At 43.1% G+C, this 72089-nt stretch overlaps 3 protein-coding genes across 4 annotated transcripts in view; 1 reads left to right on the top strand and 2 right to left on the bottom strand.

Annotated features, from left to right (window-relative positions):
- The first annotated feature begins 5249 nt into the window (after positions 1–5249).
- Positions 5250–19367, top strand: PFDN1 (prefoldin subunit 1). Its single transcript, XM_075274936.1, has 4 exons — positions 5250–5385; positions 10773–10939; positions 16866–16950; positions 19227–19367. Exons 1-4 carry the CDS (start codon positions 5353–5355, stop codon positions 19308–19310), a joined length of 369 nt encoding a protein of 122 aa, XP_075131037.1. The 5' UTR covers positions 5250–5352; the 3' UTR covers positions 19311–19367.
- A 5166-nt stretch (positions 19368–24533) lies between these two features.
- Positions 24534–53372, bottom strand: NME5 (NME/NM23 family member 5). The gene is made up of 6 exons (XM_075273543.1): positions 53327–53372; positions 49004–49165; positions 43024–43229; positions 35426–35526; positions 33266–33384; positions 24534–24602 (listed from the first exon to the last, which is right to left on the bottom strand). The coding sequence occupies exons 2-6, from the start codon at positions 49160–49162 to the stop codon at positions 24534–24536; spliced, it is 654 nt and encodes a 217-aa protein (XP_075129644.1). The 5' UTR covers positions 49163–49165; positions 53327–53372.
- A 13765-nt stretch (positions 53373–67137) lies between these two features.
- The window catches only part of HNRNPAB (heterogeneous nuclear ribonucleoprotein A/B), a 13133-nt gene continuing 8181 nt past the window's right edge, over positions 67138–72089 (bottom strand). For both annotated transcript variants that reach the window (XM_075274906.1, XM_075274908.1), the window contains exons 5-9: positions 69823–69954; positions 68481–68574; positions 67909–68064; positions 67720–67802; positions 67138–67629 (exon numbers count right to left, since the gene is read on the bottom strand). In XM_075274906.1, the coding sequence (XP_075131007.1) occupies positions 67732–67802; positions 67909–68064; positions 68481–68574; positions 69823–69954 (453 nt within the window). In that variant the 3' untranslated portion in view covers positions 67138–67629; positions 67720–67731. The remainder of the gene's footprint in view (positions 67630–67719; positions 67803–67908; positions 68065–68480; positions 68575–69822; positions 69955–72089) is intronic.

Here is a 72089-nt window from a genome sequence, read left to right as displayed (position 1 = left end):
TGACCAAATACTTATTTTCCACCATAATTTGCAAATAAATTCTTACAAAATCATTAAAATCTTAATGTGCCGTCACTCGGTTCTTACAAAATCAGACAATGTGATTTTCTGGATTTGTTTTCTCATTTTGTCTCTCATAGTTGAGGTCTACCTATGATGTAAATTACAGATGCCTCTCATCTTTTTAAGTGGTGGAACTTGCACTATTGGTGACTGACTAAATACTTTTTTGCCCCACTGTGTATATATATATATATATATATATATATATATATATATATATATATATATATTATAAAACTATAATAAATATAATTTTTTAGTGCAGTTTTTGAAATTACAGCTGGAACCACATCAAATTCACTTTTCACACAAATGCAATTTTCTGTTGCAGTTTTGATGCAATTGTAAATGGATCATGTGAATTCACCATTAAAGCTACACCATCCTATACTTTTCATATAGCACATACAAAAATTTACCTTTCATTATGGAATATTTACTATTATAGTCTTATTAAAGGGGCTCTATCATTAGATTTTCGCCATTTGAGATAATCACATGCCTGAATAGCCTTTAAAAAGGCTATTCAGGTGCTGCTAATCGTTTTAAAAGAGACCCACCGTTTTAATAATATACCGGTAAAACCGATATGCTAATTAGCCCCTCCGTGCACCCCCCAGCGTCATACCTTGCTCACGCCCAGGTCTGTTGTTTGTGCTCTAATTTAGTCCTCCTCCTCCCTGCGAGTAACCACCTCCAGCGTCTGTATTCTCGGCGGTAGTGAATTGAAATCTTGGGTATGCGCAGTAAGAATGCCCGAGTGCCAGTGGCGTAACTAGGAAAGGTGGGACCCCATTGCAAACTTTTGACATGGTCCTCCCCCCTATAGGCGTGCAGGCTATATGTGAACAAGAGGGTGACGTGGAGTGCAGGGTGTGCATAAGCAAGAGGGGGAATGGGGTGCAAGCTGTGTGAGAGCAAGAGGTTGATGTGGAGGGGGAACCCCCATTCCACTGCACTCTTGCTCACCCACAGCCTGCACCCCCATTCCCCCTTCTTTCTCACACACATCCTGCGCCCCCATGTCACCCTCTTTGCTCACACACTGCCTGCACGCCCATGTACCCCTCTTGCTCACACACAGCCTGCACCACCCATTCCTTCTTGCTCACATAGGGCAGAATAAGGGGTGAGCAAGAGGGGTACATGGGTGCAGAAGGAATGAGGCTGCAGAGGAGTATTGCGCAGAGTTCCGTAAGTGCAGTGTGTAACTACAGGTTGGTGTGAGTCAGCTCTAAAGGCTCAATGTAAACAAGGTTTGTGTGATCGGGTTAAGGAGCTCTGGCTTGGTCACCCAGATCCCCCTACTCTTGAACAGGCCATGACTTTGGCGGTCCGTATTGATGGTAAGATCCGGGAAAATTTAAAAGAGAGTAGGGCCTGTTTCCTCCAAGTTTTCTGTCTCTTCCTCTCTTTCTCCTGAAAAACTTACCTTTCCTCCCATCACTTCTGGTGAGGAACCCATGCAACTGGGAGCTGTGGACGCCAAGACACGACGAGAGCATCGTCTCAGGAATAACCTGTGCCTGTACTGTGGTGCCTCTGGTTATGTCATCCGAGACTGCTCGATCAGACCCTTGTCACCAGGGAAAAAGCTTCAGTACTCAGGCAACCAGGTATTTGCTAAAAATAACAATAAGATGTTGTTATCTGTGTCTCTGTCCTCTGGGGCCAAATTTGTTTCTGGTAAGGCCCTAGTTGACTCTGGGTCTGCAGCAAACTTTGTTAAATATTTGGTTGTTGCATCTTTGGGCATTGAGCTTTTGCCACTTAACACGCCTCTGTCTGTTACTGGAGTGCATTTTACTCCACTGGCCAGGGGTAAAGTCCGTTTTAAAACCCCTTGATCTCTTTGCAAGTGGGCTCAATACACACTGAAGTCATAAGTTTCTTTGTTATGGAAAATTTGTCTTCTGATGTTATTTTGGGGCTCCCTTGGTTGAACCTCCATAACCCTATTTTTGATTGGGGTATAAGGGAGTTGGTAAAGTGGGGAGATCAGTGCTCATCCGACTGTATTGCTTTGCACTCCTTAGATTGTGTCGGTGAATAGAAGGTCTCAACTACTGAAAGTTGGGAACGCCCCTCCAGTCTTAAAACCCAGCAGTATCAGAAAAGCCAGGTGAATAAAAAACGTTTGCCTGGTCCTCAACTGTCTGTTGTTCAAGCAGATTTAAAATACAAGGCAGAGAAAATCCAGGATCCCCCTAGAGCTCGTTTATCTGGTGAGGGTCTGGTGGCCTCTCATAAAAAGGGGGGTACTGTAACATCTCTGCTACTGAGGAATTGTCATCTAGCAATTCCCTAACAATATATCAGTGTACCTGTATACATGGAGCACATGCAATAAGTTGTGGATCAGTGACAAAGGAATGCTCACCAGGTTTATCTGTACAGTATAGGCACAATTCTAGTGGAAATGTAACCAGGAAGCTGTATAATGGACTGATGCAATACCCAGTAACCATAGGGACTTGTCACATACGGCTGGGGAACGTGTATACGAAATTTGCTGCCTGAAAAAGACAACTGGCACTATGATGCAGTAATGACAGAACTTTAATAAAATTTTGCCTGAATAAAGTTGTGTCTTTACTCCATTGTTGTGCTCAGTGGTGAACCTAGCCTCTCTGCTGCCTGAGGTGGCCGATCAAAAGACGATTTGATTTCAATGGGGAGCGCACGTATATCGGCACCCATAGAAATCAATGGAATCTGTTTTTACGCCGCTCATTCTGAACAAGTTTACGTTCAGAATGAGCGGAGCGTGAACTCCGTGTGAAGGTTCCCTAAGATGTGTGTTCTTAAACTATGGCAGGGTAATTCTAGCTGCTCAATCACGAGCAATTCCACATATAATTAATAGGGGGAACAAAAAAAAAAAATACTGTGGAAAATAAAAAATTGTGATTCAACGCTATTTTTTTCCACAGTGTTTTTTTAGCTGCGTCTCACTGTTGGGCCTAATCCTTATCATCTGTGCATCACACTATAAGGATAAAGCCTTGCATAGCAGGTCACAGCAAAAAAAGTACTGTGGGAAAAACCGCAGCAACATCGCATCATAGTTTTTCCTGCAGCGCTTTTCACAGAAAGTCAGTAGAGGTTTCCTCTGCAGACTTTCTTCTTCCAATATACCTATAGGGAAACCAATGGCGGTTCTGTAGGTATAAGTGACATGAAGCAATTTCCAAAATTAGCATACTGTATATACTCACACATACCACGCGCATTATACCATATATACCTACACAGTCACACCTATACATTATTACAGCATATATACTCACACACAACAAACATACAGTACTCACACAACATAAATGACAAACTATAAGCAATTGTACACATATATACATATTAAACATTAGATTTTACCAAGCAAATACCCACTCACATTTGTCTGGAGTGAAGCTGTTCCATTGCTGCAGACTTCTTCCCTTCTTTTTTTTTTTGTAGATTATGAGCCACACATAGAGCTCACAATGTAAATTTTTTTCCCTATCAGTATGTCTTTGGAATATGGGATGGAAATCCATGCAAACACGGGGAGAACATATAAACTCCTTGCAAATGGCTTTTTTGGCCTTGGCGGGATTTGAACACCAGGACTCCAGCACTGCAGTGCTAACCACTGAGCCACCATGTGGCCCTTTCTTCCTATCCCCACACGCTATGATCAGACACTGCTGGGAGGGGGAAGGGGAAGTCCAGGCTGTACATAGTAGTGCCTGGAGGGTTAAGCAGCTGCACCTTCCCCGCCCTGGCTGTCTTCACATAACATCTCTCTCCCTGGCCGAAAATACCCCAAATTACCCCCCGTACAGCTGTCACCAACTAAGAGGAAGATGAGACCCCATGGACTGTTATACCCCAAATCACCCCCCCCCCATGCAGCCGTCACCAACTAACAAGAAGATGAGACCCCACGGACTGTTATACCTCAATTTTTTACTGAAATTACCGCATGCAACTTACAGAACTCCAAACTTGCAAGACTTTTTTGGGTAAAAAATATGCAATTCTATTCTCCAGGATGTAATTAGGAGAACAGTGCACTCTGTACGCCACCCTATAGGAGGGCAGTGTCCTTAACATCATGAACGACTCAGTTATAAAGTCTTTTTAATCATAATAATGTGGATATAATTGCCGAATCAGTATTTCTGTCCCAAAAGGAACAGATTCCCAGCTATGGACAGCGCTGTTTCGGCCTATTGGGCCATCCTCAGCATAGCGTAGGGATACTGATTTGGCAGAGTGAGAGACTATAGACCAGGGTCAGGGGACAATCGTACACATCAGGGAGAGTGTTTGCCTACATAGGCAGTACGGAGACTTACAAGTCATTTCTGCTCCGCTAGGGATTGTGGGTAAAAAATATGCAAATCTATTCTCCAGGATTTAATTAGGAGAACAGTGCATTCTGTACGCCACCCTATAGAGGGCAGCATCCTCAGTTATAAAGTCTTTTTAGGGCTAGTTCACACGTGGGCAAAGAGGCGGATTTCGCTTCAAAATCCGCCCCTTTACAATGGTGGTCTATGTAGACCGCCGGGCTTTTTTTTTCCGCTAGCGCTTCCGCCCCCGGCAGCTCCCTCCTATGTCGGCTCATTCATTTGAGCCGACAGCGGAGGGGAAAGCCGCGACCGCGATGGTCACGGCAGGCGGGTTTTGACAAGAGAGAGACGCGGCGAGCCTGCACGAGTCAAAACCTGCACGGGCAGTTCACGTGTGAACTGACCCTCAATCATAATGTGGATTTCAGACTTTTTTGGTCAGAGATTTCTGATGGCTCTTTAGCGGAGGGAACCCAATGCAAATGTGAGCCCAGTATGATTCAGTAAAATAAGTACATTTCAATGAAAGTAAATATACAAACTGTACATATATACATATTACTGATATGGTATCAATTATAATGTCATTAAAATAATTAATCTTTTCATTTTAAAGACAGAGTCATATTTTTGGGGCACTATTTTCTGACTCCATAGCCCTGATTCCTAATTTACAACATGACGTTTTGATTACTTTTATTCTTGTATTTGAATACACTATAAACCAGACATCGCCCCGTCCCCGTCCCGTCCATCTCTCTACTCTCCACTTGTTCTTAGCCCCTCCCTCCGATCATGTGACCGATGCGTCATCACTGCTTCAACGAGCGACTCCCTTCTTCTAGGCTCAAAGGATGACGTCATCCATACTCCTATAACCAATCACATCGAGGGATGTTGATAACTGTCAAAATCAGTCACATCTGCGCATTCTACATACAGAGCCAAGATGGCGGCAGCGGTGGACCTGGAGATTAAAAAGGTACAAGACGAGGGGCACGTGCCCCGGGTACTTCATTGTGCGGTACAGGGCGCTATAATCTGGTAGTCGGTAGTCGTATTCAGGACTGACCCTGTCCCTTCTGAACATAGCTGCGATGTCTGTGCAAAGCACACGGTTTCCGTAGCTACAAGTCACGCTGTGTTCATAGATATAGTGATGTCAGGGGATGGGCAGAGTCTATCAGTGTTTCAGTTTAGGCTGCATGGAGACTGTGGTTGCGACTGTGGCACTCGGGGTGCTCTGTCTGTGACTTCTAGTTGACTGAACCCCTCTGAATTTTATTGGCGACTAGTATCGTAATGCGACCCAATTCAGTTACATTAGTGAAGGAATCACAGGGCGACACAGCAACGTGTGAGCTGTGGCCAAACTCCCAATGTTTGGTGCGCTATATAATGGCGTTTTCTCCCTCACTGTTGTCTGTTCTCGGCCATTATCTAAGGATTGTATGTATAGCTTATATTGTATGTATTGTATTGTATGTCTGTAGCTTACACATAGCAGGGGTCACTGTTGCTATTATTATTAATAACAACAACCAGATCCATACTTTCAATTTCAAAAGGGCCTTGGACAGAGAACAGCATGATTGGTTGGTTGCTATGGACAACTAACTTTTATTCTTTTACACTTTTTTTTTTTTTTCCTTTTATATGTTGTTTGGGCATGTAGTATGACCTAAATAAAAATTGTTATAAATTTTTGCTTGACTTACAGTTAAAGGGATTCTATCATTAGAATTCCCTTTTTGTTCTGGACTACCCAACCTCTTTGGCCTGCTAATATCTGGACCCCCCCCTTCCTCCTCCATCATTTTGTTCTCCTGTCCTGTCTTACCCTTGTTTGTCGACGATTGTTTTGTTCATGTGAAATGTTCTTTTTTTTTTTTTTTTTTTTTATAACTCGTTATTGCTTTATCTGTGCATTATACCGTCATCCCCTTTGTACAACTCTCGGTTTGGATACGGATTGTTTTTTTTTTTGTTTTTTTTTACTTTATTGAAAAATCCTTTAAATAATCAGTTAAAAAAAAATAAATCCTTTTTTAACTAAGTACACATAGGAATAGCCCTAAGTAAGGCTATTCCTCTCTTACCTTTATTATACTGATCTGTGCCGCCATACCTGAGAAAAATCTTCCTTATGTAAATCAGTTTTCAGACAGCACTGGTGGCGTTCCCCTGCGCTCAAATGGCACGGGGGGCGCCCTCTCTGCTGTTTGAAAACTCTTCAGTGACGCCTCCATCTTCTTCTCTGGACCGCCTCTTCTCTCACGTCACCTTCATTCTTCGTCCAAAAGTGCCAACAGCATGTGTCCGTTGGTCATTTTCCTGTGGCTTCTCCTGTTGAAGAGGTGGACCAGAGGCCCCGGGCAGAGCAGACTGTGCAAGCCCGCGACCACAAGAAAAATGGCCGCTTACACAGTAGAAGAAGATAGAAGCGTCGCTGGAGATTTCTCTCGCAGTGCCCCCAGTGCTGCGAGAGAACTCATTTGCATACCGAAGAAAACCAGGATTTCTGTCAAATGGCGGCACGGAGAAGACATCTAAAGGCAGGAGAAGAATAGCCTTTCTTAAGGCTATTCCTTCATGTTAGGGACAAAAAAAAAAATGTCATTTTAATGATAGAATACCTTTAAGGCTATTCCTACATGTACTTACTCGAGTATAAGCCGACTTTTTCTGAACAGTTTTTATGCTGAAAAAGCCCCCCTCGGCTTATACTCGAGTCTGGGTCCAACTCAGGGGCGTAACTACCGCGGTAAAAGCAGTAGCGGCTGCCACAGGGGGGCCGGCAACAGCCTCTACCTCTGTTTTTTTTTTTCTGTTTTTTTTCTTTTTTTTTAATAGGCCGTTACCGGCTGGAGTTACCCTACTTACTTACCGATCTTGGCAGGAGCCGGGATCGGTAAGTGACGCTGTGGGCCCCACAAACGCTATTATACTCTGGGGTCTTTTCAGTATAATGATCGGAGACCCAGGAGAGGTAAGGAACATTAAAAAAAACAGTTACCTCTCCAGGCAGGCTACGGGCCTACTTGTGTGAAGTCCCTGTCGTCACATGACCGGGACCGGCGTCCATATGCGTCATGACGCATGACGTCCCGGACGTCATTGAAGATGGCCGACAGCGGAGGATAGTGCAGCAGAAAAGACCCCAGAGTATAATAATTGTTCATGGGTGTTCACAATCAAACATATTACTGTGTGCAGGGGCCACCATGGGGCATAATACTGTGTGCAGGGGCCATTATGGGACATAATACTGTGTGCATTGCTATCTATTTTAATTTTTGAAATTTTCCAGTAGCTGCTGTAGCCCCAGGTTTAAACTCGATTCAATAAGTTTTCCCAGTTTTTTGTGGTAAAATTAGGGGCCTCGGCTTATATTCTGGTTGCCTTATACGGTAGTTAGAAATGGAGTTCTAATGATAGAATCCCTTTAATGGTGGCTATTTTCTTCTGGTGGAGGTCCCTGCTGCACATGATTGTTGAAGCAAATCAGCATTCTCAGTGAGTTACACGGGATGTCACTGATTGGCCTGAGGAAAGAGACTCGGGACCTCACAGTTTGCGAGGACAACTTCTTTAAATAGAACCATTCGGAAAATTCAACCAACATAACTACCGTATTTTAAGGTTTTAGAGGAGGAAAATAGGGAAAAAAAAAATTAAGGAAAAAAAATTGGTGAAATATTTAATAACCTAATAATATAATATTTCACCAATGTAAATAGAACCGGGGGCTTTCGGACACAGGGATACCAAATGTGTATGTGTTTCACAGTAATGTTTTTGTTTTATATGTATTGTAGGGATATGGGGGTGATTTGAACATATCTATCTATCTAATCTATCCTGTCTGTCTGTCTGTCTATCTGTCTGTCTATCTATTCTATCTAATCTCATCCATGGATGGAAAGAGACACCCTGCAGTGAAGCTATGTAAGAAGAGAAAAAGGGGCGGGCCAGACGGGTGAAGGAGGTGTGGTTTTCTAAGCAAACTTGAAAACACACCTCTTTCACCCGTCTGGCTCGTCCCTCCTTCACTGCCTCTCAGATCTTGCTTCTGCAATGAAGCCACACAGGCAGGGAAGGAGGGGCGGGCCAGACGGGTGAAGGAGGCGTGGTTTCAAGCTTGCCGAGAAAACCACGCCTCCTCCTCCCGTTTGGCCCGCCCCTCCTTCCCTGTCTGTGTGGTTTCATTGCCGGAGCCAGATCTGAGAGGCAGTGAAGGAGGGGCGGGCCAGACGGGAGAAGGAGGCGTGGTTTTCTCGGCAAGCTTGAAACCACGCTTCCTTCACCTGTCTGGCTCGCCCCTACTTCCCTGCCTCTCATATCTCGCTCCTGCAAACACGCGACACAGACAGGGAAGGAGGGGCAGAGCAGGCAGGCACCGTGCTGCTCGCCGTGCTGCTCCTCATAGACGGGACACAGACGCTGCATTCGGACTATAAGACGCACACACATTTTCCTCCCATATTGGGAGTGCGTCTTATAGTCCGAAAAATACGGTATATAAGTTGTAAGGAAAAAAAAAAGGTTGTGGCTCTTGGAAAGCCAGAGTGAAACTAAAAGATTGATTTCAGGGCTAAGGGGTTTAATCCTTAAACTGCAGCAAGACCTAATAATATGTGTAACTTCCTGTTATAATATGTAATGGTATGAAACAACTGACATCCACCTATGGCACTGACTTCCAGGAGTTAATCCCATCCCACAAAAGAAAGCCCTGAACCAGCTTCCTCCAACAGAAAAATAAAAATATAATGCTTCTCTTAAGATGGTGGTGCAAAAACAATTCATTTCTTATCCCCAAAAAGATTATTCTGCAAAATTAGTAGAACGTGAAACTCCATATGAATTGAGTACTGCCATAATTGTACTGATCCATAGAATAAAGCATGTTTCTTATGTTGCATGGTGAAGGGCAAAAATTTTAAAATGTTAAAAAGCAATCCTAGAATTGATGTTATACAGTGTTGGCCAAAAGTATTGGCACCCCTGCAATTCTGTCAGATAATACTCATTTTCTTACAGAAAATGATTGCAATCACAAATTATTTGGTATTATTATCTTCATTTAATTTGTCTTCAATGAAAAACCACAAAAAGAATTGTCAAAAAGCCAAATTGGATATAATTCCACAGCAAACAAAAAAAAAAAGGGGGTGGACTTTCGGTTTGGATCTCTGTGTGATTTTTGACGCCAAGGTGTTTTGTTCTTGTCCTCTCTCTTGTGTGCGATATGGTCGGGCGTGGATTGGGATGGCGCTGTGGCGGATCTCTGTTTGTTTGTTTAATACCTGTTTGTTTGTTTTTTTGTTTGTTTTTTTACTGTTCCCTTATTTTTGCTCTGTATATGTATTATCCTGATTGTATTGTTTAACTTGTTACACCTTCTTCAATAAAACGAGTTTAAAAAAAAGGGGGGTGGACAAAAGTATTGTCACTGTTTGAAAAATCATGTGATGCTGCTTTTAATTTGTGTAATTAACAGCACCTGTTACTTACCTGAGGCACCTAACAGGTGTTGGCAATAACTAAATGAGTCCGTTTTTATTCATATGCTAATTGGCTTCCACCCAGCAGGGGAAGTTCCCAGCAGCCTCCTCTCTGCTATTCTCTCCTATCTGTGTGTGCAAGCAGTAAGTCATCAGCAGCAGCCTGTGCTGTACACATGCATAGAGAGAGATGAGACTTCCGGGGTGCACCAAGAGGCTTTCTTTAATAGATGCTGCACCACAGATTCTGGAACAGTTGGATTGTTTTTTTTTTAATTGCCACCGTTCCTAAGCATTCTGGGCTTAGTTTCTGCACGAATTATGCTAATTAGGCTATCTACTGTCAAGTGGACAGTCTTTGGCTCTCTACTCATTATACAGTCAATAAGCTAAAGAACAGTGAGTAGAGAAAGAAAATTCTAACTCTCTAGAATCAATGACGCAGCACCTATTGAAGGAAGCAAAGAAATGGAGTTGGTAGAAGTAGTAAAGGTCCCCTTTAAGCTAATGGACAGATTAGGCCTGGACAAAGTTTAGCAATTAAGTATAGGGAGCTGTTGTAGATGTAAACCTGTCACTTGAGCAAATGCCCCTCTTAGTAGCTACAGCGCCCTCCCCTGGGCCCTTTGTCCCTCCCTCCTTCATTAGTTAAAATAGCCACCCACTCCCTGGAGCCAGCACTTACAACTCTCCATGTTGTCAGTGTAAGTACATCTGCCAAATACACGATTGGAAGAAAACTTAATCCATTTATGAAGCTTTATTGCATTTTTCTTTTCCCCCCTCTTTTCTTTTGTCCTTCATTATTTAACCTGTTGAATGGTTTCCATATTTAGTTTATTATAGTCTTTGTTCTTCACAGGCCTTTACAGAACTTCAGGCAAAAGTAATTGACACTCAACAAAAGGTGAAACTTGCTGATCTTCAGATAGAACAACTAAATAGAACAAAGAAACATGCTCATCTTACAGACACTGAAGTTAAGAACTTGCCTGATGAAACGCCAATGTATGAAAGTGTAGGAAGGATGTAAGTAAATGTGTGTTATATTCATGTATAAAGCAGAACTGTAATCTGTTAATTTCATGTCTGTATCCAACCCATAATAGATCTATGTTGTGTGAGCATATTGACAAGAGCCTGATTTAGAAACAAAAGATTTTCCAATGTAGAATGTGTTTAAGAGAAGTTAACTAAGTGCCAATGCTATTGAATCAGGATACGGCTACATTTTACTTTTTATATTCAGTTACCTCTGTCTGTTTAGCGTTTGATAATTTATTTTGCTTATATAGTAGTAACATGTTTCACTGTGCTTTATAAATCTTATCAGTCATTGTTCCATATAGAGGCTCACAATTTAAATTAAGTATCAGTATGTCTTTAACCCCTTCCCGACATCCGCCGTAATAGTATAGCGCTGCCGGGAAGCACTTCCCGCAAACCTGTATGCGCACCATGCCCTGCATGTGTCAGCCGTATGTTACGGCTGACAATGACCGCCAGCATCTCCGGGGTTTTGTTTTACTATGGTGCCGATCGGCACCCCCCGTGACGGTTTCGGGGCGTGCCGATGTTTGTAGGGGGCAGCCCGAGGTCTGATCAGTGACCCCCGGGTCTGCCCCATCACTTACCCCCTCCATGTACCTGGTTGATCCTGCCCAAAAGGAAGCTGTCAGCCCTGTGCGTCTACACAGGCTGACAGCTTCCTCTACACTGCAATACATGTGTAACATGTGTATTACAGTGTATATCTGGTGAAGCAGTGATCAGAAGATCACTGTTTCAATCCCCCATGGGGACAGAAAAAAAAAAATTTAAACTTTTTTTATTTTTACTTTATAACAAGTTTAAAATAAATTAGAAATAAAGTCCCAAAAATCCCTTTTTCCCCATATAAAATGTTTTATTATGTAAAATAAAGAAAAATAGAAAAAAAATTACATATTTGGTATCATTGCGTCCATAATAACCTGAACAATAAAATTAAAACATTATTTAACCTGAACGGCAAACGTCATTAAAAAAAAACCTAGAAAACCGCACAAAATAATGATTATTCACCACCTTTCCCTTACAAAATGTTCAATAAAAAGTAATCAAATGGTCAGATGAAAACCAAAATGGTACCAATAAAAAGCAGAGGTCATCCCGCAAAAAATAAGCCAATCAGCTCTGTCTAGCGAAAAATAAAAATGTTATGCCTTTCAGAAGATGTCGATGCAAAAATAATTGATTTTTTTTCCCTAAATTGAATTTTATTCTGCACAAATAGCAACGCATTAAAAAATAATATAAATGAGGTATCGCCATAACCGTATCGACCCGCAGAATAAAGGTAACATGTTACTTATGCTGTACGCTGCACGGGAAAAAAAAAATGCTAAAAAGCAATGCCAGAATTGATGTTTCCTTTTACATCCCACCCAGAAAGAGTTAATAAAATGTAGTCAATAAGTTACAGGCCCCAAAATGGTGGCATTGAAAAGCACATCTAATATCGCAAACACCAAGCCCTCATATGGCCACATTGCCAGAAAATAAAAATAAAAATCTAGCTTGTACAATGTGAAGACAAAAAACCCCAAAAGTCGCCAAATCATTAGGACATAAGTGGCTGCGACTAGAAGGAAATGTATAAGCTGTGCGAGCGTTTTCAGGGGACCCCCCATATTTAGAACTTATGAGAGATAATACACCAGCGCTGACCCCCCAGAATGCCCCTCTTCCCCATCCGTGTCATAGGAGCTAGTGGGAAAATAGAATGGGATTTGGTGTACCCAATTTACTCCGCACAGCTTACATATTCACTTCTGGGTTACTAATGCTCACTATATCACTTGATAAATTCTTTGAGGGGTGCGGTTTTCAAAATGGGGTCACTTTCTAGAGATTTCCACTGTTTTGACTCCTCAAGGGCTTTGTAAATGTGACATGGTTCCTGAAACTGATCACAGCCAGATCTGCCCTCTGAAAGCTCCTTGGCACACCTTCCCTTATGCATCTCGCTGTGCGTCCATATATTAGTTTACACCCATAAGTGGGGTACTATGGTAGTCGGGAGTACTTGCATAACAAATTGTGCGATGTGTTTTCTCCTTTAACCCCTTGTGAATGTGCAAATTCTAGGGCTAAATGAAAATATTAGTAAAATAAAATCAGATTTGAAAATTTCACCTCCATTTTGTCTTAATTCCTTTTAAATACTTATAGGGTTAAAATAGTAGGTATATGTTGTTTTGGCTTAAGGGGTGCAGTTTTGAAAATGGGGTGATTTATGGGGGCTTTAATACAAGGGTCTTTCAAAACCCCTTCATAATTGGAGTAGTCCCTTTAAAAAATGGGTGACTAAAGTTTGATGCCGACATAACGCAGAGATCTGGGACATGAGATTTATGATATAATTTTGGCGGTCTGACTATTTGTATGCAATGCACATCATTTCAAACTTTATAAAATGCATATTTTTCTAAATTTCCACCAAATTTCCTATTTTTTTCATAATTAAAAACACCCAACATATCAACCAAAATTTACCACTAACATGAAGTATAATGTGTTATGAAAAAACAATCTCAAAATCACTTTGGTAAGTTAAAGTGTTCCAAAGTTATTGCCACATAAAGTGACACATGTCAGTTTTGAAAAATCGAGCTTGGTCAGGAAGTCAAAAAGTGCCATCGGCGGGAAGGGGTTAAAGAGGCCTGGAGGAAACCCATGCAGACACTGAGAGAACCTACCAACTCCATGCTGGCTTTGAACCTAGGAATCAATGCTGTAAGGCAACACTGAGCTAAAATGTATCTCCAGGGAACCAGGGTGTACGTTAGTTGTACAGCTTAAGGGTGAGTTCACACTGAGTATACGCCAGCTTATTCTGAAAGTAAAACATGTTCAGAATCAGCGGCGTATAAAGCAGCTCCCATTCATTTCTATGGGAGCCGGTATACGAACGCTCCCCATAGAAATGAATGGGCTGCTTTTTTTCACTACGAGCACTCCCATTGAAGTGAATGGAAAGTGCCGGCGTGTACGGCAAGCTCTGCTCATTCCGAGCCGTTCACGCAAGCACTTCCCATTCACTTCAATGGGAGTGCTCGTAGTGAAAAAAAGCAGCCCATTCATTTCTATGGGGAGCGCTCGTATGCCGGCTCCCATAGAAATGAATGGGAACTGCTTTATACGCTGCTGATTCTGAACGTGTTTTACGTTCAGAATAAGCTGGCGTATACCTGAGTATACGCCGTAATAGTATAGCGCTGAACTCACCCTAAGGCTAAGGCCTCATGTTGCAGAAACAAAACTTTTTTTGTTGCAGATCATGCTGTGTTTTTTTGAGCCAAAGCAGTTTGTGGATTGAGCTGAAGAACGTATAAGAACTTCCTATATAGTTCCCGTTCCTTTTGTAGACTTTGGATAAAAAAAAAAAACGCAACAAAATCTGCAACAACAAAAAAAAGCCGAGTTTCTGCAACGTTAGACAATCCTTTTAACTTTTAAATAAGCTGGGGCAATGAAAAAAAAAGCATAATCACTTGTCCCTTATGCTCCGGTGTTCTCTTGATGCTTCCCAGCTGTTCTGTTCCAGCAGCTTCTCCTGAGTTTCTTGCTGAGTTCCTGACTGGCCTCCCCGGTGATGTGATCAGGCAATCAGCGGCCTTAGGAAGTGACATCACATGTCCTTCACTGATTGGCCTCAGCGGTCACATGACAATCAGTGGCATCAGCCATGAGGTATCGCTGTAATCGTACCGTCCCACAGAATAAAGGTCACATGTTACTTACACTGTATGCTGCATGGCGAAAAAGGTAAAAGGTATTTAGAGCTTATGAGGGAAAATATACCAGAAGTGACCCCCAGAGTGACTCCTCCAATCATAGGAGCTACTGGGGACATAGTAGGGAATTTGGGGTTTGCAATGTACTCCGCACAGCTTATATATTCCCTCTTCGCCATCCGCTGTGCAGTCACGTCTGGGATACTAATTCTCACTACACCCCCTGATAAATTCTTTGAGGGGTGCAGTTTTCAAACTGGGGTCACGCCTTTGGGGAATCCACTTTTCTGGTACCTTACAGGCTCTACAAACATGACATTGCGTCCAGATACCAAACTTCTGAATCTGTACTCCAAAAGCCGCATCGCTCTCCTTCCCTTCTGTGCCCTGCTGTGCGCTCAAACTGCAGTTTATGCCACATGTATGACACTGATGTACCCAGGATAACGGACGTAATGTCATATGTGGGTATAAACTGATATTAGGGCACAGCCGGACACAGAAGGGAAGAAGGTTATTTGGTTTTTGGAGCACAGACTTAGACGGTTTGGTTTTTGGATGGCATGACACTTTTGCAGAGACCCTAAAATTGCCCCTACAAAATGGGGTCACTTCTTGGGGAATTCCAGTTTACTGGCATCTCCAGGGATCTGTAAGATCAGAAAGTCCCACTAAATCTGTACCCAAAAGCTAAAAAGCGCAGTTCTCCTTCCCTTCTGAGCCCTGCTGTGTGCCCAAGGAGCAGTTTACACCCACATATATAATTTTTTTACCCCCGGGATGGCCCACTTAATACAGTCCTATGAAAAAGTTTGGGCACCCCTATTAATGTTAATCATTTTTAGTTCTAAATATTTTGGTATTTGCAACAGCCATTTCAGTTTGATATATCTAATAACTGATGGACACAGTAATATTTCAGGATTGAAATGAGGTTTATTGTACTAACAGAAAATGTGCAATATGCATTAAACTAAAAGTTTGACCGGTGCAAAAGTATGGGCACCTCAACAGAAAAGTGACATTAATATTTAGTAGATCCTCCTTTTGCAAAGATAACAGCCTCTAGTCGCTTCCTGTAGCTTTTAATCAGTTCCTGGATCCTGGATAAAGGTATTTTGGACCATTTCTTTCTACAAAACAATTCAAGTTCAGTTAAGTTTGATGGTCGCCGAGCACGGATGTTCCCACAGATGTTCAATGATATTCAGGTCTGGGGACTGGGATGGCCATTCCAGAACATTGTAATTGTTCCTCTGCATGAATGCCTGAGGATTTGGAGCGGTGTTTTGGATCATTGTCTTGCTGAAATATCCATCCCCGGCGTAACTTCAACTTCGTCACTGATTCTTGAACATTATTCTCAAGAATCTGCTGATACTGAGTGGAATCCATGCGACCCTCAACTTTAACAAGATTCCCGATGCCGGCATTGGCCACACAGCCCCAAAGCATGATGGAACCTCCACCAAATTTTACAATGGGTAGCAAGTGTTTTTCTTGGAATGCTGTTTTTTTTGGACGCCATGCATAACGCCTTTATGTATGACCAAACAACTCAATCTTTGTTTCATCAGTCATCAACTCATCGGAGTTTTTGGGTGCTGGGTACTAGGAAAGGGGAGGGGGTGTTATGGTTGCCCCTTCCCTGAGCTTGAGGACTGCGTTCCCCCCCCCCACACACACACATTTGGAATTCAGCCTGGCTGAATATAGGGTATCTGCAGTGCTCCTATTAACCCCTTCCCAATGGAACAGGAGCACTGCAGATACCCTATATTGAGTAGACCGGGCACTTTCAGACACAGGGATTATTGTGTATGCGTTTCACAGTAATTTTCTACTTTTATATGTATTCTAGGGAAAGGAGTGATTTAGAACTTTTTTTTTTTTTTTATTAAAGCTTTTTTTTAATCACTATTTTATGGAAGATTCTATACATTACTATTGCGGCTGGTCATAGAAATTTTTTTTTTTTTTTTGCTTGACTCGGATATAAGCAGAGGGGGGCTTTTTCAGCACAAAAACGGTGCTGAAAAATTTGGCTTATACTTATATATTACGGTATATAGTAGTAGGTTTGTGAATGATTAACAATGTTATGCAATGAACTATTGATCTATTTGGATTTACATATTACTTAATACCTTTTAATATAAGCTGTCTTATCTTTGTAGGTTTGTTCGTCAAACTAAAGAAAAAATTCATAGTCAGCTACTGAATAAACAAAAAATTGCAGATGACAAGATTTCCGAGATAGAGGTTAGTACCATTTCATATGTACATATGTCATTGAAACAAAATTATAGTTACGGGGAGGGGAAAAAAACATTTTTTTGAGGTTGCCCTCAACCTCTGAAGAGATATAGAGAGAGTTAAAGAAATCTGTGTGGCTGAACTGTATAAAATTAAGACAGAAGGATGCCAAATGTATTATTATTGCTGCCAAAGTGTGTATTCAAGAAGAAATGGCCACCTCTATTAAGACAGGTAGAAAACTTTCTTCCAGTATATTGGAGATGGAAGTAAAACTGTAGAATTCCTAAGATTAGAAATGGGGAAAATAAATTTTGGAAAGTAACGTTTGATCAGCGTTTTCAGAAGGAAACTTTTAGAATTGTAACTTGTATTGGGACAGCATCACCACTAGTTGTATGGGCTGAGCCCCATTGTTTCTGGAGCCTTAGGGTGCATTCGCATGGAGTAAAATGGAGTGTATTTTGGAGTGTAATTTTACACGTGTAAAAAAAATTACGCACGTATTTTGGAGCGGTTTTTTACACGTGGAGTTTACGGAGCATTTTTTGGAGCGTTTACGCGTGTAGAAAAACACGCTTCCAGAAAACGCTACGTGTAAAAAATGCTCCAAAAAATTACACTCCAAAATACACTCCATTTTACTCTGTGTGAATGCACCCTAAATGTTATGAAGGAATTGGCATGTTCAAGTCAAACGAGGCAAAGAGTCCAGATTGCATCCACTCCAGAGTCTTTAAAGAACTCCGATCAGTTTTGCTGGTTATAGGTGATGTAACCACTCAATCCTGACAGGTGATGTTTCTAAAGTGTGGCCAATGTTGTAGCCATCCATAAGAAGTGTAGCAGATAGAGATGAGCGAACACTGTTCAGAACAGCCGTTCCGAACAGCACGCTCACAGCACGCTCCCATAGAAATGAATGGAAGCAGCCGGCACGCGGGGGGTTAAGCTGCCAGCAAAGTCTGCGTGCCAGGTGCTTCCATTCATTTCTATGGGAGCGTGCTGTTCGGATCGGCTGATCATCTCTAGTAGCAGAGAAGAAGCTAAGAAATTCCCAGAAAAGATAATTGACCACCCTAAAACAAGCAACTATTTGGATCTAAAAAATATCCATGGCTTTATTGAGGTCTGATCATGTCAAACTAATCTTATTGATTCCTTTGACTATGTCACAAAAAGTGTTGAATGAAGGTGGTGAATGAAGGTGGTGCTGTCGATGTTGCTTGAAGCTTTTTATGTATTGCTGTTCTCAGAGATGAAAATTGGTTGAGGCTGCAGTGGAGGTTTCAGATCTCCGGTGGTCCCTGCTGATATACAGGTGACGAACAGGAAAACTTACTTTGTTGCTCATAGTACAGTGCACCTTGCATTATTATTTATTTTTTTTTATATAGCACCATTATTTCCATGGTGTTTTACATTTAGGGATTTACATACAGTAAACAAAATATACAAAACAAATATAATACTAACAATGACCGACTGGCACAGTGAGAGGGCCCTGCCCGCAAGGGCTTACAGTCTGAGGGAAGAGGAATAGAGACAGAAGGTGAGGGGAGATGAAAACATTGGATGCTATGGGTAGCAAGGACATTTACATTTGTTTATAAATCTGAATGTATTATATTCATTTCAAGGAGCTATCCAGTTTCTAATATAAAATAGGCCATCAATATTCAATCTGCAGACATTGAAGTCTATGGGGCAACGCTGCAGTTCCTAAAACCACCACTACACCGTACAGCAAGTGAGTAGCGCTGGTTTGTATAGATTACTGGGAGCTGTGCTGCTATCTGCTGGGGTGCCAGATGTTGACCTCTGCAAATATCATATTGATGGCCTATCCAACTATAGCTCTGTTAGGCTTCGTTCCCACGGAGTAATGCGCCGCTCATTCTGACACGTGTTTACGTGTCAGAGTGAGGCGCTTCAAATCAGATCCCATTGACTTCTATGGGTGCCGGCTTACGCGCGCTACCCATTGAACTCAATGGGAGGCTTTTTTTACCTATTGCTTTCAATGTTATATGAGAGTATCACATTGAAAGCAATCGGTTAAAAAAAAAAAAAAAAAAAAAAAAAGCCTCCCATTGAGTTCAATGGGTAGCGTGCGTAAGCCAGCACCCATTGAAGTCAGTGGGATCTGTTCTGAAGCGCCTCACTCTGACGTGTTTACGTGTCAGAATGAGCGGCGCGTTACTCCGTGGGAACGGAACCTAAGATATAGAATTATCCCCTTAACTATGTGAATTTTACCAATATTCAATTTTGTTTTGTAGCAGAAAAAGGCGTACCTGGAACGAAGTGTGAAAGAAGCTGAAGATAACATTAGAGAAATGTTAATGGCTAGAAAATCAATGTGATGGCAGTAAAATGTTATTGTATTCCTTCTGAGTATTAAAGTGGTTCTGATACATTCAGTTTTTTGACAGATGTGTTTTGTTAACGTTGCATATTGAGTGCCTTTGTTTGCATAAATTAACTGATCATTAAAGTTTTTAAATGTGAATAGAACCTTTCTTTATGTAGTCAGAATATTGGGGGAAACCTATCTATTGAATGGGCTAGCTATGTACAATTGCCAACAGTCAAATATGTCTGTGTTCATGTTGTTGGCGTTCCAGGTCATACATAAGAGCTCCATGAGGATAATTTTTTACAATTGGAAGGAGAGCTGCAGTACACCGGTGTGGCCACTAAAAACGGTGTACTGCATCTTCTGCTTCTGGCTTTGTATAGTTTCAGTACCTAGAAGAGCTGATCAATGTGGTGGTCAGATGTCAGACCCCCACCAACCTGATATTGATGATGAACTGTACAGAATATAGGTTATCAGACTCAAAAAAAAACAAAAAAAAAAAACGCACACACACACACCATACCCGTTGTCATGTTCTGGACTTCCTAGCATGTGATGTAGGGTACGGCTCAATGAGCATAAGTTGCACCCCAAATACATGCCGCTGGCACCACTACTGATTCAGGTCCAGCAGAAGCCTTGTGCACATATACACACTTCAAAAAGATAATGGGTTCATAGAGCATACAGCAAGTAGCCTTAAAGTTAACACTTTAATATCAAGATGTTTCAGTGCTACAGATATAGAGAGATGACAAGTGATGCACAATACAAACAGCTATAAAAATACCCTATCAGAAGATGACTATGAAGCTTTAAAATTCCCCATAGCTCTAGAAGAGGTCCAGGGTGCTATTAAATCTTTAAAAAATAACAAGGCACCAGGCCCCGGTGGATACAGTGGGGAATTTTAAAAGTCACTGAATAACCAAAATATCTCCGTCATACAATAACTATTTTGTAACGAAGCTCCTTCTCCTTTGCTGACAACATGGGATAAGTTAAATTACTATTGAAACCCAACAGAGATTTAGATATAAAACTAATGGCTTACAGATTTGCGTGTTACATGCTGAGCATGATTGCACCAGCTCAAGTGGGTTTGATTAAAGGGGCTCTATCAGCAAAATTATGCCGTATGAGCCCCACATATGATGGCGTGGAAGAGTGAGCTCAGGAGGCTGTCGTTGGAAGAAGACACAGAGGAAGGCGTGCCAGCAAGATGACGTCCACCAGTGCACAAACTTATGATTCTGCTCTGTGTGGAGGAGCCGCTATGGGAGGTGCCACTGTGGGAAATTATAGTGTGTGTGTGTTTGGAAAGAGTCTTACACCCTGTGGGGGTCAGGAAAGGGGGCCCAATGCTGTGTGGGGTTGAGGGGAGGGTCAAGTCTATAGTTTGCTTTGAGGCCCTGAGTGTAAAACCCTAAACGTTAAAAGTCTAATCATGTGAGAAATCTAGCCAAGTCTCAGCTACACCAAGTACATCAGTTTGTTCCTCCAAATCATTACTCCCCCACATGGTTCTGCACCATTTTTCAATTAATGCATACATTTTCATGGTTAGTAGTTATAGTAGACATACCTGGCAGAGATAATGGCACAGCATGCCTGCCACATGAACAACCTGAAGGGTATGCACCTGTCATTATCTGCCAGGTCTGTCTACTACAACTACTAGCCATGAAAATGTGTGCAATGCATTAATTGTCATGTATTCTGTTTATACAGCACTTTGTAAACTTCTGTATTTTGCAATTTTATGTTATGGTCTATTGTTAATGGGGTTTTTTGATAAGTTAAAAAAAAAAAGCAAGTACAGTATTCTATTTGATTGTTACCCAGAGGCCCATTTAGCAAAAATCTGTCCTGAGTGGGGCAACATGTTCAAATCCTGATTAGAACAAATCTGTCAGGGAATATTGAAAGCCTAGCTGTAGGACAGCCTATCAGTTTAGGACATCAGATCTGTGGAACTCGATCAAACAGGTGCCTCAATGGAGTGTAACGCTCAGGCAAGCACGTACCAGGCTTCCCTCTGCACAGTGCTGTACATAGTGTAGATTAATGAATCTGAGATTCCGACTCCTCAGCTGGTTGTAGGGGCTGTGTCAAAAGAATGAGTATTATGTTTAATGTTACTTGTTCAATCATGTGATCAGTACCATTTGGGAGAGAGTGAAGGGTGTGGTGTGGGAGGACAGATATATTCCAGCCAGGCAGCTAAAAAGTGTATGGTAAGACCCACACCAGGGAGGTCAGCTGTGTAATTAAGGCCTGGTATACCGTATATACTCAGTATAAGCTGAGTTTTTCAGCACAGTTTTTGTGCTGAAAAAGTCCACCTCGGCTTGTATTCGAGTCATTACGGTAATACCGTAGTTACAGACCCGGCATACAGACACCGGGGCAGGTGCCGAGCTGCAACATCGCCACGCTCCTGGCAGAAGTACCGGGGCCTTCCAGCAGAAGTACCGTAAGTAATTCTGTAGTTTGAAATGAACAACATCACCATGCTCCTGCTGGCGATGCTGTGGGCCCGGCACCCGCCCCGGTGTCTGTCTGCCTGGTCTGTAACTACGGTAGCTGTAGTCTGTAGTGGTCTGTAGCTATAATGGCGCCATTCTGCTCCAGAGCGATCACCATTGCAATCAGCACCTCCACTGTAACTCTTACAGTGGTAATGCCGGAGTTCCTGAATTACAGTGGAGATGCCCTCCAAGAGGAACCGCTGCGGTGCCATGCCCCTGGAGAGAGGAGGGAGCGGGCGCGACCACTCTCTCAAATGCGGCCCTTAAGTGCTGAGGGAGATCCCCGGCCGCCGTCAGGAGCGCGAAGCTGAAGGAAGACCTCGGCCACCGGACCTGAAGGGGAACTGCGGCCTGCAAAAGAAATTATGATTTTTGCAATGCATTGCATTAGTGATCAGAGGGGGGTCTAGGGGGATCCCTAGGGGGGGTCTAATAAATGCAAAAAAAAAAAGTTAAAAAAAAAATATATATATATTAAAAATTCAAATCACCCCTCTTTCCCTACAACACATATAAAACTAATACTGTGAAACATACACGTTATAGGTATCCCTGTGTCCGAAAACGCCAGCTCTACAAATCTATAAAAATATTTTTCCTGTACGGTAAATGCCGTAGCTGGAAAAAAAAGGTGTCTAACTGCCCCTTCCCTGAGACTGGGTTTTTCCCCCCACTTGGAATTCAGTCTGACCATAGCCAGGCTGAATATAGGGTATCTGCAGTGCTCCTATTCCATCGGGAAGGGGTTAATAGGAGCACTGCTGATACCCTATATTCAGCCAGGCTGAATTACAAATGGGGAGAAAAAACCCAGTCCTCAAGCTCAGGGAAGGTGTAGACAGACAACCAAAACACCCCTTTCCCTACCCCCCTAGGCTTATACTTTAGTCATTAAGTTTTCCCAGTTTTTTTTAGGTAAAATTAGGGGTCTCTGCTTATATTCGGGTCGGCTTATACTTGAGTATATACGGGAGTCTGTGTGTGAGGACTAGGAGCTGTGGCACCTCACTGACAGAGCTGACCTGTCCAGACTGAACCTACAAAGCAGGTACTGTGCCACCCATTGTTGTTACCAGAGCGTGAGTCAGGCAGCCAGGCTCCTGTATAGTCAGGGAGCAGTTTCTTATGTTTAGTTAGTTCTCAGCCGAGAAGATTTTTGTTTTGTTTGGTTGTGCTTTTACAAAGGCAGTTTATGCACCGCAAGTGAATAAAGACTGAACTTGAACGCAACCCAGTCTCTATGTCCCTGTTTCCTGCACTGCTACAAGCATCTACCTGAGCAATTCCCCACACATTGAACAGCTGAATGGTACTGAACTGCACAGAGATCACATGATTGACAAAGCAACATTAGTCATAACTAGAGATGAGCGAACACTGTTCGGATCAGCCGTTCCGAACAGCACGCTCCCACAGAAATGAATGGAAGCAGCTGGCACGTACACTTTGCCGGCGGCCGGTTGCTTAATCCCCCGCGTGCCGGCTACGTCCATTAATTTCTATGGGAGCGTGCTGTTCGGAACGGCTGTGCCGAACAGTGTTCGCTCATCTCTAGTCATAACTAGAGATGAGCGAATAGTAAAATGTTCGATATTCGTTTCGAGTAGCCCCTCAATATTCGACTACTCGAATCGAATATCGAACCCTATTATAGTCTATGGGGGGGAAAATGCTCGTTTCAGGGGTAGGCAACGGTCGATCAAATTATAGTAACCAAGTCCACGAGTGAGGGTCGGACTGGATCCTCCGAGCAGTCTTCTCCTTGCAGCGTCCCCGCGGCGTCTTCCGGCTCTTCACTCTGCCAGGCATCGGGCCTGGGCAGAGCCGACTGCGCATGCCCGCACTACAAGCGGACATGCGCAGTCGGCTCTGCCCAGGCCCGATGCCTGGTAGAGTGAATGAAGAGTCGGAAGACGCGCGGGGAAGCTGTACGGAGAAGACTTCTAAAGGTAGGAGAAGAACCAGCATTGATTGGCCGACTGTATAGCATTCGGCCAATCAATGCTGGTTCTGCATCGAACTTTTAAATTCGAACAGTGAGTGGTACTCGATCGAGTACGAGCATTTCGAATACCTACTTGATTGAGTACTACTCGCTCATCTCTAGTCATAACGCTCACTCTTTTGACACAGTCCCTTCAAGGTGTTAGATGAAATGTGATATGATAAATCGCAAAATATTCCTTTAAATTGGCTAGTCTTTGAGACATAATGTAGACACAATGCGGTAGATTTATTCAGATTGGTGTTTTGTACATCAGTCTTAATAAAGGCCCAGAATAGCACAGGGAATGTCCGATTTATAAGTCGCTCTGGCTCCGATCGTGCCCTAAAATGGAAATCTACATTTAAGGAGCTTTCCATTATAACTCACACAAAAACACTGGTATAAGTAATAAGGAAGATTTATAAATAGATCTGGCTGTGGTGTACCTGCCCTGTTCATGTTCACACAATGTGGCAAGAGAAATTCAGAACATGGGATGTAGTGCACGTTTGGCGCTAGGATAGAAAACTGCCAATAGGGAGATTGATAAATTCCCTCCAAGTGCCATAAAACATTGAAAAATATGTTGGTACAAAATAAACAATGCAGAATAAGAAATTATAAACTATAATGTTTTATTAAAAATGTTATAAAATTGTATGTTGACAAGTAATGTGAACATATAACAATCACAGATAACTTATATCTCTTAAATGGTTTCATCATGAACTTCAGGTCTGTTAGTGTTGTGCTTCAAAAGCCAGTCAGCAAGCCATACCTGCAAGCAGGAAACAAACAAAATAAGTAACATTTAGAGCACCAAAGTATAAGAGTCCCTATTGGTTAGGGAGAGATGGATTGATTAGACCATGTATGCCCTGCTAAGAATTCTGGGTAAGTAATATACAAATAGGACCTCGTTGATGAAAAAAGAGGCATTTGCCCCTAGCACCACCTTTTAGAGGGTAGCTACCTCTAGAGTAATACTTGATTTTCAAAGAAACTTAAGGGCATAATATGAGAATAAAAGACAGATAAGTATAACTCCTTCAAAAAGAAGGTATCTTTTAAGGGGGGAGGTTGTATCTTCTTTAAAGCTCGAAAATTAAAGAAGGGCCCCCGACCTCTCCAACCCTCTGAGCTAGAGGGCCCTATAAGGCTGAGGGACTATTTTTCCCAGATTATACCTTTAGGATTCTTTGAAAATCAGGTATTAATCTATAGGGAGCTGCCTTCCAAAAGGTGGTCTAGGTGCAGATTCCTCTTTTGCATCGTGTGTATAACTGAAACTGTATTGAAATGCTTTTATGTCATATCAGCTCATGAATACTTCCATTTTGTCTTTAAATTTAAAGTAGCGCAATAAAAACTAACAATGGAATTTTATTACAGCGATAAGGCAGGTTGGGAATGACTATGTATAATAGGTAGGTAAAGGCAATCCTATACTGCACATGCTCACGCCATAAGAAAAATGACTGCTTACACAGTTATGTAAGCGGCCATTTTCTTGTGGCCTGTGGGCATGCGTAGTCGGCTCTGCCCAAGACCTAGAAGATTGAAACCCAGGACGGAAGAAGACACAGGGGGAGGGCATTCCAGAAGACGATAGAGGCGTTGTTGGAGATTTATCTCGCAGCATTGAGTGCTGGGGACCGCCCCCAGTATTGCGAGAGAACTCATTTGCATACCGAAGCAAACTGAGATTTCTACCGAACGGTGGCGTGGAGAAGACATCTAAAGGTAGGAGAAGAATAGCCGTTCTTAAGGCTATTCCCATGTGTTAGGGACAAAAAATGTCATTTTGATGATAGAATCCCTTTAAGCAATACAATGTAACTTCAACTAACACTGACTGACAATCAATTTCACATTCTGTTGCGCAAATGGAATAGACAACAGATGGAAATTATTGGCAATTATCGAGACACACTCAATAAAGGAGGGTTCTGCAGGTGGGGACCACAGACTGCATCTCAGTACCAATGCTTTCTGGCTGATGTTTTTGGCTTTTGAATGCTGGTTGAGCTTTCACACTCTTGGTAGCTCCTGAGCTACCTGTAGTGCAGCTCATCCAGGATGGCACATCAATGCAAGCTGTGGCAAGAAGGTTTGCTGTGTCAGTGTAGTGTCCAGAGGTTGGAGGCTCTACCAGGAGACGTGGAGAGGGCTGTAGGAGGGCAACAACGCAGCAGCAGGACCGCTACCTCCACATTTGTGCAAGGAGGAACACTGCCAGAACCCTGCAAAATGACTTCTAGCAGGCCAGAAATGTGCATGTGTCTGCACAAACAGTTAGAAATCGACTTGACGTTTACAGATGGGGGTTGTTCTCACAACCCAACACCATGCAGAATGCTCGGCATTTGCCACAGAACACCAGGTTTGGCAACTTCGCCACTGGCGCACTGTGCTCTTCATAGATCAAAGCAGGCTCATACTGAGCACAAGTGACGGACGTGACAGAGTCTGTAGACGCTGTAGAGAGCGATCAGCTGTCTGCAACATCCTTCAGCATGACCTGTTTGGCAGTGGGTCAGTAATGGTGTGGGGTGACATTTCCTTGGAGGGACGCACAGCCCTCCATGTGCTCGCCAGAGGTAGCCTGACTGCCATTAGGTACTGAGATGAGATCCTCAGACCCCTTGTGAGACCATATGTTGATGTGGTTGGCCCTGGGTTCCTCCTAATGCAGGACAATGCCAGACCTCATGTGGCTGGAGTGTGTCAGCAGTTCCTGCAATATGAAAGCACTGAAGCTAATGACTGGCCCGCCCATTCCCCAGACCTGAATGTGATTGAGCACATCTGGGACATCATGTCTCGCTCCATCCACCAACGTCACACCACAGACTGTCCAGGAGTTGGCAGATGCTTTAGTCCAAGTCTGGGAGGAGATCCCTCAGGAGACCATCCGCAACCTCATTAGGAGCATGCCCAGGAATTGTAGGGAGGTCATAGAGGCACGTGGAGGCCAGACACTACTGAGCCTCATTTTGACATGTTATAAGGACATTGCATCACAGTTGGATCAGCCTGTAGTGTGTTTTTCCACTTTAATTTTGGGGGTGACTACAAATCCAGGCTTCCATTGGTTAATAAATTTGATTTCCATTGATGATTTTTGTGTGCTTTTGTTGTCATCACATTCAACTTTGTACAGAACAAAGTATTCAATGAGAATATTTCATTCATTCAGATCTAGGATGTGCTATTTTAGTGTTCCCTTTATTTACAGTCCTATGAAAAAGTTTGGGCACCCCTATTAATCTTAATCATTTTTAGTTCTAAATATTTTGGTGTTTATAACAGCCATTTCAGTTTGATATATCTAATAACTGATGGACACAGTAATATTTCAGGATTGAAATGAGGTTTATTGTACTAACAGAAAATGTGCAATATGCATTAAACCAAAATTTGACCGGTGCAAAAGTATGGGCACCTCAACAGAAAAGTGACATTAATATTTAGTAGATCCTCCTTTTGCAAAGATAACAGCCTCTAGTCGCTTCCTGTAGCTTTTAATCAGTTCCTGGATCCTGGATAAAGGTATTTTGGACAAACAATTCAAGTTCAGTTAAGTTAGATGGTCGCCGAGCATGGACAGCCCGCTTCAAATCATCCCACAGATGTTCAATGATATTCAGGTCTGGGGACTGGGATGGCCATTCCAGAACATTGTAATTGTTCCTCTGCATGAATGCCTGAGGATTTGGAGCGGTGTTTTGGATCATTGTCTTGCTGAAATATCCATCCCCGCCGTAACTTCAACTTCGTCACTGATTCTTGAACATTATTCTCAAGAATCCGCTGATACTGAGTGGAATCCATGCGACTCTCAACTTTAACAAGATTCCCGATGCCGGCATTGGCCACACAGCCCCAAAGCATGATGGAACCTCCACCAAATTTTACAGTGGGTAGCAAGTGTTTTTCTTGGAATGCTGTTTCTTTTTGGACGCCATGCATAACGTCTTTTTGTATGACCAAACAACTCAATCTTTGTTTCCAAAATGAAGCTGCCTTGTCCAAATGTGCTTTTTCATACCTCAGGCAACTCTATTTGTGGCGTACGTGCAGAAACGGCTTCTTTCTCATCACTCTCCCATACAGCTTCTATTTGTGCAAAGTGCGCTGTATAGTTGACCGATGCACAGTGACACCATCTGCAGCAAGATGATGCTGCAGCTCTTTGGAGGTGGTCTGTGGATTGTCCTTGACTGTTCTCACCATTCTTCTTCTCTGCCTTTCTGATATTTTTCTTGGCCTGCCACTTCTGGGCTTAACAAGAACTGTCCCTGTGGTCTTCCATTTCCTTACTATGTTCCTCACAGTGGAAACTGACAGGTTAAATCTCTGAGACAACTTTTTGTATCCTTCCCCTGAACAACTATGTTGAACAATCTTTGTTTTCAGATCATTTGAGAGTTGTTTTGAGTAGCCCATGATGCCACTCTTCGGAGGAGATTCAAATAGGAGATCAACTTGCAATTGGCCACCTTAAATACCTTTTCTTATGATTGGATACATCTGGCTATGAAGTTCAAAGCTCACTGAGGTTACAAAACCAATTTTGTGCTTCAGTAAGTCAGTAAAAAGTAGTTAGGGGAATTCAAATCAATAAAATGATAAGGGTGCCCATACTTTTGCACCAGTCAAATTTTGGTTTAATGCATATTGCACATTTTCTGTTAGTACAATAAACCTCATTTCAATCCTGAAATATTACTGTGTCCATCAGTTATTAGATATATCAAACTGAAATGGCTGTTGCAAACACCAAAATATTTAGAACAAAAAATGATTAAGATTAATAGGGGTGCCCAAACTTTTTCATAGGACTGTATTTTGAGCAGTATATATATATATATATATATATATATATACTAGCCTCTGCCCGCAACTTCTTCTGCCTGTTGTTGGCGTCGATGATCCGCCTATATTCAGCAAATTGCTGCCATCGATGGTTTGCCTCCTCCGGCATTTCTGCAGCTCTTAAGATGTCCTGCTGCTGAACTTGTTCCTCACGCGGTGCCTGTGATTGTTCTGGCATCTCAGCAGCTCGCTGGGACGCCATATAATGAGGAAGTTGTTGTCGTAAATGATGCACCTGCTCCGGTGTTTCGGCAGCTCTCAAGCTGGCCTGTCGCTGAACTTGTTCCTCGCACCGTGCCTGTGATTGTTCCGGCATCTCAGCAGCTCACTGGGATGCCATATAATGAGTGTATTGTTTGAGTCAATGATCCTGCTCAGCTCCGCTTGATGAGAACTCTGTTTACTTCTGGCTACCTTCATAGCTCTCGTTGTTTTAGAATTTTGAGACAAATTAGATCTTCTTTTTCCTGGTATGTTTAAAAGGTGTTTCCCATCCAGTGTGTCAGCACTGCCTGGAGCAGATCAGATAATATGCAAATGTATGTACACAATGGACTGAGGGTTAGCTGTGTGTTTAAATATAGAGATAACAGACCTGGCTTTATCAGCCTGCTGCCAAGAGCAGTTTAATATATGTCAACATAAATTCATAACAGTCATGAAGCCATGTCATTTATGTGTTATGTGTTAATCGAGGTTACAAACTATCTATGTCCTAAATTTAATTCAAATCCGTTCAGCCGTTTTCGCGTGATTGAGTAGCAAACATCCAAACTTTCACATTTCTAATATTAGTAGTATAGTATATTATAACACATAAATGACATGGCTTCATGACTGTTATGAATTTATGTTGACATATATTAAACTGCTCTTGGCAGCAGGCTGATAAAGCCAGGTCTGTTATCTCTATATTTAAACACACAGCTAACACACAGCTATATATATTATATATATATATATATATGTTACTAGCAATACCCGCAACTTCGTCCGTGGCCCCTTCACCCCTAGGCAAGACAGCTGCAGTGCAGGGCAAGCCCCCCCCTCCTGCCCTGCGGCAGCCGCGTACCCAGTCCCCCCATTTTGCCCCACGGCGACCTGGAACCCGCCTCCCCCACGGCCTCGAATACCTCACTCGCCACCCCGACTTGCCTTGACCTCCTGAAAAGCACCCCCGGCCTCCCAACTTCCCTCTCTCCCAAATGGGACTCCGCAACCCCGTGGTCCCCCCCCCCCCCCCCAACTGTGAGGCCAGTTTCCACACCAACCCCTCGCGAGCCCGGTCCCCCCTTCCACCCCCCTGTGACCCCTGGCCTACCACCCCTCTTTCCCTGGTGACCTCGGCCTCCCCCCCCGTTTTCCCCCCTGGCAGCCGCGATCAGAGTGTCAGGAAAGCCCTTCTGACTGTAAAGCGCTACGGTACCGGGACCAATAGCGCTTTACCCAGCAGTATATAGAACTGCCTGTGCCCAATCTGATGAAAGGTCCTCTTAAAAAAGTGTGAAACAACTGAAAATATGTCTTTTATTCTAGGTTTTTCAAAGTAGCCACCTTTTGCTTTGATTCCTGCTTTGCACACTCTTGGCATTCTCTTGATGAGTTTCAAGAGGTAGTCACCAGAAATGGTTTTCACTTCACAGGTGCCCTGTCAGGTTTAATAAGTGTGATTTTTTTGCCTTATAAATGGGGTTGGGACCATCAGTTGTGTTGTGCAGAAATCAGGCAGATACACAGCTGATAGTCCTACTGAATAGACTGTTAAAAACGAGTGGCCATCATTACTTTAAGAAATGAAGGTCAGCCAGTCTGAAAAATTGGAAAAACTTTGAAAGTGTCCCCAAGTGCAGTTGCAAAAACCATCAAGCGCTACAAAGAAACTGGCTCACATGAGGACCGCCACAGGAAAGGAAGATCAAGAGTCACCTCTGCTGTGGAGGATAAGTTCATCCGAGTCACCAGCCTCAGAAATCTCAGGTTAACAGCAGCTCAGATTAGAGACCAGGTCAATGCCACACAGAGTTCTAACAGCAGACACATCTCTACAACAATTGTTAAGAGGAAACTTTGTGCAGAGAACATCAGAGACTGGCACATCTCTATGCAACAGCAAAAAATGCAAGGCTTGTACCTACATCTTGTCACCAAACTCAGTCCATATATCAATGCACAGCAATCCCATCCCACTAATAAATATATATATTATTTTTATATTATATATTTATATATTATTATTATTTTATATTATATTTATTTTTATTATTATGAAAGTTTGTGTGTTTGTTACTCAATTACACAAAAACGGCTGAACAGATTTGAATGAAATTTGGCACAAAGATATTTTGTAACCTCGATTAAAACATAGGATACTTTTTATCCCGGTAAATGACATGGCTTCATGACTGTTATGAATTTATGTTCTCTTGCAGCAGCCTATCTCAGGTTCTGATAAACCAGGTCTGTTATCTCTCTATGTAAACAGTCAGCTAACCCTCAGTCCATGGTGTACATGCATTTGCATATTATCTGATCTGCTCAAGGCAACATGCTGACACACTGGATGGGAAAACACCTTTAATTCAAATTGGCAGTTTGCTACTTTTAAACATGCTGGGGAAAAAGAAAATCTAATTTGTTGCAAAATTCTAAAACAACGACAGTTATGAAGGAAGTCAGAAGTCAACTGAGTTCTCCTGAAGCGGAGCTGAGGGGGATCATCAGCGCCAACAACACGCTCATTATATGGCGTCCCAGTGAGTTGCTGAGATGCCGGAACAATCACGGGCACAGTGCAAAGAACGAGTTTAGCAGCAGACCATCTTAACAGCTGCCGAAACGCCAGAGTAGGCGGATCATCAACGCCAACAACACTCTCAATATATTGCGTCCCAGCCAGCTGTTCATCAACACCAAGAAGACGCAGGCGAAGTGATGGGCAGAGGCTAGTACTAAAATATTTTCAGGTACATCCTCAAATGTCGTATATTTGATACTGTGTTCAAGGTGCCCCAGTAAGAAATTTATATTGGAGAAACAAAAACTGCAGGCCAGGATGAATTTACGCAGATATACAATAAAATTTCAGATGAATAGCATGTGGGAAAACACGTCTCTGGGCCAGACCACAGCTTGTCAGGCCTAAAAGTCCAAATTCTAAAAGGTCTCTTCAAGAATGATAGAGAGAAAAATCTGAGAATTCAAGCTGATGATAAAATTCTGATAATTGACAAAAGGACTCAATGTAGCACTTGGATTTATGAGCCCCTACAGGAACGCAATTCATCATCCTCCATCAGGCTAAATCTAGATGACTACAAAACACCCCCCAACCCATCACCCCTATAACCTTAGTTTTGTTACCCTACCTTACCTCACTAACATATCAACTCATGAACATCATGGCATCATGCCAGTGATATGCTACGTTTTAATGAATCATTTGGAAATCCCTGAAGAAGGAACTTCTGTGCTTTGAAAACTTTGCAAATATAATTTTTCTGGTTAGCCAGTAAGGGTATCATACCTATAACACAAATAAACTATGATGAAAAGGAGCAGATGGGGAAAACATGCTCCTTAGTATGTGGCACTACATATAGACCGATTGGTTTTTAAGCCACTGATTTGGGACACAATAAGAAAAATCCTCTCTGCATGACTTATTGAGGTGCTTTGAGGATGAGACTGGGAAACAATACACTAGGGAATTACTGAGTATGAACTCTATAATATAATCTTTAAAGGGGTTGTCCCATCACAAGGATCCTATCTATACTGCTTGTTAATGTGACTGTAAGACTTTTCCTAAATACATTGCTTCAGCAAAACTGCTTTGTTTGTCCACTATATCACTTTATTCATTTTTTTTTGACACATCCCTTGACTTATCTGGTCATAAGTGAAGTGATGTATCTGCTGCTCTGAGGGGGGAGGGAGGAGGGGCTAAGTGCACGGGAGCCAGCCTGGAGGGGGGGGGGGAGGTGTGTAGTTTACCCTTTGGGGGGAAGGGGCCGCCAATACAGACCCGGCATCCGCTGTAATAGAGAGGCGGATGCCAGGGACGGTTAGACGCCAGCACAGATGCCTGCAACATCACTGCTGGCTTCATGCAGGGCAGGAGCATAGCGATGTTGCAGGCATCTGTGCCGGCGTCTACACTCCCCTGCATCCGCCTCTCTATTACAGCGGATGCCGGGTCTGTATTCACATATGCAAAGCCAGCGGCGAGATGCCGCTGGCCCTGCGTGCACGCTCATAGACCAGTCTAGTCTTCACAATGCGAATACAGACCCGGCATCCGCTGTAATAGAGAGGCGGATGCCGGGTCTGTATTTGCATTGTGAAGGCTAGACTGGTCTCACTTTCTATGAGCGTGCACGCAGGGCCAGCGGCATCTCGCCGCTGGCTTTGCATATGTAACCCCGCCCACCAATGACGCAACAAAGCCGGAAGAAAGAAGAATTTACAGCAACGAAGACTGGTGAGTATGCGACGTGGGAATACCCCTTTAAAGAAATTTCAAATTAGTGCCCCAGTAAAATAAAGTCATGTAAACTGACTTACATATGGGTCTGATGGTTTCTGTTTGCAAAGGTTAAAAAGTCCAGATAGCAATGTTGGATTAACAAAGAGATCCAGATAATCCAGGGCAACTCGTCCAGTGGGCATCGGTTCAATAGGAGCTGAAAAAATGACAAAAACATTAATACAAAAAAAAACAACTTATACAAATATTCCTTATATTATACCAATGAAAGTTGTTTAAATTATTAGTATCTTTGCCCTAATTTTCTTATGGAAAAGAAGTAACCCTTCATTGCCCCTTATTTTTCCAGGATGTAATTAGGAGAACAGTGCACTCTGTATGCCACCCTATAGAGGGCAGCATCCTTAACATCATGAACGACTCAGTTATAAAGTCTTTTTAATCATAATGTGGATTTAATTGCCAAATCAGTATTTCTGTCCCTTCCCGCTACAACGTTAACCGTACGGGAAAAATATTTTTATAGCTTTGTAGAGCGGGCGTTTTCGGACACAGGGATACCTAATGTGTATGTGTTTCACAGTATTTAAGTACTTTTATATGTGTTCTAGGGAAAAGGGGGTGATTCGAATTTTTTATACTTTTTTTTATTTTACTTTTTTTTCCCATTTATTAGACCCCATAAGGGTCTTGAACCCCAGTGGGTCTGATCACTAATGCAATGCATTGCAAAAAATCAGCATTTCTTTTGCAGACTACATAGAGTAGCCTGGAAAAGAAAATCATTGCAGACAGGCCTAGGAGCCTTTACAAGGCTTCTGGCTGTCATGCCAATGTGACACTAGACCCTGAGCTTGCTCCAGTTGCCGGCGATCACCGGCAAAATGGCAGTGCCCACGTGCCGCTCGTAAAATGGCGCATCAGTCAGCTTTGAGCGAGGTGCCAGAAGGATTAATGCCCGCGACATTAGCACTGGAAGTCTGCTGTATAAAACATCAGACACCCTGCGGCTATGGTAGCCGCCATCGTCAAACACCCGCCTTTCGCAGTAATAATACAGGTTATTGTTTACAAAACATTATGGTAGGGGAATTAACGTTTTTAAACTTGTTTTTTTAATACTTATATTAAAATATGTTTTATTTTATTATAAGATTACAATTTTTTAACAATTTTAAAAAATGATAAAATACAGTCATCCCCTATTGTATAAAAGCTGTTAGTATACCTATCACTGAAATTGTAAAAAAAAGTTTATAAACAATGAAAGCCCTATGATATCATCACAATGGATATATAACAGGGTATTTTATTTATGGCATTTAAATGGTAACTAGCCTCTCAGACAACGTAGTCTCATTTAATAGTGCAAATGATTCTAAACCAAAATGTAATGCACTTTATTTAAAACTGTTGCCGTTTTCTACCTGATTGAACTCTCTAAGGCCAGGGCCCCACATTGCAAAAACACCACAGTTTGCCCACAATTTTGGAAATCGCAGGAAACATCTGCAAACTTTTTGTGCAAAGCGTTGTGGGAAGAACTGTGATGAATTGCCGCCGCGTTTTTCCCACAGTGCTTTTTTGTGTTGCAGAAAAGCAGATTATTTTGTTGAAGATTTTGCTGCAATTTTTTGAGCCAAAACCAAGAAGGCTACACAGGAATGGGAAATAAATAGTATGCTCTTATACCTCTACTTTCTGTTTGCAGAGTGTGCAGTTTCTCACAGCTCATAGTGCGTGTAAGGAGAGTCAATCTATGCCTGACATGCTTGTGTTATTTCTGATGGGATGCTAGTCATATACAGCAAGCAGCTGGATTTGGCTTGCGCATGTTCTACTGTACCCTGTGTACTCTGAGCATCATTTACATCAAGGGAAAATTGGGAATAATTTGAAAAAGGCAGTGAAGACCTGGAAAATAAAGTTAGGAGATGAATAGCTTTTATAAAGGCTATTCCAACATGGTGTCATTTAAAAATTGATATATGCAATGACAGACTCCCTTTAAAGTCTGAAACATGAGTTTTATAAAGGGAGCTAGTCAAAATTCTTCCTCCTATTAAATGTTTTGGGAATGGGAGGCAGATTCAGTACCCTCAGAGTGTCAGATCCTGACCAATCTAATACTATTAATACTGATACCAACCTATCCTTAGAATAGGTCATCAAATACTTTTGCCTTGAAATCCCCTTTAAGTTACAGTAATTTTCAAATGTACCTATGTAAGAAATACCTTCAGGAAACATAAATCGAATTTCCCGCTCGGCTGAAGTTAAACAGTAACTCCCATGCACTGCATTGCGGAGATCATCAGTTCCGTAGATAGCCCTTACACTGTAACAAATCATAAATAAATCAGATGTGCATTCACATGACTCAAAATCACAGAAAATGCATATATTTAAAACTTAGCCTTCAATCTTTGAAAAACTAAAAAGTGAAACATTGGGGCTGATATATGAAAGTGTCAAAGAAAAACTGTCAGCAACAACCAATCACAGCATAAGTTTAATTTTTAAAGCTGAGGCCCCAGGTTGTTGAAACGCAGCTTTTTTTGTGGTTGCAAATTTTGCCTTTTTTGGGGGGGAAATGGAATGGGAAATATATAGGAAGTACTTACGCTTCTACCTTTTGCTCAGTTCACTCCTGGCTTTGTCTCAAAAAAAAAAAACTCAGCTTCCGCAACATGGGGCCTTAGTTTTGCACTGGATATGTTATAGAAGTTAGAGATGGACCTCCCATTCTGTAGTTGTTGTGAAAGGAAAAGTGGCCATGCATCTGTAGTTCTCGCCATTCACAGCAGTGGGAAGAATAGGTCTCTGACCTGTGTTTTTAAGATAGGTGCCAGAGATGGATCCACTGGATGTAATATGACTTAAATTGGAAAACCCTTTAAAAGAAACATGTCATATTTTATAGATCTGCTACAGTATGTGAACATTCTAGAAAATAACATAGTGATGTTTTTGTGTATTTAAGGGATTCTGGCATAGCTTTTTATTTGTCACATTTTTATGTGGAAAAATTAGGATGATATGATTTGCACTTCTTTGATTAAAGACACAGAGAGTGGTTGCATACTGTCTTTTGAAGACGCCTGCTGCAGTGTCTCATTGTACTGCAGGGTTTCTAGTAGGTGCTACTGCTCAAAGACCAGACTGCAACAATTTCACAATGCAGAGGGATCCCAGGTTCACTTCAGCACCTTGTTCACAGTCTAGTGCCCATCCATACCACCATGTGGTTTTCTTCTCGTCATCGATGGCATTCTGCTACATCCCCCTCCTTTCCTCCTTACAATGGGATACCACTCCAACTGCAGGGATGATCGCTGGCCACTCATGAAACCAATTTTTGTTTTAAGTTGTCTTTCAGGGAACATTTGGAACATACTATCTTATCACGTCATTTGCTCTCTTGGCCGTATTACTTGCAGTTTTTACAAAATTTACAAAAAGATTGCTTGTCCAATTTTAAATATGGCTGCCAGCAAAATAAATTCACCAGCCAATGAGGCCTATCAGAGTCTCCAAAGGCTCTGTATTACAGTTTTCCTTGTTAGGTTAAGGCCCCACTGGGCGGAAACGCAGCAAAAAAAAAAAAAAAACGCAGAAAAAACTCTGCATTTTCTGTTGCAGAAAAAAACGTGCATGTACATGCGTTTTTCATCGTGTTTTTTAGTTTTGTGCAGTGGAAATTCATATGAGTTTTATGTTGGGTTTTTGGGCCCCTTCACATGGCGTAAGTGCACCGCTCATTTAGACACGTATCCGAGCGTGGCGCTTTAAAACAGAGCCCATTGATTTCAATGGGAAGCGTGCGTATATGCATACGTGTCTAAATGAGCGGCTCGCTTACGCCGTGTGAAGGGGCCCTTTCATTGCGTTTTTGCTTGAGTTTCTCATGTGCAATAAAGGTAATTGAAAGGCTATGTTGAAAATCCTAAGGAATTATGGTCCTCTGCTATTTCGGCCGGGGCCCCACGGGCCGGAAACGCTGCGATTTGGCCGTGGCAAAAACGCCGCAGAAAAATCGCGGCGTTTTACAGTACTTGCAAAGTGGATGCCATGCCCACTTTGTGGGAAAAAAAAAAAAAAACGCCTTGTGGACATGCTGCGATTTTCCAAAACAGTCACGGTTTTGAAAATCGCAGCATGTCAATTATATCGGCGGATTTCCTATAGATATAATTGTAACAGAAAGTCTGCAGAGGAAAACACTTTGAACTTTCTGTTCAAAGCACTGCAGGAAGAACTGCAATGTGTTCACGCCGCGGTTGTTCCTGCAGCGCTTTAGCGCCCACTTTCCGGAAAAGATCACAGTGTGGACACGCTGCGATTTCCAAAACCGTTGAGGTTTTGAAAATCACAGCATATCAATTATATCTACGGAAATGACGGCACCTTTCCCATAGATATAATTGTAACAGAAAGTCCGCATAGACCAACTCAGTGAACTTTCTGTTCAAAGCACTTCAGGAAGAACCGCAATGGATTCACGCCGCGGTTCTTCCCGGAGTGTTTTAGAGTGGCGGTTCTGGCCCGTGGGGCCTTAGCCTCAACCAAGCAAATCAGTAAATTTTTGCCTGCGGATTTTGATGCTTTTCCGCGGCATTTCTGCGGAGTTTCCACAACACTTTTATCATGCTGCGTTTTTGCTGCGGTTTTCACACTATACATAGAAATCTATGGAGGAAAAAACTCAGTGTTTCCGCAACTATAATTGACATGCTGCGTTTTTGAAAAACGCAAAAGTTTTTGAAAAACACAGCTTTTCTGCAGCATTTTTTCCCGGGCTAGGATTAGACAAAATTGCATTCACTATGCTGGTACTGTAAAACACAGCGATTTTTTCTGCTGTATTTCCGCAATGCCCAAAAACGCTGCGTTTCTGCCCAGTTGAGCCTTAGCCTTAAAGGGGTACTCCCAGCTCGTTTGTTCACAACCATGCAGTCTGTGTGATCTGTTCACGTCCGGGTTTTCTCGATAAACTGGTGGGCAGGGTTTCATTGCTATCTCACAGACAAAGCCAGCTCTGCTAGCTCTCTTCATAGCAGTACATCTTTGCAGTCAGTAATGAGGGATGGTTGTAAATAAATTAGCACAGTATCACTGGAAGGTGCACAATATGAAGCTGGTGTAGTAGAGCTGGATTTGTTAGATGATGAGAATCCCAAACTTACATGTTACAGGACCACGAGTCAGCTTGCAAAATACTCACTTTTAGGTCTGTTTAATGGACTCCCTGTCTCAGCCCTAATCAGCAAAATTCAAGCCGACTGATAACTGGAAGAGCCAGAGATAAACAGCTCAAATACAAGCATGGAGCACTCCGCTCTCCCTCCCCTTCCCTGAGAGCAGTGAGCTACGTCACTTGTCCTGGGCGGAGAGATAAACAGCTCAGAAATACAAGCACCAAGCACTCAGCTCCCCCACCCCTCCTGAGAGCCAGGGAGTTACGTCCCTTGTCCTGGGCGGAGAGATAAGACCATCCCCAGGTCCATGGTTATGGAAACACAGTGTAAACAATGAATTGAATACATTTAGACAACAGCCAAACAAAGCCGTTTTGCTTAAGCAATGTATTTAGGAAAAGTCTTAACTCCACATAAGCTAGCAGTATAGATAAGATCCTTGAGATGGGACAACCCCTTTAAGTACCAAGCCCTGACTTCCTCCGTGTGCATGCACAGTAGGTGTTCTTTTCCTAGAAAGTGATAGACCCTATAGTGTAGAGCTGGGCGATTAACTGGGCATTTTACCTAGATGACAATGATTTTAAACCACACCCACTTTAAAAAGTCACAACCCTTTTAAAAGCCCCATAGGTAAAAAATAATACCGAATTTGGTTGTAGCAGTTGATTAATGTTGTGGGGAATAGGTGGTGATAGGCAAATATGTGAGATTTGTCTGGTGGTTTAGTTCAGTCCAAACAAGTCCCAACCAGAACTGCTAGTATTATATTCTGGGATCTCTTTGGACTCCGAGGCCCATGGGTGGTGAGCAAACATAAAAAAAATAGTGTTACTTACCTCCCCTGTGCTCTAGTGCTGGTTCTTGTCCTCTTCAGCGACTGCTGAGGTCCAATCACAGGTCACATGGGTCTTGAGGCATTGTGATACTTGTGTCTGGGGTCTCCGGTTCGGACTTGTTTAGTCCGAATAATACTTCAGGTAGAAGCTGAAATACTGTAATAACCGAACTAAAATAATTGATGTGAACAAAATCACATCACTTAACCGGATTAATGGTCAATTTAGGTTATTTTTCTATTGATTGCCCATCCCTAAAGCAGCGATGCAACATATACTGTAGGTTGTGCTGCTCTTTTGCTGCTACTTCCGTGTGGCCTTACATAACTGTTCTCAGGCCTTCTCCCACTTTTTTTTTGTTCTGAATGTATGGTACAATACATTCAGTAATTTCTGGCTGCACACTGTACTTGGGTCCGGTTCTTTCCACCATCTTGATTAGCTGAGAGCATCCATGCCTTCCTCTGTCTCGGATGGAATACAATCAGCTCCTTTGTTTCATTTGCAAGTTTTCTTTGCCGCCCGTTGTCTCACCGATCCCACCGCACTGCAAAATATCGTGTTACAAATGGAATCTCCAACACAAGCCAAATCTCTGTAAGGTACTCTTCTGTAGGGTATTCTTTTAGGTGAGGCTACTTCTGGCGCCCCCACATATACCACAACATGGGAGTGTGACCTGCAGATACCAATTTCTCCAGCTGACTGGTCCAAGTCTTTTTTGTTTACTCATGAGCTGCCCTTGCCGTGCAGTCCGCAGAAGAAGAATTCAAAATCCTGACCTGGTGGTATTGCTCTCCAGATCTCTTCCATAGATTCCACCCTGGTGTATCTGATTGGTGTTGGGGCTGTGGCACAGAAAGAGGTTCTCTTCTCCATATCTGGTGCGACTTCATGGGAATACACCGATTTTGGAAGTCTGTGTTTGTCCTGTACATTAAAGTCAGCAGTCGTGCCCTCGTGCTCTCCCCGCAGTTGGCCCTCCTTTCCTTAGTAAATCCCTTGCAAATTCTCTAAAGTGAAGGGTGACCTCCTGCAACACATCCTCACGGCAGCCAGGGTTGTCATCCCCAGACATTGGTGTAGTCCTGCCTAAATCTGCTTGTAGGAATGGTTCCAGGAGTTTCTTCACATAAGGCGGATGGAGTCTCTGGTCATGGCAGACTCTGCTGATACTTCTATGTTGTACTGATTGACTGATGTCTTTCCCCCCCTCTCCCTTTGTCCCCCACCAGCCTGTGGTCTTTTGTCTTTATGTCTTTTGTTTCTGTTTTCCCTTGCAGGGACGGGTAATTCCGTGTGGTCTTACATAACTGTTCTCCGTCCTTCTCCCACTTTTTTTTTGTTCTATATATTGTCACCATTTTGTCCTTGTATGTTGCTTTTAAAAATCTCAAAACATCACTCAGGGGTTTTCCTGCCTAAATAAAGCTGCTGATTAGGGTTGAGCCGATCTTGACTTTTCAGGATCGATATTGAAATCCGATTTCCGATCATTTTTCATTCAAACACGATCTCGATCCCAATGCAAGTCAATGGGATTTTTTTACTACCGTATTTTTCGGACTATAAGACGCACTTTTCCCCCCCAAATTTCGGAGGAAAATGAGGGTGCGTCTTATAGTCTGAATGTGGGTTTGCAGCATGGCCGCGCTACTGCCACCACTGGTTTTCTTCAGCGGCAGGAGCGTGACAATCTGCAGGCCCCGGCAGCTAAGACAGTCCCCGGCATCTGCTGTAATAGACCGGCGGATGCCGGGGAGTGTCTTAGCTGCCGGGGCCTGAAGATTGCCGCGCTACTGCCACCGCTGGTTTTCTGCTGTGGCAGGAGCGTGACAATCTGCAGGCCCCGGCAGCTAAGACAGTCCCCGGCATCCGCCGGTCTATTACAGCAGATGCCGGGGACTGTCTTAGCTGTCGGGGCCTGCAGATTGTCACGCTCCTGCCGCTGAAGAAAACCAGCGGTGGCAGTAGCGCGGCCATGCTGCAAATCCGCTCCCCCTCCGCAGGTCCCGGCAGTTAAGTTAGCCCCGGGGCCGGTCCCCACCGGCCCCATACCTTTAGTGATGCAGGCCAGCTCCTGCACGGCGAGGCCGCAGGAGCCGACCTGTTCCGATGACAGCCGGGAGCCTAATGAAGGCTCCGAGGCTTGTCATAGATATATATTACTATCGCGGCTGGTCTATGACCCTCCGCGATAGTAATGTATAGAATCTCCCATTGACGGCAATACACTTGTATTGCCGTCTATGGGACTTGCAATCAAATGATTGCAGGTTCAAGCCCCCTAGGCGGGGGATAATAAAATAGAAAAAAAAAAACAAAAAAAAACACCTTAAAAAAAAATATAATAAAAAATAAAATAAATAAAAGTTCACCTCCTTTCCCTAGAATACATATAAAAGTATAACATTACTGTGAAACATACACATTAGGTATCCCTGTGTCTGAAAATGCCCGGTCTACTAATATTTTTATGTACAGTGAACGTCAAAATCAAAAGTGCTAAACCGCCGGGTTTTTCTCTCTGTTTTGCCTCTGAATTAAATAAAAGGTGATCTAAGCAATAAACATTTCCCAAAATGGTATATCTAAAATGTACACCTGGCCCCACAAAAAAAAAACGCCCTATACATCCCCGTACAGCTGCAGGGTCACCTGTCAATGTGGCCTTGCAGCTGTTCCAAAACTACAACTCCCATATATTAAATATTTTACCATTTTTTGCCTGAAAATTTTTTTTCCCTATTTTTCTCCTCTAAAACCTGGGTGTGTCTTATAGTCCAGTGCGTCTTATAGTCCGAAAAATACGGTAATCGGAGATCGGATTTTAAAAACAATCCTATTCACTATACAGCATGGAATCTACCAAGTGAACGCTTTAATTGTTAGAATCCGCGCAGTGTAGTGATTTTTTTAAATCACTAAGTAGCCAGAGGATTTTTTTTTAATCCTTTGGCTACTTAGTCCCCCCTGGTGTCCACTTACCTGCAGAGATGGCTGGTCCGGTGCCCGGTGTTCTCGTTCTTCTTCGCCTCGCTGCCCCCGACTCCCAGGTTAGGAGAGTGTGGGCGGGTTAGGAGAGTGTGGGCAGGTACTGGGAGGGAAGATGTCACGTCTCCCCGCCCTGTACCCGCCCACACTCTCCTAAGCCACAAGCCCCGCCTTCTTCCTAGCTCTTTAATACTAACCTGGGAGGCGGGGGCAGCGAGGCGAAGAAGAACGAGAACACTGGGCCCCCGGACCAGCCATCTCTGCAGGTAAGTAGCTACTAGAGATATTAGCTAGTCTCCCATTAGAATGAAAGGACGCAGCCAGCACACAGGGGGTTAAGGCTGTGTGTCGGCTGCTTCCATTCATTCCTATGGAACTGCAGTGGAGCCTTCAGAATGAGCGGAGCGTATACTCAGTGTGAAGCCTAACATTGTTAGCTTTTCCCACAATGCTTGGCCAGTAGCAAAGCATTGTGGGAAATAATCACCGATCTCGATCTCACCTAAAAAGATCGTGTTCGGGAGTCCGATCGCAATCGTGCAATTTTCTCGATCGCCGATCGGAGTCCGATCTTTTCCGAACACGATCGCTCAACCCTACTGCTGATGTCTGACTGCGTTTTCTACCAGTTTTTCTTCAGCAAGAATACTCTGAAGTAAAACCAAACAAGCCAATATCAAAGCATGACATCATGATGTCAACCACTTTAAAAAAATTAAAAAAATCATATATATATATATATATATATATATATATATATATATATATATATATTTATTTATTTATTTATATTTATTTTCTTACCTTTCAGGATGAGTTTCTTTAGCCTTCAAACTATTTGATGGTCCCATTACTTGTCTCCAAACGTTGATGGCATCATGTCTTGCCAGTTCCAAAGCAATTATTGGGCCAGAACTCATATAAGCAGTCAAACTAGGAAAAAACATTTTTCCATACTGTTCAGAATAGAAGTCGCTACATTTTTCTGGACTTAGATGGACTTTCATTCTCTGCAAAATATTTATTAAAAAATATTTTTTTTAAGATCTTTGTATATTCAGTTATAACAGTTACAAAACAGATGCATCAATGGGCAAAAAGTTTCCAGCACTTATGTAGAATAAATCGACACTTACCAGAGGTACTTTTGAAGACAATCCGTTATTGAGCCACTTCCAATATATCACAACAAATGAAATGTATGGTTTTACGTATACACATTATGTGTTTCGGTGGAGTGGTGCACCCCCCTTCCCAGTGGGAGGGGTTGTAGCATAGATATAGATAGATAGATAGATAGATAGATAGATAGATAGATAGATGGGCATGAAGTGGTATGTGATGATTTTTCCTGCCTACTGTACACCTGATGAAGGGATGTGCCTATCCCAAAACGTGTTGCGCTATATAGGAAGTGGCTCAATAAAGGATTGTCTTCAAGAGTACCTCTGGTATTTATTCTACATAAGTACTGGAAACTTTTTTGTCCATTGATGCATAAGTCTTTACATCCCTGTGGTGGTCCATCATTCCTGCAAATACTATTTATATGAAGTTTCCCCTATTTATTTCATACATTGCTTAAAGGGAGTTGTGACATTTTCACAACCCCTCAAGGTGAGCAAGATTCTGTGGTTGGGTGAGAGTGCTTACGTTTGGTAATGCACCAGGTAACTGCGTGGTGCTGTTTTCTTTCTTGTTTTGTAGTGTTATCTAAACAGTCCTTGTTCATATGCTCACTTGGGACCTTCATCTACACTACATGGACACACCAGTAGGAGGGCAAACCTGTTAAAAGAGTCTACCACCTCCAAAACCACTTTCAAAACAAATACATGATGTTGTAGGGCCAGTTAGTGACACAGTGAACATACTCCAAAGTTCAGTCTTTTCACACCTGACCTGCTCCCTGCTTTGGCTTGGCATCCATCTCTTGCCTTCTCAATGATTGCTTCCCATACTCAAACCATGAAACTCACTGGAGGAGCCTTTAACCCTTTCCCGCCGATGGCATTTTTTGATTTTCCTTTTTGACTCCCCTCCTTCTAAACCCCATAACTTTTTTTTAGAGATGAACGAGTACTGTTCGGATCAGCCGATCCGAACAGCACACTCGCATAGAAATGAATGGTCGGAAGTACCAGGTGCATCCATTCATTTCTATGGAGCGTGCTGTTCGGATCGGCTGATCCGAACAGTACTCGCTCATCTCTAACTTTTTTATTTCTCCGCTCCCAGAGCCATATGAGGTCTTAATTTTTGCGGGACAAATTTTTCTTCATGATGCCACCATTAATTATTCTGTAGAATGTACTGGGAAGCAGGAAAAAAATTCAGAATGGGGTGGATTTGAAGAAAAAGTGCATTTCTGTGACTTTTTTACGGCCTTTGGTTTTACGGCGTTCACTGTGCAGCCAAAATAACATGTCCCCTGTATTCTGTGCGGTATTCTATTCGGTACGGTTCCAGGGATACCAAATTTATATGGTTTTATTTACATTTTGACCACTTAAAAAAATCCAAAACTGTGTTAAAAAATTTTTTTTCTAAAAGTCGCCATATTCCGACAGCCATAACTTTTTTATATGTCAGTGTACGGGGATTCATAGGGCGTCTTTTTTTGGGGGGCCGGGTGTACTTTGTAGTTCTACCATTTTCGGAAAATGCTATTGCTTTGATCACTTTTTATTCAAATTTTTATCAGGTAATGGAGGGGGTGTACATCTCACCAAGACTACTACGGTAAGGTGGGTGAGATGAGAAAACTCCAGAAGGAATGTTTGTTCTCAGCAGACAACTTTCGTCTGCTGAGCATTTTGGTAAATGCTCAGTATTGGGCTGGATTTTTAGGAATGGCAGGTAGGTTGGTAGTGGGACCTGTCATTCCACCCCCCTCCAGTCCACACTTTGGGGATGTTCCGACAGCGACTCAGCTGCAGAGAGTCTCCTGGTCAAGGAGGCTTAAGAAGCCAGCTCCAGCAGCAACACTTTGGCAGAGTTTGGCTGGAGAGCTGACAGAGAGGTCATATTTTTGGAGCTGTGTCCTGAATGATTCTACTTTCTTTTTTGGATTTCTGTTATTCTAGGTGAGGTAACCTATTCTATGTTTAGTTAGAGCCTAGCCGGGCAGGTATTTATTTTTGTATTGTTTCCTTTTGTTGCTGCACTAACTTTTTGAGTGAAAATAAAACTCTACCTTTGTTTTGGACTAAAGAAACTGGACTGGTGTGTCTATGCCACCCCACCTAGCAACCTCTGACAACTGATAGTGATTTAATGCAGTGATATATTACATACTGAACCTGTATGTCTTGCTGGGTCCTCTAGCAGCCACTGCAGTTTCCTGGTATCCAATGATTAACATGACCACCATGCTGGGAGGAAGGCACAACATGGCACTCAATAAGTGCAGTGTATGCTGCTCTCAGGAAGGAAGGGACGGCAATGAACCAAACCTGCTTCTTATTTGGGCAGTCTGGCTGACAGCTGCTGCCCCAATCCAGGAGCTGCAAACTCTGCAAAGGTATGGATATATACCTGGATATATAAAGTCAGCAAGCGGTTAAGTAATATGTCATTTTCGGGTGACACATTCTATTTTATTAGTTAATCCCTGTTTCTAACATTCCAGTTTAGCCTTATTGGATTTATTTTTTCCACAAATAGCCTCTGGTACTTTCTGACAGGTTCTGATCTGCACAACAAAACTATTTGATTCTACTTGGCTGCCAGTAGATGAACACACTGAATCTTACGTTTCATCAATTGCCATTAACAGCAAGGCGGTAACTATGATAGGTAAAGTGAATTGTATGGTTTTGGAATTGCATTGTATTGGATTCCTTCTCTGGGTATCACTAAAGTCCAGAGCATTACTGTAGTTTAACCTCTGCCCAACATCCGCCATAATAGTATGGCGCATGTCGGGTGTGTAACTATGGCGACCGCCCGGCCGCCATAGCCGCCGGGTGTCTACTGCTTTAAGCAGTAGACAACTGGCTTTAATGTCTAGGGGCATTAAGCCCTCTGGCGCCACGGTCAAAGGCGCCGGAGGCGCTATTTTCCCGGCGGCACATGGGCACCGCCATTTTGCCAGTGATCACCGGCTCCTGGAGCATGATCCAGGGCTGACGTCACATTGCCATGACAGCTGGGAGCCTTTACAAAAATTTGTCCCGCAAAAATTAAGACCTCATATGGCTCTGGGAGCGGAGAAATAAAAAAGTTATGGGGTTTAGAAGGAGTGGAGTCAAAAACGAAAAACTAAAATCAAAAAATGCCATCAGCGGGAAAGGGTTAATTATATAATTACAATTTACTTTATATTTTGATGCCACATAAGTTGAATGTACTGTATTTTAACCCCTTAAGGACACAGCCCAAAAGTGCCTTAAGGACCAGGCCTCGTTTTTCAAAACTGACATGTGTCACTTTATATGGCAATGTGATTTTGAGACTGTTTGACTTCATGACACACTGTACTTCATGTTAGTGTTAAATTCGAATCAATATTTGAGTATTTATTATAAATAAAATTAGGAAATTTGATGGAAATTTTCAAAAAATCGCAATTTTCAAAATGTGAACTGCTCTGCTTTTCAAACGGATAGTTATATCACACAAATACATTAATAAATATTATCTACCATATCTCAGCTTTATATTGGCATCATCTTTTGATTGTCTTTTAATTTATTTTGGATGCTAGAAGGCTTTGAATTGTAACAGCGATTTTCCAGATTTACAAGAAAATTTCCCAAACTAATTTTCTAGGGACCACTTCAGTTCTGAAGGGGATTATAAAGGCCTATATAATAGAAACCCCCATAAATCACCCCATTTTGAAAACTGCACCCCTAAAACTATTCAAAACAGCATTTGGAAAGTTTGTTAACCCTTTAAGTATTCACAGAAATTAAAACAATATGTAGGCGAAATTTTGACATTTCTTTTTTTTTCTATAATACATTCATATAGCCCTAAAATTAACACATTCCCAAAGGGTTAAAGGAAAAAATGCATCTCAGATTTTGTTATGCAAGTTCTCCGGAGCACAGAAATACCCTACATGTGGGTGTAAACTGATTTTTGGGCACACGGCAGCGCACGGAAGGGGAGGAGTGACACAGGGTGTTTGAAAAGCAGCTTTTGCTGGAATAATTTTCAAGCACCATGTCTCATTTGCAAAACAAAACAATGGAAACCCCCCCAAAAGGACCCCATTTTGGAAACTACACCTCTCATACAATTCATCAAGATGTATAGTGAGCATTTAGACCCCACAGCCTTTTCACAGATTTTATTAACATTGGGATGTGTAAATGAAAAATTACTAAAATGTCCCTTTATCCCCAAAGTTTTCATTTTCATAAGGGGTTAAAAGAGAAAAGCCCCCCATAGATTGTTGCACAATTTCTCCTAAACACGGCAATACCGCATATGTGGTCGGAATCTGCTGTATGGGAACATGGCTGGTCTTGGAATGGAAACAGCGCCATTTGGCTTTTGGAAAGCCAATTTTGCTAAAATATTTTACAGGTGCCATGTCGCATTTGCAGGGCCCCTAGCGTACCAAAACACTGGAAACACCCAAAAGTGACCCCATTTTATAAACTGCACCCCTCAAAACATTTATGAGGGGTCTAATGAGCATAGTATCCCAGACATGACTGCACAGCGGATGGTGGAGCGTGAATATATAAGCTGTGCAGAGTGCATTGGGAACACCAAATTCCCCACTATATCCCCAGTAGCTCCTAAGATTGGGGGGTCAGTTATGGTATATTTTTAATCGTAAGCTCTAAATCTGGGGTGTCTGCTGATATACGCTTATTCACAGCTTATGCATTACCTTCCTGCCGCAGCCAGTTGTGTTCTAATGATTTGGTGATTTTTGTCTTCACATTGTACAAGCTATAATTTTTTTTATTTTTCTGGTGATGTGGCCATATAAGAGTTTGTTTTTTGCAGGATGAAATGTATTTTGTGGTGACAACATTTCTGGGTGCCTATAAACTATAGAATACATTTTATCAACTCTTTCTTGGTGGATTAAAAACCTCCCCAGCAATTCTGGTATTGCTTTTTAACTTTTAATTTTTTTTCCACCCAGCGTAGCGTATAAGTAACACGTGATCTTTATTCTGTGGGTCGATATGATTACAGCGATATCTCATTTACATTGTTTTTTAATGCATTACTAGTTTTGCAGAACAAAAAACTATTTGGGGAAAGAAATCAATGATTTTTGCATCGCCATCTTCTGAGATGTGTAGCATTTTTTTTTTGGTTGACAGAGTTGGTTGAGGGTTTATTTTTTGCGGGACGATCTGTGCTTTTTATTGGTACTGTTTTGGGGTATGTGTGACTTTTTGATCACTTTTTATAGCATTTTAATAAGGCTAGATGGCAAAAAAAAATCATAATTTCTTTCCTTGATTAATTAATTTATTCATTTTTCATAGACAAATTCTTTTTTTTTTTTTACTTTTTGTTGATGTCCCACTAGGGGACCTGAACCAGTGATCCACTGGATCGCTGACGCGGCTATGACTATTGAAAGCCGCATCTTAGGGGTTAAACAGCAAGGATCAATGTTATCACTGTTCCCGCTGTTACAGCGGGAGCCTAGCTGTCAGATACAGCCGGGCTCCCATGGTGATCACACGGGCTCTGCTTCTGAGCCCATGCGATCTCCATCACGTACATGCACGTGGGAATGCGGGAACTAACCACATTCCCTGACGTGCATGTACGTGAAATAGCGCTAAGGGGTTAATATTACCTGGACAATGTGAAATCCACTACGGAGAATGATATCCTCAATTTCTTCTGCTTTATGAAGAACATCTGGTTTGATAAGCGCCAAGGTTCTTTCAACATGAATCCTGGGACCCACCATGGCCGGCTCCTTGATATTTATTTGATTTTGACTCATTTTCATGTGCTAGAAATATTATAAATCAAATAATTTACGTTAATTAAAAAAATATGTATTCTACACGATTTCAGAGCAACAGGTTATTTTGAAACAATTATTTGGTATGTGACACAGAAATGAGACTATTACGGCTAAAGGTCCATGAAGCTAATGTGATCTCACTGAGTTCAGAAATGCAGATTTTTCTTGGTGCAGATTTGCTGCGTTTTTTCAGCTAAAACAAAGAATAGCTACAGAAGGAATTGAAGATATATAGGAACTTCTACCTTCAGCTGAATGCACTCTTGACTACAGCTCAAAAAACCTTGCAAAATCTGCAACAAAAAAAGTTGCGTTTCCCCAACGTGGGGCCTCAGTCTTACAGAAAGAGCAGTGAGACTATGAAACTCACTGTCACAGGATGTAGTGATGGCTGATAACTTATACAAGATCAAAAGGAGCCTGGATGCCTTCAAATGAAAGTAAGAATCTCATAGGTTATGAGAGATAGAATTTTTTGGATAGGTTGTTAACCAGGGAATTAGTCCAAATGCCATTGGAATTGGGAAGGAATTATTTTCTCTGATGGGGAAACTGGTGTTTTTAAGGTTTTTTTATTTTTGCCTTCCCCTGGATCCACTTAGTAGGTTTATAGATTGGACTTGATGAATTTGTGTCATTATCCAACCTTTTCTACTATATTGCTATTTTACTGTATCTTGTGGGCAAAGTTTTAAGTGCACAGATGGGAGAATCCCTTTAGGATAAAAAACATACAGAACTGAAACGCTGTTTATTTTATGCAGCAGAAAATACGGATTTATGAAACTGAAAAAAGCATCAATACACAATAAAAATCTGAATTACCATTCAGTAGAATTTATATCCACAACATGTCAGAATTCTTTCCAGCAATGTGTGGACAACATTTACTAATATTTCTACATGCAGTATGGAGGCTCAGTATACTACAAACTCCAGCATACTCCGGTTAAGATATAAAATCACTTCACCTTTATTGCTTCATCTTTAAAAATAGTTCAATGCATATGAAGTACTTTGTCGCGGTAGAATTAACGCATCACAGGTGGAACTATGGCCTACGCGTTTCGGATTACTCCTTCATCAAAGGCTCAGTAGTTAACACTGTTGCCTTTAAGCACTAGCAGACTGCTGGGTGGGGGTCACTGTGGAGCAGACTGGACTGTGTGGGGCCACTGTAGAGCAGACTGTACTGTGTGAGGCCACTGTGGAGCAGACTGTGCTGTGTGGGGGTCACTGTGGAGCAGACTGCTGGGTGGGGGACACTGTGGAGCAGACTGGACTGTGTGCGGCCACTGTGGAGCAGACTGGACTGTGTGAGGCCACTGTGGAGCAGACTGTGCTGTGTGGGGGTCACTGTGGAGCAGACTGACTGTACTGTGTGAGGCCACTGTGGAGCAGACTGTGCTGTGTGGAGGTCACTGTGGAGCAGACTGTACTGTGTGGGGGTCACTGTGGAGCAGACTGTACTGTGTGAGGCCACTGTGGAGCAGACTGTACTGTGTGGGGCCACTGTAGAGCAGACTGTGCTGTGTGGGGCCACTGCAGAGCAGACTGTACTGTGTGGGGGCCACTGTGAAGAAGACTGTACTGTGTGGGGACCACTGTGGAGCAGACTGTACTGTGTGGGGACCACTGTGGAACAGACTGTACTGTGTGGGGACCACTGTGGAACAGACTGTACTATGTGGGGCCACTGTAGAGCAGATTGTACTGTGTGGGGACCACTGTATAGCAGACTACTGTATGGGGGCCACTGTGGAGCAGACTGTACTGTGTGGGGACCACTGTGCAGCAGACTGGACTGTGTGGGAACCACTGTGGGGAAGACTGTACTATGTGGGGACCACTGTGGAACAGACTGTACTGTGTGGGGCCAATGTAAAGCAGACTGGACTGTGTGGGGGCCACTGTGGAGCAGACTGGACTGTGTGGAGGCCACTGTGGAGCAGACTGTACTGTGTGAGGCCACTGTGGAGCAGACTGTACTGTGTGGGGGTCACTGTGGAGCAGACTGTACTGTGTGAGGCCACTGTGGAGCAGACTGTACTGTGTGGGGGCCACTGTGAAGAAGACTGTACTGTGTGGGGACCACTGTGCAGCAGACTGTACTGTGTGGGGACCACTGTGGAGCAGACTGTACTGTGTGGGGACCACTGTGGAACAGACTGTACTGTGTGGGGCCACTGTAGAGCAGATTGTACTGTGTGGGGACCACTGTGGAGCAGACTGTACAGTGTGGGGACCACTGTATAGCAGACTACTGTATGGGGGCCACTGTGGAGCAGACTGTACTGTGTGGGGACCACTGTGGAGCAGACTGTACTGTGTGGGGCCACTGTGGAGCAGGCTGTAATGTGTGAGGGCCACTGAAGAGCAGACTGTACAGTGTGGGGACCACTGTATAGCAGACTGTACTGTATGGGGGCCACTGTGGAACAGACTGTACTGTGTGGGGACCACTGTGGAGCAGACTGGACTGTGTGGGGGCCACTGTGGAGCAGACTGGACTGTGTGGGGGCCACTGTGAAGCAGACTGTATTGTGTGAGGCCACTGTGGAGCAGACTGGACTGTGTGGGGCCACTGCGGAGCAGACTGGACTGTGTGGGGGCCACTGTGGAGCAGACTGGACTGTGTGGGGGCCACTGTGGAGCAGACTGTACAGTGTGGGGACCACTGTATAGCAGACTACTGTATGGGGGCCACTGTGGAGCAGACTGTACTGTGTGGGGACCACTGTGGAGCAGACTGTACTGTGTGGGGCCACTGTGGAGCAGGCTGTAATGTGTGAGGGCCACTGAAGAGCAGACTGTACAGTGTGGGGACCACTGTATAGCAGACTGTACTGTATGGGGGCCACTGTGGAACAGACTGTACTGTGTGGGGACCACTGTGGAGCAGACTGGACTGTGTGGGGGCCACTGTGGAGCAGACTGGACTGTGTGGGGGCCACTGTGAAGCAGACTGTATTGTGTGAGGCCACTGTGGAGCAGACTGGACTGTGTGGGGCCACTGCGGAGCAGACTGGACTGTGTGGGGGCCACTGTGGAGCAGACTGGACTGTGTGGGGGCCACTGTGGAGCAGACTGGACTGTGTGGGGCCACTGTGGAGCAGACTGGACTGTGTGGGGGCCACTGTGGAGCAGACTGGACTGTGTGGGGCCACTGTAGAGCAGACTGTGCTGTGTGGGGCCACTGTGGAGCAGACTGTACTGTGTGGGGGCCACTGTGAAGAAGACTGTACTGTGTGGGGACCACTGTGCAGCAGACTGTACTGTGTGGGGCCACTGTGGAGCAGACTGGACTGTGTGGGGGCCACTGTGGAGCAGACTGGACTGTGTGGGGGCCACTGTGAAGCAGACTGGATTGTGTGGGGGCCACTGTTGAGCAGACTGGACTGTGTGGGGGCCACACAGTACATTGGCACATATTGCACTTCCCTGCCAAAGACATCATCAGCTGAAGGATACAGATTTGAAATCACTGCCGGCCACCCAAAACAGAGGAACAGCACCTGAAATGTGGGACTGTCCTGCTTGATCCTGTGGGCAGTTGTGGGGATGACGAAGATGCACGTTCTACAGTTAAAGTGGTTCTGCTGCTGTGTGAATAAGACCTTACTGGTATCAGCCAATTCCATTTTGGGTATTGCATCCTCCATAGTATTGTGCTGACACCTAGTGACCAATGTGAAAACTGCTAAACTTCTGAATTCATTTTACATAGAATCAGGTGTAGGTAAGCTCCACCACTCCATCTGTTGATGAACTACAAGTCGCAGCAGACATACCGTGCTCTTCTTACAGCTACCCACAGAAGTGAAAGGGGCAGGCTTGGAGTTGTAGATCTACAGCAGATGAAGTGTTGAAGGTCAATGACCTATTCACAAAAAAAACGTCAACATCTTTAGAAGATTTTAAAGTAAAATTGGGTTTTAACAAAACTACTTTCTTCAATGTCCCATTAGGGTTATCCCCATGTGGGCAGTGATTTCCAGTAGTCACTGTGCAGACAAGAGTATCTACACTCACTCCATAGACGAGGATGAGGATGGTGCCCGGTCTAACAGCTGCACTAACTCCAATGCTCTGCCCGGGAATACATATTACAAGCATGTGCACACTGTGCTGATATCGCCGCGTTACCTGCTACTCGGGACCTTCCCCTTCCCGCTGCTCTTCTTTCTCGCGTCAAGCGTTTGTTTTGAAAGTTTTCGCTTCTAGGCAACAGTCGCCAGGACCGTGGTATGGTGTCCTCCGAGGCCCAATCTACATTCCGCACATGAGGAGTGACGTAACAATGTGGTGCCGCGAGGTGCGAATGACGCTTGAAAAGGGGTAATAGGAGATGCTCTAATATGAGTAACCCAAACCCAACCTGCTTGTAAGGAAAACATCCTCCTTTCTGGATACAGTAAAGTGTTTCTAACCAGCAGAAGGTTTATTCAGTGCCTTAAAATATATCTCACATAATGTTGTCAATTCATATACAGAAGACCCATTTATTAACCCACTAATTAACCACTTCAGTACCAGGCCAATTTCTCTGGTTTAGGACCAGTCACGTTTTTTTTTTTTCGTATATGCAATTTTGAAGGCTATAAAGTTTTTCTCATTTGGGTTATTTAACAAACTTTTGCGTCTTTTTCTGGTGACACAAAAGGCTTTATTTTTCTGGGTTTTTTTTAACTTTCCGGTAAAATATCCACAAAGGAGGAGGGAGAACGTATCTGGTTTTCATGGTTCACATAGTTTTTTTTTAAAAGCACAAAGAGTAGCTAAAAATTAGGTTTTAAAATAGTTCTCCTTCTCTGTTACGGTAAATTTTATTTTATATTGTGTCATTGGAGGTGGGGCTAGAAACTGTGATGTGTGCGTGGTATAGGCATATTATTTTTTTCTCTATATAATTTTATTTAAATTTTTATTTTGGACTTTTTCATATATTTTTTTATGTTTATATTGTGTCCACACAATAAGTAAGTAAGTAATAAGAAGTATAAGACCTCGTTCACATCTGCGTTGGTATTCCGTCCGCATGAGGCCCCCTCCCGAACGGAATACCAAACGCAACTACAAGCAGTGTGCCAGGGAAAGCACATGGACCCCATAGACTATAACGGGGTCCGTGTGCTTGCTGCAGGGATCATGCGGACAGGAAAGTGGTTCACAATTTACTTTCCTGTCCGCATGATTTGTGCAGGCAGTACGTGGCCGGCGCACGGACTCCATTATAAACTATGGGGTCCATGTGCTTTCACTGGCACACCGCTTGCAGTTGCGTTGGGTATTCCGTTCGGGGGGTCTCTATGCGGACTTGCCGAATGGAATACTTCACCCTTCCTACACTCCCCTGCAGCTCTCTCCGCAGTTTCACTAACAGAGTTGTAGGCGTGATGTGACGTCATTGCGCCTACACATCCACTAGCTGGAGCGCAGCGGGTGTACTTTTAATTCTACCATTTAGGGAATTGGTATTGCTTTGATCACTTTTTATTCAAATTTTCATCAAAAATTTGCAAAACAGTGAAACACTGATCACTAATGCAATGATTGCAATGCTAATGCATTGCAATACATTGTAAAAAAAAAACATCATTTCTTTTGCAGGTTGAATAGAGCAGCCTGTAAAAGAAAATCACTGCAGACAGGCCGGGGAGACTTTACAAGGTTCCCGGCTGTCATGCCAACGTGACGTCAACCCTGGAGCTTGCTCTTGGCGCCGGCGATCACCGGCAAAATGGCAGCACCCATGCGCCGCCTGGAAAATGGGTGGGTTAAATGGGTGGGCCAGAGGGGTTAATGACCGGAGGCATTAGTGCTGGGTGCATCTATGGCGTCCGCCCGACTCCCGGGAGGCTGCCATTGTTAAACACCAGCACGGTCTCTGTATTAGTACGGTGAATGTCGGGAAGGGGTTAAAAGATTTATCTATTATTCAAAAATTGATGGCCTGTCCAGTGGATTGGCTGTCCCTGTGGCAAACTTTTGACATGGGGACTCCCTCACTGACGCCAAAGACCCTGAGCAAACACCGCCCCCCCCCCCCTCGCTTATCTGCACGCACTAATTATGCCCCATAGTGGCCCCAGCACACACTATTATTGCCCCATAGTGGCCCCCTGCACACACTATTATTGCCCCATTGTGGACACACATGTACAACTATTATACTTTGGTGTCTTTTCATACCCCAATTATAATAATCGGGGAGGATACAAACATAAAAAACACTGTTACATCTTCAATGATGTATGGCACATCATGTGATCCGGGCCTGCGTTGCGACGTCAGGGACGTCATTCAAGTAGGCCCAAAGCCTGCCTGTAGCTTGGAGATGTAAGTAACAATGTTTTTTATGTTCTCTTACCTCCCCTGGGCCTCCGGTCATTATACTCGGGGGTCTGAAAAGACCCCCAAGTATAATAACAGTGTTTGTGGCCTTACTTACCAATCCCCCTACTCCTGCTCACAGCAGCCTCTGCAGGCAGCCATGGGCCCGAACCAGGATTGGTGTGTAAATAAGGCCTGTTACCGGCTGGAGTTACGGCCTATTTAAAAAACAAACAAACTGCTACACCAGTAGTTACGCCCCTGGGCCTGTCGTTAGGATAGGACATTAATAGTAAATCTGCGATGATACAACAGCCAGGACATTTGTAGATCAGCTTTTCGAGAACAGTGCTGCTACAGGTAATGGCAATAATTCTAGGAGCCACGCTGTTCACTTGCCATCCAGGGTGTAGCAGTAGGTTTATGTAGTGTGTTGGTGCACATGGTATAGTGGGTGAGCAGCATGGCTCCCCACATGTTATTACCTATAGCCGCCCTGTAATGGGACCGCTGGTCTGCAGGAGTCCTGATGGTGGGCTCCTAGAAACAATTCCACTGGTGGGCCAGACTGCCTCTGTATCCAGGGCCGGAATCAGCGCACAACATAGTCGGGTAAGTGTCGGGGCCCTCAGAGCCTCTGGGGGCCCCCCGGCACTTGCCCGCCCCGGCACTTGCCTGTCCCAATTTCAGCTCATCGGCGACCGTCGGATGCCGATGAGCTGAATACATTGGCGATTAAAGCAGGAGCTGTCACAGCTCATCTCCTGCTTTAACACTGCGGTCCGGCTTCTGCATTTGTAGGCGCGATGTGATGACGTCACATCGGGCCTACTACTATGTGAGTGGAGTGAGAGCGGAGAGAGCGGCGGGGGGAGCGTTGGAAGGTGAGTGTAAGTGTTTGTTTTGTGTTAAACATTAAGGTGGAACATAATGAAGGGGGCCCATGAAACTGGGGGCAAATGAAGGGGGGGAGGAGAATGGCATGACACTGGGACAGATGAAGGGGGGGGAACAGCATGACACTGGGGCAGATGAAGGGGGGTGAAAACGGCATGACACGGGCAGATGAAGGGGGGGAGGAAACGGCATGACACTGGGGCAGATGAATGGGGGAGAACGGCATGACACTGGGGCAGATGAAGGGGGGAGAATGGCATGGCACTGGGGCAGATGAAGGGGTAAGAACGGCATGACACTGGGGAAGATGGAGGGGGGAGAACAGCATGACACTGGGGAAGATGAAGGGGGGGAGAACGGCATGACACTGGGGCAGATGAAGGGGGGGAGAACGGCATGACACTAGAGCAGATGAAGGGGGCAGAATGGCATGACACTGGGGCAGATGAAGGAGGGGAGAATGGCATGAAACTGGGGACAGATGGAAGGGGGGACATGAAACTGGGGGCATAGGAAGGGTGTATATGAAACTGGGGGAGAGATGGAGGGGGCCATATAATTTATGGGTGACTGTAGTAGGATTATAATGTGTGGGGGCACATGAAAAATGAATGATAGTGGGCGGAGTCAACATAAAAGTGGGCGGAGCTAAATTTGCAGCGTGCGGTGTACATTTTCTCCCTCTTTCTACACTTCAAAAGTTGGGCGGTATGGCGTAGGTGACGCCACGCTCCTGCGTGATGTCACTCACTTCGTCCGCCCCGCACGCAGTGTCCCAACTCCCGCCTCCTCCACAAGGGGGCCCACTGAGGCTCTGTCGCCCAAGGGCCCATAAAAACCTGGAGCCGGCCCTCTCTGTTTCAATGGCTCTCTAGAATGGTGATGAGTATATTCTCTGCAGCTAATAACATACAGGTATACAGCAGCATTATGGAGAGTAGATGGAGCTTTTGCTTTGTATTCTGCCTTTTTGCTGTCTGTTACACAGTTTATGAAGATACTTAGGTTGCTATTAGAGTAAAGCCATCCTTTGTTCAAACAAAGGAAAGTTATACTATGAAAATAAAAATGCAAGACACCAAATTAATTAAAAAGGTGTAGCCAGCGCTATAGCGCCCCTTCTAACGTCAGAAAAAAGCAGATTATAACAGAATCTGATCTATGGCGCACAGATCTCCATCACCACCAGTAGGAAAAAGGCGCATTTTCTTCTTTGTACAGATTCCTCAAAGTGCGGTTATCTTCCTCAATAAATAATGGTCACTCTCTGTGGCCGGAGCATTGCAAGCGGACAGGATTTCTTATCAATCCAGCCAGCTCCGTCCTCCTGCAGTCAGTTCGGGAATTTGTGGAGCTAAATTACAGCCAGTCCCTCTGAAAAAAAAAAGTGTATTCCAAAGGTTTTCTGGATCACAGTAGATTCCTGTAAAAAGGAAATCAGAGTGAGGACCACATAGTCAGCGGAGACAGTTTTCCAAAAGGAAATTCTATGACCTCAATTAACCTCTCATTTTTTCCCATTGACAAGCTCATTGCAGATTTCTGAGAGTTTACTATATAGAGGAGAAAGAAATGCTACTTTTCCAGTTCTGACTCGGGATACATCAGCTCCTCCAGGTTGTCATAGTCATAACAGCAGGCCTACATCTGTAGCTAATTGCGGTTATACTGTACTATATCTGAACACTGGACAATGGGCTCCCTATATCTCCCTCATTGTATCTTAGCCATCTTTGGATGAATTTGAAAATTCTAGAGGAGCAGGGGCTTCTGGTCAATTCACTCCACATAAACCAACAGGGAGGTTCCAGGAGTCAACAACCTGTCAAAAGTCTTAAACCCAGAAGGAGGTTTGAGCCCAGAAAACGTGTCATCCTCAGATGGATACACTGACGTCATGGAATAATGCAAAGATCAACAGAGTTGGGATACTGTATCCAAAAGAGAACCCTGTAGCAATGGGGGATTGCTCCATAAACCGATCCAGTGATCTGAGTTATGTAGTTCCTCCAGTTTCTTTTATCCCAAAGGTCCTGAGAAAATTGATGAACCAGAAGAGCAGAAGCAATTGCAGTAATGCTGTAATGGTCCCGTCGGGCAAGGGTTTTTCTCACATTATATCTTTCAAAAGCCAAATTCTGGAAGCTTCCAGTCCAGAGAGATCTATTCTCCAGATACAGTTCTGTCATGCACAAGTTCACAGTCTACAACCGATGCCTGAAGTTGAGCAGGATCAACCAGGTATATGGGGGCTACTAGCAGCCTGGGGTCACTGGCCAGTCCGCAGAAGATACATATGGGCACCCCACCGATCTCACCGTGGGGAGTGCCCAGGGAGACATTAGGCATCACAGAACACCTTGGATGCCACGGTCATGTTCAACTGCGGCATCTAAGGAGTTAAAACCTCCAAACAGAACTCATCTCCGACCGGCTGCTACATCATCGGGACCTGAACCAGGTCTCGATCATGTCTCCATGGACACCAGCAGCTATTAGTGCTGTGTTCACGGAGTTCTTAACTCTTGGGGTAGACCCGATTCCCAAATTAGTCAGGTCCATTTATAAACGTCGGCGCTGCACAAAGCCGCCAGCAAATGCCAACGTATATAAACAGTGGGTGGTCGTGAAGGGGTTAAAGAGGACCTTTCATGGATTTGGGCACAGGCAGTTCTATATACTGCTGGAAAGCCGTGAATTCAGCGCACTGTCGGCTTTCCCGATCTGTGGCCCGGTTAAAGAGCTATCGGTACCGTTACCGTAGCTCTTTACAGTCAGAAGGGCATTCCTAACAGTCTGTCAGGAACGTCCTTCTCCACAGCAGCGCCTATCGCTCTGTACAGTGTGAGCGGGGAGGAATGCCCCCTCCCTCTGCTCACAGTGCTCGTCCATAGACGAGTATTATCAGGAAAACAATATTTCAATTTATATGGAATGGAAGACGCCATCGCATTCCTCACTCGGTGATGCTGGTGGGGAAGTTGGAGGGGGGTTTAGCGGTTCTACTGCATTACCACTGGGCTGTTCACTTACATAGCATTCCATTCTGGGCAGCACCCCAAGTGTTCACGAAGTGGGTTGAAGTAGAGAAGCTCTGGTTGGCACCTGTTAACCCCAATGCGTTTTTGTGGTCCTGCTCTCCCCCTCTACCATCTGCCCCACTATTGGGCTCCATCCACTTCACTTTAGCCATCTGGATCACCTGTACTAAAATCTTCCACCTGGTTTCCCCGCGATCATCTATGATTTCCTTCCTCTATAACCCACTCCTCCCGAGTGGACTCCCGGCTGCTACGGTCTGGCCTTGGAGCAGGTTTGGTCTTTTCAGCTTTGCTGATTTGGTGGACCCGTTGACCTCGGAGCTCAGGTCCTTTGATTATTTCACCTCAATGATGCACTCACCTACCTTGGAGTGGTGCCACTATCAACAGATAGTCTAATTTTTCATGGGCAGAGAGGAATCTGACCCACTTATGCGCTGTTCACATCAAGGGCTCCCTGAACACAGTAGCAGATCAGTTGAGTTGGGGAATTACCGTATCAGGAAAATGGTCCCTCAATCTAGAATTGTTCCAACAGATCGTCCAAAGATGGACTCTCCCGGAAGTCGATCTTATGGCAACCCGACTCAATGCCAAGGTGGAGAAGTTCTGCTCACTGTATCAGGAATCCCTTGGCAGTGGATGCCCTGTCCATCCATGGAGGTTCAGGCTGGTATACATATTCCATCCAATTTCCATCATACCCAAGGTATTGATGAAAATCAGACAGGACCAAGTCTCAGTGATTGCCATCATCCCGTTCTGGCCGAAAAAGACTTGGTTTGCCTAGCTCATGAGTATAGGCGTATACTAGAGGCTTCCCCCTTCCAAATCCTGGATACCCAAGGAGAACTGAGATGCCAGAATCTGAGGAGATTCAACCTGACAACCTGGAGGTTGACCAGTCCCTATGGAAGGATAGAGGACTGTCAAGTGTCGTCCTGAAGACTGTCGCCTGTGCCAGGGCAGAGAGGACTAACAAAAGTTACCATAGGATTGGTAACATATTTAAATCCTGGTGTCCGGATCATAGCACTCCTCCAATGCCCCAGTGGGGGTGATCCTGGATTTTCTTCAGGACGGTCTAGACAAATGATTTCTGCTTCCACCTTGAAGGTGCATGTTGCCGCTTTGTCCGCCTGTCTTGGGAGGTGTTTATCTCAACACTCTCCAGTGAGTGCTGTTATTAAAGGAGCTATGAGGATCAGGCCCTCGGTAGCTGCTCCTGTCCATCAGTAGGACCTAGGCACGTTCCTATCGGCATTTTGTGATCCGCCATTTGAGCCTCTAGAGGATGTTGAGTTGAAGTTTCTATCCTTTAAAACCACGTTCCTCTTGGCCATTACATCTGCCAAGAGGGTAAAACTCCAGGCGTTTTCCTCAGAGGAGCCTTACATTTCTATGTTTGATAACAGGGCCCAACTAAGGTTCCTTCCAGGGTTCAGGCCTAAGGTGCCTTCCCTGGCTAATATCAACCAGTTGGTATCCCGGTGTTTTGTCCAGCACCTAACTCTCCTGAGGAGATAAGACTCCATACTCTGGACCTGGTTAGGTGCCTGAGGATTTACCTGAGCCGTACATGCCCGTTTAGGGATCGCCTTATTAATTTTCTGGGAAGACAGAAGGGCCTTAAGGCCTCTAAGACTTCTATCTCCAGAGATTTCTGAGCTCTTATCAGTCGGTTTAATTGAATTTGGCTGATAAGGGCTGAGATAGGGAGTCCCTTACCTCTGTATGTAATGCAAACTGACTCAAATCCAGCTCTGCTACATCAACTTCACACTGTGGTAATTCATTTACAACCAATCCCGTGCAAGTGAAACCCCACCCACCTATGTGCGGAGAAAAGCAGGAAGTGAATAGAGCACAACAGCCTGCAGGTTAGTGAACAAGCATCATGGGAATACCCCTTTAAGTAAAATTCTCCACTTTGTAGATAATGTATTCTGACCTATGTATTTATATTTTTTGCACTTGCATTATTGCAGCTTACATTTTGGATCCACAATCTTTAACCCTGTCCCGCCGATGGCATTTTTTGATTTTCGTTTTTGACTCCCCTCCCTCTAAACCCCATAACTTTTTTTATTTCTCCGCTCCCAGAGCCATATCAGATCTTAATTTTTGCGGGACAAATTTTTCTTCATGATGCCACCATTAATTATTGTATATAATGTACTGGGAAGCAGGGAAAAAAAATTCAGAATGGGGTAGATTTGAAGAAAAAAAAAAATGCATTTCTGCGACTTTCTTACGGGCTTTGGTTTTATGGCGTTAACTGTGCAGCCAAAATGACATGTCCCCTGTATCTCTGTTTCGGTACAGTTCCAGGGATACCAAATTTATATGGTTTTATTTACATTTTGACCCCTTAAAAAAAATCCAAAACTGTGTTAAAAACAGCGGTTTGGCACTTTTGACTATTTTTCCCGCTACGGCGTTTACCAAACAGGAAAAATATTTTTATAGATTTGTAGAACGGGCAATTTCGGACACAGGGATACCTAACATGTATGTGTTTCACAGTTTTTAACTACTTTTATATGTGTTGTAGGGAAAGGGTTTTTTTTTTTTGCATTTATTAGACCCCCTAGGGGTGTTGAACCCCAGGTGGTCTGATCACTAATGCAATGCTTTACAATGCTAATGCACTGCAAAAAAAATCATCCTCTCTTTTGCAGGCTGTATATACCAGCTTGTAAAGGCTCCCGGCTGTCATGCCAACGTGACGTCAGCCCTGGAGCATGCTCCAGGAGCCGGCAATCACCGGCAAAATGGCCACACCCATGCACCGCTGGAAAAAATGGCGCCTCTGACCGTGGCGCTGGAGGGGTTAATGCCTCCGATTGGTCTGGGGACCGATTGGAGGCATTAGAGCCGGTTGTCTACTGCTTAAAGCAGTAGACACCCAGCGGCTATGGCGGTCGCCATAGTTACAGACCCGACATGCGCCATACTATTACGGCGCATGTTGCGAAGGGGTTAAAATATTGTGCATACTTCTATAAATTTGGTGAATTATAACATTACACTCTTCAGCTCCTCTGACCCCTCTATGGTATATGTGTTAATCAGGATTACTCAGTACTTTTTGTGCTTTTCTCACTGTGACTCCCACTTATGTATTGTTTTCTCTGTTTTCAATTGATTTTAAACAGCTACTTGAGCAAAAAAAAGTATTTAACCCCTTCCCGACATGCGCCGTAATAGTACGGCGCGTGTCGGGTCTGTAACTATGGCGACCGCCCGGGAGCCGGGCGGCCGTCATAGCCGCCGGGTGTCTACTGCTTTAAGCAGTAGACAACCGGCTCTAATGCCTCCGATCGGTCCCCGGACCGATCGGAGGCATTAACCCCTCCGGTGCTGCTGTCAAGGCGCCATTTTCCCGGCGGCGCATGGGCGCCGCCATTTTGGCAAGGTTCACCGGCTCCTGGAGCATGCTCCAGGGCCGACGTCATGTTGCCATGACAGCTGGGAGCCTTGTTAAAGGCGCCCAGCCGGTCTGCAAATTCTCTCTTTTGCAGGCTGGTGTATGCAGCCTGCAAAAGAGATGATGATTTTTTGCAATGCATTAGCATTGTAATGCATTGCATTAGTGATCAGACCCCCTGGGGTTCAACACTCCTAGGGGGTCTAATAAATGCAAAAAAAAAAATAAAATATAAAAAGTATTAAAAGTTCAAATCACCCCCCTTTCCCTAGAACAAATATAAAAGTAGTTAAAAACTGTGAAACATATACATGTTAGGTATCCCCACGTCCGAAATCGCCCGCTCTACAAATCTATAAAAATATTTTTCCTGTTCGGTAAACGCCGTAGCAGGAAAAATAGTCAAAAGTGCCAAACCGTTATTTTTTTTCACTGTTTTGATTGCTAAAAATTTGAATAAAAAGTGATCAAAGCAATAACATTTCCCAAAAATGGTAGAACTAAAAAGTACACCCGGCCCCGCAAAAAAAAGACGCCCTATGCATCCCCGTACACCTATGTATAAAAAAAGTTACGGCCGTCGGAATATGGCGACTTTTAGAAAAAAAAAAAAACACCGTTTTGGAATTTTTTTTAGGGGTCAAAATGTAAATAAAACCATATAAATTTGGTATCCCTGGAACCGTACCAAAACACAGAATATAGGGGACATGTCATTTTGGCTGCACAATGAACGCCGTAAAACCAAAGCCCGTAAGAAAGTCGCAGAAATGCATTTTTTCTTTGTAATCCACCCCATTCTGAATTTTTTTCCTGCTTCCCAGTACATTATATAGAATAATTAATGGTGGCATCATGAAGAAAAATTTGTCCCGCAAAAATTAAGACCTCATATGGCTCTGGGAGCGGAGAAATAAAAAAGTTGTGGGGTTTAGAAGGAGGGGAGTCAAAAACAAAAAACGAAAATCAAAAAATGCCATCGGCGGGAAGGGGTTAACAAGATGAGCAAGTACTATTCGAAACAGCCGTTTCGATTAGCACGCACCCAAAGGAATGAATGGAAGCTACGTCCATTCATTTCTATGGGTGTGTGCTATTCAAAACTGGAGTTTCAACTAGTACTCGCTCATCTCTAGTAGCTAATAAAGTGTATTTTTGTGGACATTATCCATTATTTTACTAGCCTTGATACTAGATAGTTATATCAATGTGTTTTGAAGTATCTGTTGGCCATCAACTCTAGTGTTGAGTATTTGTAGATTTAAAAAAAAAAAAAAAAAAAAAAAAAGAGCTTTTTTGCGATGTGGAGCCTTAGCATATGTTTAAAGGGTTTGTAAAAGGGGTTGTCCGGGATAAAAAAAAAAAAAAAAAATATAATTAACCCCAAAACTAAAACCCCTCCACCCACCTAACTAAAAATGTATAATTACCCATATCCCTGGGATGATCATGTGCCCACACCACGCACACTTTCTGATAATACCGTGACGTTCAGTTTCACGACTTCCAAAAAGTTACATCACCTGTACTTCATTAGTCTGGAGGTGGCTGCGAGACATGCACGGTAGAGATTTCACTTACGAACTGTGTGCAGTTATGTTTAGTGCATTTCTACACACTGAGAAAAAGGCCACATGGTGGCTCAGTGGTTAGCACTGCAGCCTTGCAATCCTGGTGTTCAAATCCCGCCAAGGACATAAAAAAAAACATCTGCAAGGAGTTTGTATGTTCTCCCCGTGTTTGCATGGATTTCCATCCCATATTCCAAAAAAGACATACTGATAGGGAAAAATGTACATTGTGAGCTCTATGTGGGGCTCACAATCTACATAAAAAAAAGCCACATTTATCTCGTCAGGAGAAGCAATGGTTCCCTGCAGGAAGTGTAGACTTGGGGACCACCAGCAGACTTAGTTCTTAGGGGGCTCAACCAAAGTTTCCTGTTATTAGCCTGTACCACAACTTCTTCACTGAAATCTTGCATTTCACTGAAATTAAGGATTAGCTGTGCATTACTGAGGATTTTCCATATATTAGCTTCCCCTATAGGACAGTGCATACCAATAGCCCCGTTTCAGGTTCATGCGCACACATTTATGGGGAATATGCCCATGGTGCAAGATTTTAGTAAAGCCCTACTACACAGGGCGCGGGTGCTCTCTCTCTCCTCTCCTCTCCCCCCCCCCCAAAGAGCCATAGATTTTTTAAGGAAGTTGGGCAAAAATTTAATTGAAGGGCAAGAACTAGTTAAAGAATAGACAGCTGACAGACACCATTATATAGTTAATGTAGTCAGCTTTTCTCATGCTCCTAACCAGAACAACAAACACCCCGACACTAGTGTTAGGCTAGTATCAGATATTTTGAGACCAAATATATCATCGTTCACTACAATACCCAAGTCCAGTCTAGTGCTTACCGTAGCTCATCATGGAAGCTTTACTCTTCTGGCAATTTCTACAGCAGCCACTTTCACACTCGTATCTGATGGGTTCTCCAAAAATAGCAAGGAACACTTAACAGTATTCAGTCAATTGGGAAATGGGTCTCCTTTTCACAATAATGAAGTCAACCAAACTAACCCCATAATTTGAAGGATTACACATACAAATTAGAGGGGCACCAATAGGTTATGTTGCAGAAAAGAAGTTATTAATGCTTAAAAGTGTAAGTTGTATGCAAAGTAACTTTAGTCATAGTGGGCAGTCTCAGTGAAGACAGTTTACTTGCCAATAAAGTTTACTTTCATTCAACTGAAATTTCAGTCCTCTCACTGTGACATCACAAGGGAGATGTCAGTCACAGCAAGAAGACATTAGCAAGTAAAGAGTGGGACTGATTATATGGCTACTGATGCCCTATCCCTTTGGAGGTTAATGGACAAGCCTTTTAACCAAATTTTTTTCCTTATAAATTCTCCTGTCACCATCTCTAAAGATAAATATGGAATTCTATACCTTCACTCTGGCCACTAAGCCCAATATCACAGATAGGATTACAATACAAAGTAATTGCTCTAACACTTAATGTCAGATGTTTTCTCCCATTCCATGCCCAAAGAATGCATAGAAAACTCCCTTGGAGTTGGCTCCAAATGATTGCTGCCTATGGCCAAGAGCCCCCGCCTCCAAAAAAAAAAAATGCAGTTTCATTATCTTGTTTTATTAAACATATTTGGTGATACATTGCTTTAAGTGCGAATTATACTTCCAAGCATTTGTTTTCTGGCATTTGAGTCACTGAGTTTTGTTATAAGTGTTACATTTTGGCTCCTTTATGTGAAATCCTGCATTTCTTTACTCTGCTTCTAAGCATATGGGATTGTGCAGACGAGAAAATAAGTGTAGGTCTTTTGAAGCAATTATATCAGACAAGTGAAACTGCATTATTATAATATGCAAATTCTTAGGCTAGGATCATATCTGCATCAAAGTCTCTGCTGCAGCATTACACATGCTCATAAACAATGAGAAAAGGGTACAGCTCTCAAAACTGAAGAAATAAAAAGTAGTTCCTATAAAGAAGCCAAAATGTATTAAATTGCAAGATATATGCCCAACGCTGTCAGACACAAAAGTGGTTAGGAAATTAGTTTGGGATGGGCCATTACAACTGTGTTCCAAAATGCACACTTGCTGGAAGTGAAATGGATCTGCCAGATTGAAACTAGAGCAGCAGGCACAGAACAATTGGTCACATTTGACTAGAGCAGCAAGTGCCATTACAGTCAGGCCAGTTTCAGGAGGGGGGGGTGGGGGGGGGTTGAGTTTTGGTGCCTGACATCCCATTTAGTCTGTACTGTCAGGAGGGCAGAATCATGGAGCAGACAAGGGGTGTAATTGAGCTCTGACAGGCTGCCTTTGATACACACCCAACTGCCCTTCTAAAATTAGAGTTAATTAGAACATTAAACACCAAAACAAACTGATTACTCGAATGGTAGGGGCTAGAGAAAATTCCAACTGTGCTGGAATCAGAGCAGTGCCTACTAACAGATGCAAAAGCTGGAATTGGAGATGAAAGGTCCCCTTTAAATAAAATACTAAATTAGTGTTCTAACACTAGATGCATAGATTAAATACTTTAGTTATACAAATTGGAGGATTCTACTATAACTGTCAAAAAAAAAAAAAGTCCACCTGCAGTAATTTACACCCCCCCCCCCCATTGATGTGTTAAGAAAAGTTATGGATGTGTCGCTTAAGAGTTCCAATACAAATTTTCATTTGAACGTACAAACAATTAGGGCAACACGGTGACAAGTACAGAATTTGTTTTATTGTAAATGCAATTTTAGTTCTATATATTATGGAATACTTGATGCCAAGACAACTCATTGCTGACCTTAACCCCGAGAACCATTCAACTCAAAGTGATCACTTATACTCCATACAACCAGTCTCAACATGCACTTCACATTCAAACCACAAGCTGAAACGGGTTACTCAAAGTTGATTTTATTTCAAAAGCTTTGATAGCTTCAAAAATGTAATGGTGAATTTGCACATGTAAAATACCTTACAATACATTAGAATCCAAAAGGTACCAAAAAGTACAGTAAAATTAACACTTCCAAATTTGGAAATGTATGACACAAACAATACAAAATAAAAAGGTGGAAGTTGACACTGGTTCCCTAGGATGAGGCCTTCTGTACAAAAGGAGTCAGAGTCCATACTTAGCTCCAAGAGGCAGTCCCTAGATGCAGAGCTGCAGTTTTAAGCAGACCCCAAATCAGCTGTCTTTACCTAGTGATAGAATCATGTATGCATGTTAAAAACTTCAGCATATATGCAAGCCTGGATTAAAGGAATTATTTAGTTTTTAGTACTGCATACCTGAAGAAATGTTCAATATGGCTTGTAGTTATTTTGATGGCCACCACGTCTGGGAGCTTTTCCATAATTTGCACTGCCCTGACCTACCGTAAAAGAAAACAATCATAAAGGCCTTGTAGGGCAGATTCTACACTGCTCAGTTTGTACCAATGATGAATTGAGGTGTTTTGGTTGATCAGTTACACTTACTGTAATCATAACCTGGTCCATATCCATAATACCCATATCCAGAGTAGTCATAGCTTCCATAGCCACCATATCCCTGTTGACCATAGCCATATCCTTGATTGCCATAACCTTGGTTCCAGTAATTGTTATATCCTTGATTCCAACTCTGTCCTTGACCTAAGAAATATTTGTCAGCATTAGTGGCACTTATATTTTATTAATATGGGAGCAAACAAAAGACCGTTCCCCTGAAGGCATGCTGAAGAGAATTTTGCCTGGAAGCCTGATGTGTACTGTAAATTTATTTATTACTGACTTTTATGAACAGTCACCATCACTGTTCTATGACTACAGCACTAAGACCTCATGCACATGGCCATATGTATGGTCAGTGCAGTAGTATTTTAGTGACTTCTCAATGGTGTTATGGAGGCACAGACAAAAACCCTGCTTGGGGGCTCACTACTTGAGTGGGCATGGATCCCTGCAGCAAAATGCCTGTAGAGCTTGCAGTGCATAGGATTTATGTATACCCCCTTCCCAAAAAAGTTACAGGTGGTAACAAGTCAGTTACATTTCTTGACAATACATACCTTTACCACCTCGTCCACCTCTTCCACCAAAACCTCCTCGTCCTCCATACTGTTGCTGATATACTTCTTTAGGTTGGGCTATTTTTATCTCACACTACGTATGAATAAATATATATTAGTTCTCCTTCACATATCAACCAGCTTTAATAAACCTAAACAATCTCAAAATTACATATAATATTAATAAATATATATATATATATATATATATATATATATATATATATATATATATATATATATATATATATATATATATATATATATATCTCTCAACGGAAAAATGGCCTAAGCCCAAAAATCAATATTGTGAGAAAAACGAAATTTAAAGTTTTAGCCTAAAGCAAACTGGCATTATTGTGGAATATATCTATCCAATGTAATCAGCTAATGAACACCGTTAATCCTAATCATAAATTGTATTATTTATTAAAAAAATTGCAGCTTCATGTATAAATATTATTTATTTATTAATTACTACTATTAAACGATGAAGAATAATAATTACCTGCCTCCCTTTTCGGCGCTAAATATGTGCAAAAGTCGATTTAGAGCTTTTAAACAATAAGACAAAGTTTTTACACTAATATAAACAGACCGGAAGTCACGATTTCAATGAAAAAATGACCAACGAGAGTGAAGTAAGTTTGTATTGGACTTAGGCCATTATTCCATTGAATGTAAATTCTTCTGCATTGAAATATATGGACTTAGGTCATTAATCCTAGGTACCTTGTAAACCCAATGCATAGAACGAGGTACAAAGAAGCTTTCTAGGTACTAATTTTAAGTATGACAAAATGTGGACTTAGGCCATTTTTCCGTTGAGCTCTTCATATATATCTCTTCACTGCTTACAGCAATTCTTAGCAACAATTGCACTCAACTACAGTAGTTGTCTCCCTATCTTCTGACAGTGATCTTTCACCTACAGACAAACTTCTGCTGGAGTCATGCAGTGTTCATAGAAGGTGTTGCAAAGAGTACTAAAGATTGATTTGCAAAGCACATACCAGCAATATAAGGCTAGACCAAGTTTATGTTAAAGGGGGGGGGGGGGGGGGGGGTTGTTACTCTCACCCATGGATTGATTCATGTGGCCCTAATCCAGTGACTGTTGCAGAGGTATATGCCAATATACAAATCAACTCCTTTGACATTGCCCTATGGAGAAAAGCAGCAACATTCCTATTGCCTTGAAGTTCTCTTTTGTAAATTGAATAAAAACCATGACCTCAGCAGCAGATGTACCATTTCAGAAAGTTTGAGTACACTATACAAAGCAAAGCATCAAAGACTACAGCAACACCAGTACCGTTAAGCTAACTAATGTAAAGCTTACCTTGCTGCCGCTGACATTATGGAACTTCTTTTCCAAAATCTTTTTTACAGGCTCTTCTTCCTTGAATGTAATGAAGACAAAGCCTCTTCTTTTATTGGTTTTTGGGTCCATGGGAAGTTCAACTGCTTCAATCTGAAAATAAATATTTAAGGAACTTAATAGAAGCAAACTAGTCCTTAGGCAGATCGCACACAGATGTCAATGAATAGGAGTTGCAGAAGCATGGCTGCAAAACTGGACAGGAATAGGACCTGAGTTTTATGGCTAGAACACAAGACAGTGTAATTCATGGTCATATGCATGGGCCCCCAGAAATGAATGGGTTTTTCCAGATGGCACACTGACAAGCATGCTAGTAACCTAGACAGCACACAGACATGTGCAAGGGGGTTTAACAAGGGACAACATGGTGGCTCATATTACAAATACTGGGGGGGGGGGGGGGGGGGGGAGTATATTGCTATATGAGGCTCACAATCTACATAAGTTTTACAATGATTTTTACCTTAAACAATTTTAACCCTTTAAGTACCGACCCAAAATATGTAAATTCTGTATGCAACTTGGAAACTACTAGTCTCAAAATCTGCCTTAAAAAAAAAGGGCTCCATTTCATTTGAATGGGAACCACTTTTTTTCCCCTAGCTAGCAGGAAAAAGCAGCAACATAGCCACAGTATCCATGGCGTGAGACTCACTCCCAAATAGGCCCATTCAGTTAAGCCTAATCAGGAGCGGGATGCCACGACAGGATGCCCGTGCACTGCATCCCATCGCAGCTAGCTTCACGGACAGTTCACAGTGGAAAAAGTTTCCAACGTGTGAACATATCCCACTACTAACACTCATATCCTTATCCAAATAGGAAAGGATAAGCTGAAGGTTCCATGATGAACAATGGTGCAAATATCAGGCTGCTGCAGAGTGCAGGCTAGCCTTAGATAAAAGATCTACAAGTGAGTGGAACCCAAGCTGTTAAGAATCAACTGTACCCATTACACAGCCCATGAACCATCTGCTCTCAACACCATATATCAAAAGGCTAGACATCTTTGGTGTCAAAAACAAACCCACAAGACACTTAACCCATGTTACTCTGTGCTGTACTTTAACATGCAGATTTTGCATCCGCAGAATAGGATTTCATGTGCAATACCCAACTGCACATAGTCAAGCACCAATTACAACTGCTTAAACCTAACTGCAATGCAAAGGTTTAGATACAGCTGAAGTTACCACATTTAATAAGACTATTTCCAAAACAGCCATAATATGCACAAATTTCTGTATAACGTATAGCTAACCATAATTGCTGTTAGAAAGCAGACTGACCTGGCGTTTAAGTTCTGCAGGATTTGTTGGGTGGTATATGTCCAAAGAGAAGCACTTTTTCTACTGATTTTAATATTAGCTGTAGCTATAACAATGCATGCTCTGTCCTTCCTCAGTTTTCCCCTTGGGTTGAACACTCCCAAAAGTGGAGAGCATTTAAGAATTTGGTAGTCTGGACCTTAAGGCTGAACAACTTCAGACTTGCAGAAACTATACAATTGTCATTTTCAGAACTTGAGCGATTTACAGTAAGCTAACATACATAACAGTGTATTATGCCTGCTGTAAAGCGGTCAGCTATTTTAAATGAATGGCAGCTATTGGAAACATTGTTGTGCCTCACACTTGCTACAGCATCACAAAGAAATGGTGGAAGTGTTCACATGTCCTTGAAGAATTATTTAAAGTGGTTGTCCCATCACAAGGATCCTATCTATACTGCTTGTTAATGTGAATGTAAGACTTTTCCTAAATAGGCAGAGGAGTGGAACAGCATCACTCCTGCCGCTGCTGGCTTCATGAAAGGGCAGGAGCATAGTGATGTTGCAGGCACCTGTGCTGGCGTCTAACCCTCCCCGGCATCCGCCTCTCTATTACAGTGGATGCTGGGTCTGTATTTGCATTGTGAAGGCTAGACTGGTCTCACCATCTATATGTAACCCCACCCACCAATGACGCAACAAAGCAGGAAGACAGAAGATTTTACAGCAACGAAGACTGGCGAGTATGCGACGTGGGAATACCCCCTTTAAAGAGGACCTTTCATGTCCTTGGGCACATGTGGTTTTATATACCGCTAAAAAGCAAACAGTGTGCTGGCTTTCCTATTATGTGCCCTGGAGCAAGAGATATCTGTGCAGTTACTAGTAGCTTTTTATTGTCAGAAGGGTGTTCTTGATAGTCTGGCTGGGCTCTGAGCAACGCCCCTCCTGACAA

The sequence above is a fragment of the Leptodactylus fuscus genome, chromosome 5 (genome assembly GCF_031893055.1).
Source record: "Leptodactylus fuscus isolate aLepFus1 chromosome 5, aLepFus1.hap2, whole genome shotgun sequence".
Lineage (NCBI taxonomy): Eukaryota > Metazoa > Chordata > Amphibia > Anura > Leptodactylidae > Leptodactylus > Leptodactylus fuscus.
The sequence above is the reverse complement of the archived record's forward strand: the minus strand, read 5'-3'. Positions and strand labels throughout refer to the sequence as shown.

What these genes read in the sequence shown, in the direction of transcription:
- PFDN1 (XM_075274936.1), top strand. Translation starts at nt 5,353, where the DNA reads ATGGCGGCAGCGGTGGACCTGGAGATTAAAAAG. An exon ending in TATGAAAGTGTAGGAAGGAT is followed by an intron (nt 10,940 to 16,865) that starts GTAAGTAAATGT and finishes TTATCTTTGTAG; the next exon opens with GTTTGTTCGTCAAACTAAAG. An exon ending in ACAAGATTTCCGAGATAGAG is followed by an intron (nt 16,951 to 19,226) that starts GTTAGTACCATT and finishes TTTGTTTTGTAG; the next exon opens with CAGAAAAAGGCGTACCTGGA.
- NME5 (XM_075273543.1), bottom strand. Translation starts at nt 49,162, where the DNA reads ATGAAAATGAGTCAAAATCAAATAAATATCAAGGAGCCGGCCATGGTG. An exon ending in TCGATTTATGTTTCCTGAAG is followed by an intron (nt 33,385 to 35,425) that starts GTATTTCTTACA and finishes TCATTTTTTCAG; the next exon opens with CTCCTATTGAACCGATGCCC. An exon ending in AGAAACCATCAGACCCATAT is followed by an intron (nt 24,603 to 33,265) that starts GTAAGTCAGTTT and finishes TCCTGCTTGCAG; the next exon opens with GTATGGCTTGCTGACTGGCT.